At 38.3% G+C, this 72,089-nt stretch overlaps 1 long non-coding RNA gene across 1 annotated transcript; it reads right to left on the bottom strand.

The window, feature by feature from the left end:
* Nucleotides 1-7,090: 7,090 nt before the first annotated feature.
* On the bottom strand, nucleotides 7,091-54,784 carry LOC114102107 (uncharacterized). Its single transcript, XR_003584436.2, has 5 exons — nucleotides 54,627-54,784; nucleotides 49,339-49,402; nucleotides 47,986-48,105; nucleotides 12,599-12,780; nucleotides 7,091-11,778 (listed from the first exon to the last, which is right to left on the bottom strand). It is a non-coding gene; the product is annotated as an uncharacterized lncRNA (long non-coding RNA).
* Between the last annotated feature and the right edge of the window lie 17,305 nt (nucleotides 54,785-72,089).

Below are 72,089 nucleotides of genomic sequence, written 5' to 3' on the forward strand. Positions count from 1 at the left end.
TAATCATTCATTCATTGAAAGACTTCTGGATTTTTTTCCAATTTTAGGATATTACAGATGAAGCTTCTATAAACATTAATGTGCAGGTTTTTTTGATTTTCATATCTCTAGGATAAATTTTTGAATGCAGTTGATGATGGTTTATATGGTAGGTGGATATTTAAATTTTTAGAAACTGCCAAACTGTTTTCCATAGTTACTGTTACAATTGTGCATTCCTGCCAGGGAATGATTGAAAACTCTGATTGATCTCGTTTGTCTGCACCCATTTGATGTTGTCATCATTTTTTATTTAGCCATTCTGATGAAAATGTAGTGATGTTGCTATCTGTGTATCTTGTTTGGTAAAATATTTGTTTCTATCTTTTAATTGTTTTCTAATTGCACTTTTCTAAAAATACTGAGCTCTGAGAGCTCTTTATTCTAAGTGCCATTCCTTTGTCTAGTATATGAGTTGTAATTCTTATCACTCACTCTGAAGATTGTATTTTTACCCTCTTTTCAGTCTTTGAAGAACAAAAATTTAATTGTGGTGAAGTTCAATTTTATCAATTTTTACTTTGGCAGATCTTGCTTGTGATGGTAAGTCTAAGAATTTTGTACCTCATTCTTGATAACAACAACTTTCTTTTTTTTAAAATAAAAGTTTTATAGTTTTTTTTTTTAGAGAGAGTGAGAGGGAGAGAGAGAATTTTTAATATTTATTTTTTAGTTCTCGGCGGACACAGCATCTTTGTTTGTATGTGGTGCTAAGGATCGAACCCGGGCCCCACGCATGCCAGGCAAGCGCGCTACCACTTGAGCCATATCCCCAGCCAAAGTTTTATAGTTTTATGTCTTAAGTTTAATTCCCACTATGACACATTTTGAACAATTTGTTTTGTGTGTATGAGGTTTAGAATGAGACTATTTATATATTTATTTATTTTGCTTGTGTCCAATTACACTAACACAGTTTATTGAAAAAGTGATCCTTCCTCCTTTGAATTACATTTGCACCTTTTAAGAAATCAGTAGAGCATATTTGTGTGAGTCTACTTCTAGGTTAAGTATTCTGTTCCCATCTGATTCAAGTGTATGATATGTCAAGATCATTGTACTGTCATGTGTAACTAATTAAAACAAATTAAAAAAAAGAAAAAGAAAAAAAAAGTATTCTGTTCCATTGATCTCTTCTGTCCATTGTGTATCACTCCATTAAGACCAGAGTGTTGATTAATAGAGCTAAATAATCATCCTTAAGATGAGTAGAGTTACTTATACTTTTTCAAAATTGATGTAGCTATTCTAGTTCCTTTGCCTTTCCACATAAGTTGTACAATAATCTTGTCTATATATTCAAAAATCTTGTAGGACTTGTGAGAGAAGTGACATTGAATCTTTGGATTAATTTGGGGAGAATTCATGTTCTTAGTATGTTGACTCTTTCAATTAATAAACATGGTATGTCTCTATATTTATTTAAATCTTTGACTTCTTTCATTCTTGTGATGTAGTTTTCAAAGTACAAATCTATACTCATTCTTTTAGATTACACTTTAATATTAGAAAATTTCTGAATGATCATTAATGGTATTATTTTCTAAATTCTAGTGTCTATGGGTCATTGCTGATATATAGAAATAAAATAGATTTTTATGTATTTATCTCATATCCTTACAGGTTTTAGGATTTGGGGCATAGATTTTTGGGATTATCTATATCTTTCATATAGATAATATCTTGTATATGGATAATCATGCCATCTGCAAATAAGGACATTTTATTTCTTCCATTTAAATCTATATGATTTTATTTACTTTTCTTGCCTAATTCAGTAGCTGTAGTAGTATTATCCATAGTGGGCCAAAAGTAGAAATAATCCTAATGTCCATCAACTAATGAATGTATTTAAAAATGTGGCACATCCATACAGTGGAATTACAGTACCATGTTGAATAAGAGTGAATATCATTCCCTTGTGCTGAATCTTAGGGGGAGAGAATTCAGTTTTTCCTCACTGAGTAGCTTGAGTGGCTATAGATTTTTGTAGTTTATCAGTTTTAGGAGGTTCCCTCTGTTCTTAGCCATTTTTTTTTTGTACTGGGTATGGAATCCAGGGCCTCATGAATGCAAGGCAGGTGCTCTACCACTGAGCTATACCCCCAGCCATATTCCTAGGTATTTTTTGAATGTTTTTATTTATTTATTTTTATCATAAATATGTATTGAATTTGATCAAATGCCTTTTCTGCAGTTGATAGATAGTTGATAAATTTTTTATTCTTTTTCATGTACACATGGTGGATTACACAGATTGATTTTCAAATACTGAGCAAGCCTATATCTCTTAAAGAAACCCACTTGGTCATGATGTACAATTCTTTTCAGATATTGCTATATTCTATTTGATACTATTTTGTTAAAAATTTTGCGTTCATATTTTTGAGGAGTAGTGATTTGACAATTTTTTAATACTATCCATTGGGATTTTTTGTGTCAGCATGATACTAGTTCATAAAAGAAATTGGTTTCTGGAGGAGATTGTATAGATTTTTTTTTTTAGGAGATTGTGTTGTTTTTTGGTGTCAGTTCTTTAAATGTTTGATAAAATGTCTAGTGCAACAATTGGGGGCTGGAGCTTTAAAATTACATATTCAGTTTCCATGTTAATTGCAGAACTATTCAAATTACCTATTTCATATTAAATGATACAAAGATTTTTTATGCTATTCAAGGAAATGGTCCATTCCATTCAAGTTTTCAAATTTATATGTGATCATAATGTTCTCCTATATTTCTGTGTCTGCAAGGATGTAGTGATAGCCCCTGTTTCATTCCTGACTGACACTGGTCATTTGTGTCTTCTTTCTTTTTCATTTGTCTTGCTGGTGTCTTGTCATTTTATTGTTTTATATTTTAGAGCATCAGCTTTTTATTTGATTTTCTCCATAATTTTCTGTTTTCAATTTCATTGATTTCTGCACTTATTATTTATTAATTTTTCCTTTCATTGATTTGGGTTTATTTTCCTTTTTTTCTTGACTCCTTTGGTGAGAACTAAGATTATACTGTTGGGACACTTAACAATTTAGTCTTATAAATGTCCCTCTTAGCAATGTTTTTACTAAAATACATAAAATACATAAATGTGTCTCTTACTACTGCCATGTCCCACAAACTTTGATATAATGCATATTTATTTTGTCAGTTGAAAGCTTTGTTTGAATTCCCTTGAATGTCCTGTCTGATCTATGTCCATTCTATTCCTTTTTTAAAATTTATTTTTTATTTGTTCTTTTTAGATATATACGACAGTAGAACATATTTTGACATATCACACATACATGGAGTATAATTGGTTCTAATTAGGATACCATTCTTGTGGTTATACATGATGTGGAGTTTCATTGTTCATTTATTAATAAATAAATATAGGAAAATTATGTTCAATTTATTCTATTGTCTGTCGTATGCCCACCTCCCCTCCCTTCCCCTCATTCTCCTTTGTCTAATCCAGTGGATTTCTATCCCACTCCCCTTATTGGGTGTTAGCATCTGCATATCAGAGAGAACATTTGGCCTTTGTGGGTTTTTTTTCGATTGGCTTATTCCACTTAGTATGATAGTCTCTAGTTCCATTCATTTAACAGCAAATGCCATAATCTCATTTTCTTTACAGCTGTATGATATTCCAGTATATAGATTATGCCACATTTGCTTTATCCATTTATCTGTCAAAGGACACCTGAGTTTGTTCTACAGTTTAGCTGTTGTGAATTGACCTACTATAAACATTGATGTGGTTGCAGCACTGTAGTATGCTGATTGTAAGTCCTTTGGGTATAAACCAAGGAGTGGGATAATTGGGTCAAATGGTGGTTCCATTCTACGTCTTCTGAGGAATCGCCACACTGCTTTCCATAGTGGTTGCACCAGAAATGTATAAGTGAATCTTTTTCCCTATCCTCACCAACATTTATTGTGACTTGTATTCTTGATAATTGTCATTCTGACTGGAGTGAGATGAAAATCAATGTAGTTTTAATTTGCATTTCTCCAATTGATACAGATGTTGCATATATTTTCATGTATTTGTTGATTGACTGTATTTCTTCTTCTGTGAAGTGCCTATTTAGTTCTTTTGCCCATTTATTGATTGGATTATTTGAGGTTGCTTTGTTTTGTTTTTTGGTGTTGTTTTTTGAGTTCTTTACATATCCTGGAGATTAATGCTGTACCTGAAGTACAGGTGGGAAAGATTTTCTTCTATTCTGTAGGCTTTTTCTGCAGAATAGCCATTCTATTTTTTAAAAGTGATTGTTAGTTTATTCACATTGTTATATAACCATTACTACCATCTGGTTCTAGAACATTTCAATTATTCCTCAAAGAAACTATGCACCAATCACCAGTCCCTCTCCATCCCTTTGCCTCAGCCCCTGGAAACAGCTAACATACTTTCTGTTTCTATGATTTGCCTATACTGGACATTTATATAAATGGATTGTTTACCATATGACCTTTTTTTCTGACTCTCTTCACTAGTATAATGCTTCCAAGGTTCACCATGTTGTAGCATGTATCAGTACTTCATCACTATACATGGATGAATAATATTCTATTGTATAGATGTGCCACATTTCTTAATGCATTCTTCAGTTGATGGACATTAGGGTTGTTTCTACTTTTTGCTAATTATGACTAATACTGTTACAAACACTTATGCTAATGAAAGCCTTTGTCTGATATATATTTTTCTTTTGGATATCTCCTTAGGAGTGGAATTGCTGAGTCATATTGTAACTATGTTTAATTTTTTGAGAAATTAAACTGTTTTCCAAAATAGCTTCTCTGAATGTATTTTCAGTTTCATTTCTCTCTCTGTCTCTCTCTCTCTCTCTCTCTCTCTCTCTCTCTCTCTCTATATATATATATATATATATATATATATATATATATATTTGAATCTAATATTCACCTAAATTTTATTTTGAATTAAAGATGAAGTAGCAAAGCAAGTATCTTTTTTTCAACCTAAAGTGGCTACCTGTTTTCTAAACATAATTTTTCTATTACTGGTTTACAAAGTCATCTTTACATGTATTAAATTTCTAGAGAATTAGATCTAATGTTTACATATTTTATTTCATTAATCTGATTATGAAACACACCATTTAACTATTTAGTTTTCTTCTATATTATGATTTCTGTTAGAATTAGTTCCCCCTTTATATTGACCAAATTATATTGTTTTGTAGTATGCAGATCTGAATGTAACAAGAAATCCCACCATTATGCATAATTATAATGGACCAGTAAAAAACATGGAAAAAGCTAAAAAAATAATTATTCCCCCTTGATTACTTCTTTTTCATAAAGGTTTCTATCTTGCTTGGCTCTGTGGCACATGCCTGTAATACCACCAACTTGGAAGTTGGAGACCAGACGATCACAAGTTCGAAATCAGCCTCAGCAACTGTGAGGCACTAAGCAACTCAGTGAGACCCTGTCTCTAAATAAAATACAAAATAGGGCTGGGGGTGTGGCTCAGTGGTCGAATGCCCCTGAGTTCAATCCCTGGTTAAAAAAAAAAAAAATTCTGTCTCTTCTTGCATGTTTATCAGCTCATCTTGATTTTGTTTATTTGCCACTTGGACTCCTAGGGGGATTTACTTATGTCTTTCCAAAAAACAGGTGAGAAATTGTTTTTTTACAGGGTGAAATGAAGATGGTGTTTTTTGCTCTGTTGTAGGAGTTATGGAATATGAAGTGAATTTAAATATCAGTTCTTCCAGCCTGTGATCTTTCCTGTTTGCTGTCTAATTAGTTCACCATCTAGGTGAAGCTATTTGGGTAAAAGATGGTGCATCTAGATTTGAACAGTGTATCTTATATTCCCTCTGCCCCATTCTGAGCATTAGGCTAATGATTACAAATGTATTTTGCGTCTGCTTGATTCAGGTTTGTGGTTTGAAGCAATTCTTATAATTTAGGACTCAAATAATTCTCTGTGAATGATGAAACCCACCTAGAAAAAGAAGTACATAAAATTTATTAAACAACTATCTAAATTATAATAACAATAGTTGAATAACTTTTCTGAACACTGTTTAGCTATTGCATGATAATTTCTATGTAGATTGCACCTGGGTCTGTAAGTGTAGCCCCTCTCTTTTCTTCTGGGAATCAATATGGAACCATTTCTGGTTCTTGGGAAGCTAATAATCTAGCAGAAATAATTGCATTTTGCAAAGAAAATCTGACATTTTCTATATAGGGATAGAATCATACACCACAGAGGCAGAATGCAAGAAAATCTGGACATATTAAGGTCAATTAAAATATGTTATGGGAGCAAAGTGCTTTATGGCCTGGTGGTGGGTGGTGGGAAAAGTAGATTTCAAAAATAACATAGAAGGAAGATTTGAAGGTAAACTCAATAATGCTGTCTTCAGAACTTGTCTCTCTCAGGACACCTATTTTTATGAATTTTGCTTATCTCTATTTTTGCCTGTGCTTTCTTGCCCTGGATTCAGTTTATAATGGCATCTCACACTGTGGTGTGTTGTTACTTTTACAAAATGTTGCCTCATGCTTATGTGACATTTCTCCTAAACTTGTTTAAACATCCCTCAAAGGCAGGAATCATCTTGCATATATTTTTGTACTTTGTGTAAATTATCTAATGGTGGTATTCAGTGACAACAAGGTTTGAATAAATACTGTTGGCTGATTGAGTGTCCTGAAGGAAAAGAGAGTATAAAGCAGGGGGAACTGATACAATACAGGAAGATTCAGGAAAACAGAAAGGATTCCCAGTGTTTCTCTCTGATGACAAAAGTAGAAATAATCAAAGGAGGCCCCCTGCATGAAGTGGATTCTTCTAGAATAGACCACCCTGCCATTTAATCAAGTCTGGCCAATGTCCCAGGGAGCTTTTTCCGTCAGGCTGCATCCTTGTGCACACCATCAGGCCAAGGGCCTCCTGGAGTCTTCATTAACACATGGACAGCACACACACACATACACAAACACACACACACACACACACACACACACCAACTGGTGGAAAGAAGACTGACCGAATAGAGACAAAAGCCTCACCAAGTAAAGGAGTTTGTTTATATATGTCTGTTTCTCAGCATCTGCAGCTGTCATCTGTTTTCAGTTTGGTAATTTTTATTAAGGCAAAGTGGCACATGCTGTCATAGGAACTGCTCCAGCTCACGCTCCCCAGCAGGTCACCGGGTATCCCCTGGTGTGCTGAGACATGATATGTTTCCTGCCAGTGGATGAGGAGGAGGGAAAGCTCTGCCCAGCATCAATTTTTAGTTCAACACGGAAATAGACAAGACATGGGCAGACATGGAAATGCAGAGAACAATTACTCCATTTAAGGAATTTGTCTATTAATTTCACAAATAATTATTAAACCCTCATCGTTCCTTTCAATGAGTTAATTTGCCTGCGGAGGTTAAGATAGTTGGCCTGCCATCAGAAGGGTGGTTTTTGAGCTGTGATTTTTATTGTGGTCCATCCACATGTTTGGTCTGTTCTACCTCGACCCGGTCTCCATCTGGGACCAAGCTTCCTCAGTTTGAGAGTACAGCATAGAAGAGAATAAGGCTAACTCTGGTTCACATTGCAATTAAATCAGTGGTTCCAAGCTTCATTAGCACCAACTAAGTGAATTTACCACAATGATTTGGAGGTGGAGCCCTGGCAAACCATGAGACTAATTCACATTTTTATATGCTTTGAAGGAGAGTATCTGGTAGTATTGTGGTGATATATGCAGGTCTTTACCCAAGCACACTGCACTGTACAAAAGTGCATGAAAAATAATGTTGCAAAAACATTTTCTTAGAGTAAGAACTGAGATTAAGGTCACTAACTTTGAGAGTAATCATGATTAGTCCATCCAACACTGAGAAAAATTAGAAGAAAACAAGTGGGGTTGAGACTGGAAATTTCTAGATATTTGATACCTCTTTGGTGCCTTGCAGGACATGAGGTAGCATCAATACTGACAGAAGATGACCAGTGGAAAGTTCTAGACGGTAACCAGTATGGGCCCTTCTGGAAGGATGGATTAAGTGGCTTGGCCTGAGTTGCTTCCCTTAAAAACAACCAGAAACAATTTTTCAGGTGTCTGACAGATTATGCCATAATTCTACCAGAGCTTCAATGATAGGGAGCTTCATGAAATGTATGGATTCCACATACGAGAGCTCTTCTAGAGACTTCCCACATGTAGTTTGAAACCCGCCACTGAAGACCGTGGCTCCACCATTTCTTGAATACTCAGAGTGACCTGTTCAAATTGCCGCCTGATCCTGCTGTCTCTGTTACTCACTAATCAACTTGAGGCAAGAGTTTAATCTTTAGGAGGTTCAATTTCTTTTCTGTAACTCATGGAAAAGAGACCGTACTGACTGGGCACTGTGGCACACACCAGTAATCCCAGAGGTTTGGGAGGCTGAAGCCTGAGGACTGAGAGGTCAAAGCCAGCTTCAGAAACTTAGCAAGGCCCTAAGCAACTTAGCAAGATCCTGTTTCAAAATAAAATAAAATATTTTTTAAAAAGGGTTGGGGAAATGTCTTAGTGGTTAAGTGCCCCTGGATGCAATCCTCATACCAAATCAAACAAACAAAATAAAAAATAAAATGGACAGACCTTCTGGAGGCAGGGAGAGTAATCAAGATCAAAATTCTTGTTTGAACGCAGCTATGGTATAGATAACATGATATATGTGTAGTGTATACTGTGGTGCTCTAACCAAATCCCCTCCTTGGGCTAATGTATCCAATCTCCCCCTACTCCCTAACCCCTCACCCTCACCCCACCAAAATAACAGCTGCTAATGGCCTGAAGCTACTTCCTTCACTGGGAATTGCCCTAAGCAGCAGAGAACTGTCTCACTCAAAATTGCACGTCCTCCCAAGGGGTGACCTACAACCAGTGGTTGGCTTCCATAGGAAGCCGTAGGCTTGTCCATTTTGTTTAACTTTGGTATAATTCTGAATAACCACTCCAGTACTGTAGAATCATAGAATCTCTTGAAGATCAGTTGTAGCCTTATGTGGACCAGCTTCTTTTTTTTTACTTCTGGACAGATGTGTCATCCAAGAACATTCTTCAAAATACCTTCTGCATGCAGTTTTCTGTTTTTAGAGTTGCTTTCTGGAAAACCCACTGGAAGATGGTACCAGAAGTAATTGTAGGGAACAGATCATAAGAGAAGAATCATTTCCTGGGCTGAATGGTAGTGAAGACCCTACTACTACTTCTATGTAGAATGTGGACAGTTAAAACTATCACTTTGGTAAAGTAGGTTGAGATATTGGTGGAAGGAGACATACTGGCAGTTGTAGCATCTCTGGTGCTGGAGAAGTAAAGGAAATTGTAATGATAATGACTTGGGAATTGTAAAGTTGTTGCTGAGCATCACTGAGTTAGGCTCATGGTGATTAATAATCAACTAAAGGTAAAATGGGAAAACTAGCATGCAGTATTTACGGGAAGTAGGTGTCTTGTAACTGGTGGATAGACAGAGGAGGACCAGAATCAGGATTATAAGAGTGTTGGAGCTTCAGGAAGCCTAAACTGTATCCTGGTTGTTCTTCTGATCCAATGTCATGCTCCAGAGAGGAAAGGCTTAGAATTTTGAGGATTCGTCTGGGAATATCTGAGTAGATGCAAATATTGTAAACATTTCACTCTTTAAGTCTTCTGGGCTTTCAGAATTAATATGGTAGAATATAATGACTCCACTTAGCCTGAAGATCGTGTGGAACTCTCAGCAGTGAGCAAAAGCCTGCCCTCACCCCTTGAAGATCTACTCTCTTTTCCCTTCCAGGAAATCAGACAAATGACAATGGTCAAAATTCAGCACAGCCTGACTGAGGATGTTTTGGGCCAGCTAAGGGAGGAGAGAGACTAAACAACAAAGAAGCTCTGAAACCTGGCTTGTTTGTAACAACAGGAGTGGAATAAATATTCATGGACCTGGATCCTGAGGGGTCTGGATCAAGGAGAAATGAAACATAAAGTAGAATAAGGGGGAGAAACTGATATAAGAGCACTCTGGTGAGGCAGAACCAAGTTGTAGCCTCTTGCCGCAGCCTCTTACAGAATCCTCATGTAGTATCTGTGCTGCAGCAGATTAATGTGGTATGGAACCAGCCATACAGCATATACTCTTTTCTCATCATCAGAAAAGAATTTTTATATATCGTTCCCCTTCATGTGGAATAAGCAACATTATACACTTGCCATCTTTCCCAAGGCTATGTTAATTTCCTTGCTTTCTGAAAGAACCTGGTCTATCTACACACTCCTCAGTACTTCAGTCCTCTATATTGATGAAACCTTACTAACTAGAACAGATTAGCAAAAACTGGAAAGTATGTAAGAAACTTTGACATAACTGAACCACACCTGAGGGTGGGAAATAAACCCTGTGAAGATTCAGAGACATTTTTTTAGAAATTCAGTGTTTGGGGATATCTTGGGGCATCCCCTCCAAGTTAAGGATATATTGTTGCATCTCAAGCTCCCCACCATTAGGAAAAAGCACAATACTGTGACTCTCCTTTGGGTTCTGGAAGCAGCATCTTCCACACTTGGAATACTTCTGAGACCTATTTGATGAGTGGTGACATGGGAGGTTGCCAAATATGAACGGGACCTAGAGAAGGAAAGATCTCGGCAGCACAGGCAGGGCATGTGATTAAGCAGAATCTTTGGTGCCAGAGGTGTCTGTGGTGGGAGAGGATGCTGCATGATGTTCACTGAAAAACCCAACAGGAAAACTAGTGTTGACCAGGGTTTTAGGAACTGTACAACATTCAATAAGTATTTCTTGGCTTGCTATTTTGCATTGGTAGAGATGAAGTAGCTGACCACAGGACATCAAGTGGCCATGCCACCGGTGCTGCTCATCATGAGTGCATTCTGTCACCATCCCTGTTGCATAAGCACCTCTCCCACAGCTCTCACTTAGGGCTTCTAGGGGTGGGAGAAGCTTATGATCAGCTGGTAGCAGAGGACAAGCCTGAACATAGGCCTGGGTCAGCTTGTGCATGTTAATGCAAACTGAAGATGCTGCTGTGCTCCAACCCCACACAGGAGGGACCCTGAAGGATAGGGATAAGGGAACATCCTCCCAGTGGACAGTTCCATGTCATGAGCAATCCATGGGCTGTGTGTGTGAGCTATGTGCATTTGAGCATATGAGGGGCCTGGTGTTTTGCGCTTTTTGGGGCTGTGTGACACATGTGTACCTTTCCTCTTGCTCTGCCTGTGATCCTACACAGCACCTGAGATGGACGTGACTTGCCAAGATGTCAATCAATCTGCTGACCACAAGATATCACCAAGCAAGACTCCACTCTTTGAAACCCCACCCCTTGCCTTATTTGGGAGGAATTTTCTATAGAATGTTTTTTCCCCAATAAATAGAGGTGTTTGGGTTCTCACTCTTGCTTGCCTCTCTTGCTCTCCTTGTCCTCTTTCCAGTATGGAGCTGATCTTTGAGGTCGCAGAGCCGTCCCTGACCCCAGCAATTGAGAAAAAGGTATTTTTGTGTTTGTGTGGTTTCTTCACCTTTTTCATAGTTATTGATACAGTCAACTCCTTTGAACCCAGCTCATCTTGTCAGCCTGACCAGCTGGTGACAATTCTGGGTGGTACTTCCATGTCATATGAAAAGAGAAGTATCCAAAGATAAGAATGTAGATGTATCCAGGAACAGTGGCAAATGGCAAAGTTTGGAAGACTGTGGACAAAGAGACCTAAAAAAGAGGAACATGGAAGGATCTATTAGAATGAGCCAGAGGGTTAAGATTTTTGTAAAATTATTCCCTACCTAGGTGTCTCTACCATAGGAGAAACATTAAGCAACCAAATTAATAGAATGACTCAGTCAGTTGAACATCAGCCAGTATCTATCACAGTATCTATCCTACTGTGCAGACACAGTAGGAACATGAATAGAGTAACTATAGTGGCAAGGATGGGGACTATCATGGGCATAATTGTATGGACTCCCCTTCCTACTCACTTATGCTACCAAATGACCATCAACTACAAAGACCAATGCAGAGACCCTTAGAGTGTACTAATTGTGGAGGATAATAATCAACCACTAGGTGAAAAGTTGATAACTTTGGGCTTCTTGCTTCCTGGAAAGGCAATGATTCATCTTAACTGTTATCTGTACAGATTCTGGGTATGAGTTTGCCTTTCCTGCTGACAGAGCCTCTACCAGTATCACTGGGTTTGATTCATCAGTACCACTGGGTATGATTTATCAGTGCAGGATACTGCATAACATTGCCTTAGACCAAAGTACCCACTGTATAGCAAAAGATGGATAGGTCAGTCCTGTGCACATTGGCCCCATCACATGTAGCAGCTGCTGGTCTGACAGAGTGGTTATAACAGCCTTTTAAGTGAACAAATGAAGTGATAACTTAGAGAGGACACCTTCTGAGGGTGTGTCACCATCCTCCAAAATGTGATATATATTGTTAACTTCAGGCTCTATGAGTCAAGAGGTTCTGGCACCCAGAGGAGAATGGTTCCACAGGGCACAGTAGTAGTATAACTTACATGAAGTGTGAATGCCATTTGGTCACTGTAGTCAAGAAGAAAGGAATCTCCATACCGACGAGAATTGTTGACCTTGATTTTTAGAAGGAGGCAGGGCTGCTGCAATATAGTGAGCACAGGAAAGAATATGTCTCTCATACTCCTGGTTGCAATAGTAAATGAACAAGTATATCAGCCATGACCTAAGAAAAACAAGGTGACCAGAGATAAGGGTCAGAGTTTCCATACCAGGCAAGTTGCCTAGACCAGCAGAGGTTCTTGCTGAAAATGAGGTGAATCTAGAATAGGACGTCGAAGAGGTATAATGACTATCAGCTGTGTTTTTGAGATCATTTACAGCACCAGTGGCTTTGTTCATTCCCCATCCTCTTTGAAAGATCTCTGAGGAGCAAGATCAGATAGAATATAGAGAATCTGTTCCCAAATAGGAAAATTTATACAGTGCAAGTGGATCTGAATGGTACAAGGGCTGGCTTGTAGTGGAAACTGTGGTGCTCCTGCCAAATTCCCTGCTTCAGGGCTAATGCATGCAGTTTCCTCTCAGTTCTCCATTATTTTCCTGGTATATTTCCTCCTTGAAGATGTTGGCTGCTGAGGGCTCCCATCTGTGCCCTTTCAGAAGTATTCCTTGACAGTACAAAGTGGCCCCAACCAAGATTATGTTCCCTTCCACAGTAGTCTCTGGTCAATGGCTGGCTTAGGTGAACATGCAAAATCTAGCTCCTCATCTCAATTGAGAATAGCTCTGAAGCACATTTCAGCTCTGAAACATTGCATGTAATAAGCTGAGGCTTTAGTTTTTTCTTCCCTTTCAGGTCAGTGTCATTCCCTGCATGATCCTAGCCTGTTTAATTCCTTGCAGGCGTATCTTCCAAAAGCACTCTTAAGTAAACCTGCACACAATTCTCTATCTTAAATCTGTTTCCAAGGCACTCGAATGAAGACAATATATAAAGCTCCTAGTTCTAGCATAGTGCTTAGAAGACACCTACCAAGTGTCAGATCTCTCTTTCCCTCTATTATTTATTTCTCATGTGAAACCACAGCCCTTGTCTGTAATCATATAAACATTTATCAAGCAGTCCTAATATAATGGATCGTGATAAGAACAAAGGATGAGAATGTGGTAAGCTGTCAGGAGACACAAATCCCACAGCCTCACATGCTGAAGCAATGAATGACGGTCCTAAGCAAACTTTGTGGGGGGTATTTTAGTGCTAATGTGCCTATTGCCAATTTAACCCTCTGTGGTGGGGATGATTCTTCCCATTGAACAAAGAAACTGAAGCTCTAGAGGAGAGAATCAGCCCACTTTCTAGTATGCCTCAAGGCCCTCTTGCTTCACAAATACTTTTACTCTCCAGACAGCAAGTCCTCACCCAGGAGCCCACTGATTGCAATGAGCATCCAGATTTCCTATGTCATAGTGTTTGGTGACTGTTGAAAAGGAAGTATTTGGTATTGTACCCTAAAACTGAGTTCTTAATGTGTAAAAGTCAAGTAGAAGAGTGAACTGTTTCTCTGAAGCTCTTACTCTAATAAAGATAGTCATTGTACCAGAAAATCAAACTTTTGTTTTGCGTGGAGTGGTGGTGAAGTGAATATTCCTCAGGGTTCCAGGCTGACCAGGAATGGTATGATTACCTATTGCAACTTTTGTGAGCCAGGACATATGGAAGGATGAACTCTGAAGATCTCAGTTTTGATACGATCTTCTCTAGAGAATTCACAAGAGCTTCTTTTTGTCTTTTCACTGCCTCAAACTCTTGTGGACACTATTTCCCTGAGTAACACATGCTAGAGAACTATTGGAGGATGTAGAGAAATGTGTTTTGTGATTTACAGCATGCAAAAATTGCAGTCAGAGAAAAACAGGGAGAGACAGAGACAGAAAGGGAAGTGGGGGCGGGTGGGGTGGGGTGGAGTGGAGATCCTGTTTAGGGAAAAAAAATAAGTCCTCGTCTTCTCCCGCTCCATGCCAAGTGGATATTGCTGCTGCGAGGGGGCATTTGGCCAGATGGGCAGAGGCCGGAATGGCAGCCACAGAGCTATGGCTTGGGGCCATGGGGAAAGCAGTCCACATGGCAGACGGAGGCTGAGTTAGGGTAAGAGGCTAGGGGAAGTGGGAGGTTCCAGGAGCAAATTGTTGGAGCCAGTATAGAGATTTGGTAATTAAAGTTTAAGATCTGCGTGGTAAGGAATGAGTGACAAAAATCCTCTTGAAGCTGCTATTGGGTTTTGAGGTGAACGTGTTTCTTGTACATCTGCTGAAATGTCAAGATTTTAAGATTACACGCACCTGTGGCCCATGTGTCTGCTGCATGGACAGCCCCCCTTTAAGTAAAACAAAATGGTCTGAGCTCCACATATCTCTTCCAGGCCACCCTCCTCTGACACATTAGGATAGGACGGGCTCTGCTGTCTGCTCTGGGCCCCACCAGCCACCAGCTTGCTTCTGCTCTTGCGTTCATCTCCCCGTCTGAACTCAGGTCTTTGCCAATCCCGGAACTTGGGACGACTCCTCTCTTGCATTATTTCCTGCTGCTACAAGGCTTTGGTGGTCAGCAGTTTCCATTCCTTCCATTGATGATGGGGAGAGGTCATGGAATGGGTAATAGTAACACAAAACACCTCAGCTTGTCTGCAGCTGCCATAGGCTTGGCCTCTTCTTCTTGGATCTCTTGTCCTGCTCTTCCATGCCTGTTCCTGGTCTGAATTCCAGTCTCTTCCCTCTCTGTTTTTGAGGGCTGGAATCAAACATAAGGCCCAGCCTCCTTGTTATTGCTGTGGCTGGTCTTCATTGGATTCTGAGGCTCCAGTCACACTCTCCCCCACCAGGCTCTCTTCACATTGAGGTTTTGATAGCCACACACCCAAGCAGTTTCCCAGCCTTAGAGTGAAACATGAGCCTGATTTCTAATTCCTCACTTGACATTTTCTCTGCTCACTTTTCTTTCCCCATCTCTGGGGTGATGATACCTCTGGCTTATATTAAACTATTCTCTGAAAACCTTTGTGTGCAAAATGGAAACTCTTGGATCTAGAATCTACCTTTACATATCTAACCCTGGATGCCAAATACATATATATAATTTGCACAGTCTTACATGAACAGTCTTACACATATATATGAACAGTATTACATATATATGTACAATATACATAAATATATCTGTAAGACTATTCATTTTGGTTTAGATTGTGATAGAAAAATATTGATGAGAATTTTTTTTAAGTACTAGGAATTGAACCCAGGGGAACTTTATCACTGAAATAAGTCCCAGTCCTTTTTTAAAAAAAATTTATGTTGAGACAGGTGTTGAAGTTTTCATGAAGTTGCTAAGACTAGTCTCAAACTTTCGATCTTCCTAACTAAGCTGCTAGTGTCACTGGGATTACTGGTGTGTGCTACCACATTGGTTACAGAAAAGAATTTAAACTGTCTATCAGTAGAGAAAGAATTGACTAGATTATGGTCCATAGTACAATAAAGTACTTACAACATTAAAAAGAATAAAGAGTCTTTGTTTACCTGAATAATATGAATGATTCATTGTACATTGAAAAAGCATTCTCTGAATCAAAAAGTAGGACATGATCAAAAACAAGCCTTTCTCTTCATTCCTCTTTCTTTCTCCCTCCATCCTTTTCAATGTAGAGATATCTTAATAAATAGGAACAGGTGAAAAAAGGAAGGCCTCAAGTTGGTTTTGGGCAGTGGATTGAGAGAGATGTGCTTTTATAATTTTACTTCCTAACATTTACAATTAGTTATATAATTATTAATATCTGTTTAATTTTTTAAAAAAATTTTCAAGTAAGAACATTTACAAGATAATATAATATGAACCCAACTGACAAAAACAAAGGAATCAGGCTAAATGATTCCCAAATAAAATAAAGTTTTGTTATTAGGATATGTGATAAACAAATAAGATTTTTATAATAATGTAAATTGTAAAATGCCTTACGTAATTTTTTTTTCTTATTTCCTTTTTTAACCAGGGATCGAACCCAGGGGCACTTAACCACTGAGCCACATCCCCAGTCCTTCTTATTTTTTATTTTGAGACAAGCTCTCACTAGGGCTTTGCTAAAGTTGCAGAGACTGGCTTTGAATTTGCACTCCTGAACTTCTAGGATTACAGACATGCACTACTGCACCAAGCTGTTACATAATTTTTGAAATATATTAAGCACTTGCAATATGTAATCCTTTTTCAAAAAATAATTTTATCATTTAGTATATTCTTTTGCTTCCTGTAGTCCTTTTTATTATTGTGGTATTTAAATATGTTCATTGACTTAAAAGTATTAATGAAATTAAATTTTTTCTCTAGAAATTTCATAACTAAATGCATACTTATAATTTTTTCTTGATTTGTTTAATATTTAGCTAAGTGCTTGTATGCAGTGTTTATTCAGTCAGCAAATTAATCATGCAACATTCTTTTGATCAAGGTGGGATGAGGTAGGAAAAGACACAGCTCCGGGTCCCTTAGCATATAGCCCAGCTCTTTTGTGCTGTGTAAACCTTGGAGGTTCTGAGTTTAGGGGCACCTGCCTGATTTTTCATCTCTCTCTTGTCCCACCCACAACTACTGAGAGTAAATGGGCGTGGAGAGAGATGCAAGATTAATCTTCCAGGAATGTGTCCATGCAATGAAGCCATTGGTCCTCTGCTACAGATCTTCAGCACATCATCTTATGGTTACCAGTGTGTCCTGCCTTGATCCCACATGAACCTTGGTAATCATGGATATAGCCATGAAATGTGATTAGACCACTGTTAAACCCCTAGATTTCTAGTATCTTCAAAAATACTAGCATATCCCTTTAAGAAACTGAATTTGCTCTTTCAGATCAGGACAAGAGTCTACTTATTCCACAGAAGCAATAATTCAGTTATAGTGGTCCTGGTGGCCTAAAAAAGTCAATGCTGCTTCCAGAGGTGCCTGATTTACTTTCAGAATGTAATTTATGTACTGGGAAAATTGCATTTGGTGGGTTTTTGTTCTGTGAAGCTCAGAGGCAGGTCAAAAATTGAGAATTCAGCCTAGGACCTCGGAATATGTGGCAAAGATATAATACCACTAAAATGGAAATACAAAAGCCTCTACATTCTGGAAGAGTTTTTTTTTTTTTTTTTTTTTTTTTTTTGTGTGTGTGTGCATTCTTCTTGTTTAGTTTTGCAACCCTTGATCTAGAGAATTGAGTTTCTCAAACACAGGGTTGCTGCCAGCATAACAATCCATTCCCACAATATCTAATGTGACTCAATCACCATGCGACAGATGCTGGAGAAACAAATGATAGCGAAGACCCACAAGAAAAAGCACTTCTAGAGCACAGGCCCTGTCCCTTCACTCATTGTCCTGTCATGTTTGTTTTCCATCGGTCTAGGGAATATGCTAGAGATTTGGAGTTAAATGTGCAGCGTCACTCAAGTGGGAACGGTCTCATTTCTCAGCTCACCCAAAAGGATGAACCAACCACACAAACCAGGAGAAGCAGATGAAAAAAAAAATCATAATATGTCACCAGGGAATCTTCTCTGCATCTACCCTATCACTTCCCAAACGTTGCCCTTCCCTCTTTAATCTTTTTTTTTCAATATTTATTTTTTAGTTGTAGTTGCACACAATACCTTTATTTATTTTTATGTGGTGCTGAGGATCGAACCCAGGGCCTCGCATGTCCTAGGCGAGTGCTCTACTGCTGAGCCACTTTAATCTTGATTTTAATGTTGGGAGGTTGTTTTTAAGTTAGTGGATTGTGTTTTTTGAATTAGGTGCTACCTAGAAGCATGAAAAAGAAATTGAAGTTTGGGTCTCTGCTCTCAGAATGCCTGGAATCAAGACTCCATATCCTGGAGTTTTTTGTCTTTCTCTTTTGAAGATTTTAAGCACATTCAACTGTCCTCCTCCCTTCCTTGGTCTGCCTTAGGGGACAATGAGATGATCACATTTTTATTTCTCATGAGGAACATATGGACAGGCTCAGAAACTTTTAAAGTGTTAATTAGTAGCAGTCACACTTGAATCAGGTATAATCTCTTATTGCCTTGGGACTAAGTCCTTGAATAACAGAATTTTGACCAGCATGGAAACTTTTTTTTTTTTTTTTAAGCTGAAAACCTCCAGATCAAACTTCTTAGTCTTGCCATCAGGTTATTTGCTAACAAATTAGATTTTAGAGCCAAGTAGTTCTACATTTGGAGCAGCCAATAGTGTGTAGTGTCCTGGGTTTATATGCCATAACTCTAGCCCAGAAGTTGGGATGCTCCAGTCAGGGAGCAAGGCATGCCAGGATCCAGGACACACAGGAGTGTGTGTGGCACAGGTTTCTGGTCAAGGATGTGTTTTTCAACTCTTAAAGCTACTTCAGGAGTACTGAAACCACAGAATGCCCATTTCTTGCTCTGTTAGCTGGATAATGTTTGGTGTGAATACATTCTACACCTCCTTCTCTGTTTAGCTATGACTTATTCATACTTAGACACGGTCCTCCAGGAATTGGTGCTATATTTGAGCTTGCAGAAGAAATTTTTTTTTCTATATCCTAGTAAAGTCAAAAGAAGCCTCGTATAAATCTTGGATTTCTTTATGGTGCCTGGCTTGTAACTGTACTCAAAAATATATTTGTTGATTAAACCAGAAATTGTCCAAATAAAATCTAGAGGAAGAAAATAACTTCCATAGTTCCAAGAGAGTCATCCCTTCCTTTAAATAAGCAGAGAATCCGTCTCCCTTTGTTTGAATCCTTTGCATATATTTTCCTTTCTTCTTGACACTTGCTGGTTAGTCACTATGCTTTGAATTAGTAAGGCGACGGGTGCCGGCCTGGGTGAGCCCTGCCACATTTAGGTTTGTTGAACATTGCAAACTGCTTTGAGTTCAGAAAACCCAGAGCATGTTTGGCAAAGCCCTCTCCCCTCAATGTTTTAAGAGCATGTGGATTTAGATGGAAATTTAATCTGCATGTTCATTTACACGTAACTCATCAAAACATTTTAAAGAGCGCTTTGAAGTCTGCAGAGCCTTTTCAATCCTTTTTATGGAAACTTTTTAAACATTTTGGGGGTTTTCGTGGGAAGCTGTGTTTGGCTAAGATGAAGCATACTGAATACTGGACCCCTCTTACACTCCCCAGATATTTTATATTGATCTAAATATCATAACCTCTGTTCACATGAGTTCTGTTGGTGTTGCTACTCATTCTTGCATTTCTAAATCAATCTGTTCATTAAACTTTATGGAGAAAACAACACATAATTGAAATTTGAAAAAAATTAAAACAGTGTCAGGTTTTGATGGAAAAACTTTGGACGTGGTCAGGCTTTGACAGTATTCTCATAAAGGATGAATGTGCTTTGGGCAATTCAAACTGGCCAAAAGGAAAGAAAAAATACTTCCATGTGGTTGGAGAATGACTAGTATCTCCATTAGCTGACAAAACTCAGTGTGCTGGAAAAATTTTCTAAGTTTCAGTTTGATCTTCAGAATATTGACCGAATGTGGGCAGAGAGTGGCACACTTACATTTGATCTTGCTAAGGAGTTTGGTGCAACATGACAGGATGAATCTGGGGAAGGCTGGTCCAGATGGTGACTGCAGTGTTAGCTGATGAAGCAGACAGGTGGGCACAGATCTGAGAAAGACTTAGAAGTTACATTAGCAGGAATAGACAATTGCTGGCTACCTAGAAGGAGGATGGTAGTGATAGTAAGTAAAGGAATAAAAACTGTAGGAAGATTGGATGGTGAGCTCAGTGATAGACCTATTGACTCTTGACATGTTAATGGAGGTATAGGGAGATGTTGAACCTAAGGACCTGAAGCTATGGGGAGAAATCTTGCCTGAAAAAAAAAAATTAGGTAGTTACTAGCTAATAGCTTGAGTAGTCATAGGAGATAAGTGGGTGAGCCACTGGTGAAGGTTGATAGATCAAATTTATACTTTTGGAGATGGAGGAGATTCAGAAAAGGGGTGCAGCAGAAAGGGAAGGGCTATTCTAGGTGGTAGAAATATGAGCATGTTTTAGGTGGAGGAAAAGAGCCTGTTTGGGGAAAGAAAAGTCTAAAGACTTAAGGTTTAGATAAGATTTCTCAGGGGAAAATTTGATGAAGGACTGGGTCAAGACTAGAGGGAGTTTTGGCATGTAGAAGAAAGCTTGACTTCTGAGACCAGAGGAAAGGAGAGGAGACAGAAGAAGGAGGTAGTATTTAAAGATGGATGCCTATGTATATGTGAGTGTTTTAGTTAGTGATTTCACTGCTGTGACTAAAGGATCTGACCAGAACAATTTTAGGGGAGGAAAAGTTTATTTGGGGGCTCCCAATTTTAGAGGTCTCAGTCCATGGATGGTAAGCTCCATTCTTCAGGGTTTGAGTTGAGACTGAACACCATGGTAGAAGAATGTGGCAGAGAGAAGCAGCTCACATGGTGGTCAGGAAGCAGAGAGACTCCATTTGCCAGATATAAATGCATACCCCAAAGCCACACCCCCAATTCCCACCTATTACCTATCTTCAGTTACCCAGTTACCACTCAGTTAATCCCTATCAGGAGATTAATTCTGATTGGGTTAAGGCTCTCACAACCCAATCATTTGTCCTCTGAACCTTGTTGCATTGTCTCCCACGTGAGCTTTTGAGAGACACCTCACATCCAAATCATAACAGTGAGTATATAGGATTTTAAGTTTCTGAAGAAGTGCTAGATAATGTTGTTATCTATAAACCATTAGAAATATGACCATGCTTGACACATGAGAAAGGTTGAGAGGAATAGAGAGCAGTAAATTTATATTGGTGTGGAATAAAACATATACATAATGTTTGCTCAGGGAAATAAAAGGCAAACAGACCTTGCATTAGTCATTCCAGGAACTCTGTCGGGTGTATGTATTTTTATGCCTATTTGGAGGGGAGGACCTCTAAATTCTATCAAAATAAATCTATAAATATTCTACTTCCAGGATTCCAAATGATTCTAACTTTCATGAATGAACGCTCTTCTCTCTTAGTTCTTTGAGAGGTTTGATATTAATCAAAATTAGAAATCTATGAGCATCTCTTTGGCTAGCTAGAAAATATTGACATTTCTTGGAATTTTAGGATAACTGAATATTTACAGATTATTATGCTATGCTTTTGTTTTGGATATTATTGAATTATTTTGCATTCTTTCCTAATAAGTAGCTTGAAGACAGAGAGAAGTATTTTCTACTTGGTTGGGCAATGAGAAGAATCTATTTTCAATTTTTCAGCAAGCAATAAATACAGCAGGTAGTGACTGACAAACAGTTGTCTGTTGTCTTAGTCAAGTTGCCTAAAGGAAGATCCTGAGACAGGGTTCAGTCATATGTGATTTGTGGAGAGGCATTCTCAGGAAACCCTTGTAAAGGAGGGAATAATGCAAAGTAAGGAAGAGGGGAGTTGAACAAGGCAGTGGCCTTTGGCTTGATTATGGGGAGAATGAGCTTTGTAGTTTAAATTTCAATACAGAGTTTCCCACCTTGAGGTAAAGGGGCCAAACATTAGTATCTTTTTGTCAGTCAGTCACTGGTCACCTGTTGGGAGTAGAGAGTAAAGTATGGGTGTGAAAATGGTGACGAAGTCTTCCTAGTTAGCTGGCACCAGTCACACAGGATAAGACTCTGAAGAATGAAACAGGTATAAGCCTTTAGGCAACCACTGGAATAATGGGTTCAGTGGCTGGTGAAGATAATCTGTGGGGGTCACCAACAGCATCCACTACAATATTGAATTCATTTCTTTCTGACATTAACTATAAAATGTCCTAGAGCAACTTGAAAGTCAATTAATGATCAAATATCTATTGAGAATATGTGATGTGCAAGATATTTTAAATTTAACAACAATAACAAAAAAAATGACTTCTCTGCTTAGTACCAACATAACTATTGTTTGTTAAGTTGATGAAAGTTGATCTCATTTTAAGCCATTATTTGGTCTGCTTGAGCTGTACTCTGCTGACAAAATGTTGAAGTATTAGAAGAAACTGATCAAGCATACTAGATCTGGGAAATCTCTGTCTCTACGACAATGGTTCTTAAACTTTAACATATATCAGAATCATCTAGAAGGCTTATCAAAGCACAATTTCAGTCTCCTTCTACCTCTCACAGGAGAATCTCCCCTCTTCTGATCTGGAGGTATTCCTAGGCTACTTTGTTCTTGTTTAATATTGTTGCTGATTGTGATTCCACATCACTACCCTTGAGCTGAGTAACTCTTACTTTGAGCTACTCAGGTCAGTGGAGGCAGTATTTCCTCCTCCGAGTCCTAGTTGCAAACGCGCGTGTGCACACACACACACACACACGCGCACACACACACACACACAAAAACTAGTGACAATAAAAGGCACAATTCCCTTTTGTTGTACCTGTTGATGATTGTGTCCTTAAGATTGCAAACTCTATCCAGGTGGGCATTGGGTCATTATAGAGGCAACTAGAATAATGAAAACCTAGATCAGCTCTGTAAAACAGAAATATAATGCATACCATCGTGTAACTTGCTCAGTAAAACAAATGGGAGACTATTGTTTTGGAATGAACTCCTGTACTAGGCCCCAGCAGACTAGACCAAACTAGAATAGAGAGCCACTCATGCCAGATACCACGAATCAAATTGAATTTGAAAATCAGCCAGTTTTCTAAAGAATAAGGGATTCACATCAACTAATCCAAGGGGACCTGGTCAACCTGAGTCATCATGATAAAAAAGGCTTCTGTGCTTTAACCTTATAAGGAAGAAATCTGATGCTAGCCAATGTGCCTTTTGAACCATGCAGTCTTCTTGTTCTGCTCAAGGCTATCTGATGAAAACTGATTATTTCTCTGTGCCTAATGGAGGTCCTTTCATTTTGTAGACTGGATGCTGCCTGATTCATGAATTGTTATAAACCATTAGTTCTTTAAAATTTATGTTTTTTTTTTTTTTTTTTATGGTACTGGGGATTGAACCCAGGGCCTTATGCATGCAAGGCAAGCACTCTGCCAACTGACGCTGTATCCTCAGCCCCAAAATGTTGAAATTTTATTAGCTGATAAAATTTAAATTCTTCATTATTCACATTCAAAAAAGAAAAATAATGAAATTAAGTTTAATAATATATTTGAATTTAGTCTAATAATCTAAAATATTACCACTTTAACATATAATCAATATAAAATTATTGAAATATTTTGAAATGTTCTTAGAAATCTGGTGTACAGGGCAGATCAATTTGGACTAGCTACTTTCAAATGCTCATCATCCATATGTAGGTGATGGCTACCATACTGGATAGTACAGATGATGGTCTGCTTTTGTTACAATTGTTGAAATTTTTATTAAAAATGTGATCTCTCTCTAATGTCTCAATTTTTCAATTTTTGTTTAGTAGCTGGAAATCTGCTTCTCTAGGGCTTAACAATGTGCAGAGACAATAAGGAAGTTTCCAAAGGCTGCCAAGGGTACCCAAGAATCTGTGGGTATCTGTCTGCAGAATGCAAGCAAGACTTCAGAGTTTCTTTTAAAAATAGCCAATGATTTTGATAAATACAATGAATAGGAGCCCCTCATCATCAAGGACATGTTGTTTCCCAATAATTGCCAATGTTGAATCAATTTTTAGGGTTCCAAGTGGAAGATAAGAACTTTTACGTTTTATTTTAGCCCTTCCAGTAGCCTGGAGCATGGGCAGGCAAGTTCAAGGACTCCACAGCACATGGACACAGGCCAATGGGAAGCTGTACAAGGTTGGTTCCAATTAGTCTGAGGTTAGCAAGAAGTTTAGCTTCATTCCTGCCTAGAGGCAGGGTGCTAAAACTCATATAATGCAAATTTTAAAAGTAATGAAAAAAACTTGCATACATAGGCGTCTATATACAATGATATCATGTGTTATCTTCTGTTTGACTCGCTGTCCACAGTGGAAGGACTTATATTACTTCTCTTTCTGCAGGTTGTTGTGGTCAGGGCCTTGAATCTGGTCACACATTTACTAGTGCCTTGATCCTGAATTTGAACCAGAGTCTTTTGATTGTTAGCTAGAACCATTTCATCCAGATATTGCTTGGAGAAGTACCTGCAATGTGGGTGCTACAGGGTGCAAACAAGAGCGAAAGCAGAACCTGAAATAATTTTTTAGTTGAATAATGTTGTCTTTGTTATTTGTTTATTTTTTTCCTGATAAATTGCAAGTGAAAAGAACTTCTAATGCTTTGTCTTACATTTGGAAACTTATGAAATCCTGGACATTGCGTTGCTACAGAAATTATACATGCATATTTCTCCCTCTTGAGTTTTTGCCAAAGGTACATGCGTAAAAACAAAACAGCTGAGAAATTGTCACTTGGCAGAGACTACCCACTCCCATTTTCTTCCCAGGGGCCATTTACCTATACCCAAGTCAGGGAACTTGAATTGGGATCCTGAGCCTCATTTCATTTTCTTAGGTTATGAACAAGAACTGGAAGATATTAGTCTCCTTTTGAACCAAACACTTGGCACAAAAGTATGACTCAGTTCCAATTTTAAAAAGACAAAGAAGAAGCTATCAAATGGGTTTTGAATATCATCTGACTTATAATACTAGTGAAATAAATTAATTAACTGTGACCCAGAAGATTCAAAATTTACTACTCAAATTGGGTTGCATATTAGAAACAGCCAAGGGAGGAGCCATTTTAAAAATATGCCCATGTTCAGGCCCACCCTACAGAGATTCTGATTTCATTGATTAGGGTTGGGACCCTGGGCACTGACAATTCAAGTGATTCTAATGTGAGACCCAGGTCAAGAACCAATGTAAAGTAATAGTTTGTTTTTGTAAAATAGAATTTTCAATTTATAACAATTCTTCCTGTACATGAAAATTTTCAAAATTTTTAGAAAATTACGCTTCATTTCGAAAGTACAATTTAATGTTTGGAAGAAAACACAAGCTATTTTATGATTCAGAAAAGACCGCAAATCATTTTGAAGGACAGATTAAGTAGGTGATCATTTACCCTGCTGTCTTGGAATGGCCCTGGGGAACTGCAGGGTGGGATGAGAGTCATAAGGTAGATGCTGCTAATCAAGCCCCCCAACACCTTTCTATTCTTTGCTTTGTCCTACCTTTAACTTTCTGTTTCCATCAACTTGTGACATTCATTGTTCAGTAGAAGTTTTTATAATCAGATTATTTATTGTTTTTGTAGAATGAAGTTTTTTATACTTGGTCTCAGTTTTGGGTAAGTGAAAGATTAACTAAGACCTGATTTAAAGTTTCAACTTTTCCTCTTCCATGTTGCATGTCAGTGGACAAACACTTAAGCCTCTGGACTTAAATATCTTCATCTATAAAATGAGAACAACAATATTTATCTCCTTTGGTTGTTATGGAGATTGAGTCAAGTGTGTGAAGACACTAAAATCTGCATTGGGAGCATTTAATATTATTAATTAGGTTTTCCACCACAGTAAATCAACATACAGCAGAAGGATACTCAACAAATCTGTTTCTCTCAGTCTTCTCCCCACCTGAGTTCTCTTTAAGAAATCTGAAATAGGATCTCTTCATGTTCACCAACCCTATTCCCAATCTTATAAAAATTTTGCCATTTAAAAACTTGGTTCTCAGTTTCTTTTGAAGGCCAATATTGTTTAGTATAAAAATTGCCTATGATGGCAATTTCCCTCATTATCTTCCATTTCAACTCCATTATTGGTTTGTATTGTTGTGTAAGCTTTTTAATTCCTTATTGCCAACGTTGGAGGTATATGTTACAGGTGTTATTAAATAACACTTATTTTCCTTTTGATTTTTAATAACTTTTAAACAGCAGTTGGTGGGGAAAATTTATCCCCAAAGAATGTCCTTTATTTTTCAGTTTTCAGATATTTTATTCTTGCTACTTCTGACTCCCTACACTCCTGTCACATCCTATTTTGAGGTCAAAATCAACTTAGTAAGAACCACTCACAGAGCTACCCAGGTTAGACGTATCCAGGGACTAACTAAACATATGGACAAGGATGTGACAGTTCTCCATTGAAGTTTTCAGAGTATGACTGGTATAATTGTATGCGTTTAGAATCCCTCCCAGGTTAATTTTCATGGTTTTATCAAGAGCTTCTGTTTTTCAATGCAGTTGTACCATCTTACACGGCCACCTGTAGATGTGTGTGAGAGTTCCAGTTCTTCTACATTCCCATCAATACTTGGTATTTGGTCTTCCTAATTTTGGAGATATATATATACACACGCATACACACACAGAGAACATCTTAGTTTATTGTCAAAGGGTAGAATCATGGTGTCTGAAAAAAATATATATATATATATATCTTGTTGTGGTTTTAATTTGCATTGTGCTTATTTGCTATTTGTAAATATTTGGTGAAGTGTCTGCTCCAATCATTTTGCCCATTTTTAATACTGGGTTGTTTATTTTATTAGTATTGAGTTTCTCTTTATCTCTCTCTCTCTCTCTCTCTCTCTCTCACACACACACACACACACACACACACACACACCTGATGTGTATATTAAACATTTATATTCATATGCACACATATGTATATATGATACACAAAATATGTATAAAGTATACTTTTGAATTGTTATAAGGTCTCTTTGCCAACTTGTAAATACCTCAGAACAAGGGAGTCCTTGAAATCAGAAGACACATTTTAATAAGCAAATGGTGGCATCCAGTAGAGGGTCAAGTGCTTGATGACTATGTGAACATTTCATGGTGATGAGGACCAGGCCACATCTCTTCTCACACATTTGGAGACCATGCTACGAGAGTCAAATATTTTTTAATGTTAAGGCCCTGGATTAACCTAATCCCATTTAAAGAGTCCTGTATGGATAACATATGTTATACAATTTGCAACAGAAGTACTTTTAAACTTATTTGACAGAATAAAAAATTGGTAGTTTCCCCCAAGTAGTTAAACCAGGAAGCATTTGCTTCAAATTATTAATAATCTATTTAGAATACATGCTTAACATTTCCTGTGAACTCTCTTTGTAGATGATTTTAAGGAACAAATACACAATTTTATAAGAACTAGTGTCTGTTTACCAAATGCAGAACATCTTAGTATATTGTCAAAGGGTAGAATCATGGTGTCTGAAAATAAATTTTAAGAAATTCATTTGAATTGGCAATCCTACTGAGTTATCTCCTAAAGCTTAGTGTCCTTCAGAATAAACATCATTTGAAAAGTGAATAGAATAACATAATAAACTGGTCATAGTAGTTCTGCTAGGTGCTGACTTTCATGGTGGCTAGCTTTGCCGGTTGCCTTGATCACGTGGAAGTTGGTAGCAACAACCCCATAGCTGTAAAAAAAGGTTATTCTACTGGGTAAAAATGATACCATGTGCAGAATTGTGGGCTACAAGGCCATTCCATTTAATTTGAGCTTAATTTCATTTTTAGACATAATGAACAATTTCTAGCAGGTCATTGGGACCTTGATAGAGTCACCAGTTCTTCCTCGTTGTTCTGAAGGGTTGTCAGCTAACCAAACCCAGAACTTCCACTCACTAAGCCACCCAAGTAGATGCCTCAGTTTTGTTTTATCCACCCACTCTCATGTCTCACAACCAGAGAGCATTGTGTCTGCAATGTTAAGTGCTTCCTTTTGCCCTCTCCTCAGAGCCCAGCTGGTTCACCCTACCTGAACAATATGGCCTCAAGTTGGACCTTCTGGACTCTGGCAAGTACATGAATGAGCACTCCATCCACTTAATATAAAGGAACTATTTTGTAGAAGCTTTCTTATTTTCATGATATAATTAACATATGGGACTCTATTTTTTTTAAATGTTATTTGGACAATAAATTAAACCACAAAAATCTCATAACAGTCCCTTCTAACCACTGCCATCCCACTGCAATTCAGAGTCCTCACTAAGTCCCAGACACTTCACATGCTATCTTTACTTTTGACAATAATTTTGTAGAAGAGGTCTTAGTTCATTTGTGATATAGATGAAGAAATTAAACTTATTTGTCTAAGATTACACAGCCAGCAAGTATCATCACCATCATTATCATCATCATCATCATCATCATCATCATCATCATCTTGTGGTGTTGGGGCTCAAACCCACAACTTTATCTATGCTAGTCAAGTACTCCACCACTGAGCTATATTTCCATCCCTATTATTGGAATTAGTAAGAGCACATTTTTAACTCTTAATGTCTTATACTAGAATTTTGGAAGAAAAATGTGAAGATACCACCATAATTATCATTAATACATTTTGAAAAACAAGTTGATATACAAAAGAACATAGTATAACTGTATTCACTTCCACATTGAAAAGATTTGAAATAGAGTCTTGGGGCTTTAATGCTATGGGAAGCCTTTACAGTCTCTTGAAGAATCAGGTTTTTAAAAATCTGTATTGCCCATTTTTCTATTTGGAAAGAGAGGAAAGTTTGTTTACTTATATGTGCTCTTGAAGTTTGTTACTTGGGGTTTTTTATTTTCTAGATTGAATGAGTAACTTTTAATTGATATTTTGCAAGTTCTGAAATTTCACAGACCAATATTATTTCATGTATACATATTGGAAAAAATGGCTGTTTTAAAGATTTACAGCCATCCTAAGTAGACTCAAAGAAAGAAGGCAAATTTCTAAAGCCACCAAGGATAGCCTACCTATGAAGTAACAGTTTAGAACTTGGGGGAGACAAAACTATTATAATATAAACATTATTGTTTGTGGTAATCAGTAAGGGAAGATTGAATAGAAATTGTTATCATACAAAATTTATCAATTCCTCTTACATGTAAAAATGAAGAAAATATTGGGTTGTCAGATTTTGATAGTTTGTGATATACAGATTGTGTTTATAAATAATGAATACATAAGCGTTTCAAGAAGGGCATGATGCATAATGTTGGGAAATCTTTTCTCAACTAACTGATATTCATTAAACATTCAGGTGTGAGCCTGCTCATCTAGCAGTGTTAAATAATTTTTAACTAGATAAGCAGATTCTTATTTTCTGGGGACTATAATCCACAGGCAAACAAGACAGGACACCTTTCTGCCTTCCAGGATCACAAGAGGGAAGAGACTAGTGACTGATCTCTGTGCCCCAAAGATCTCCACATCCTTCCAATTCTTGCCAGAATGCTTGAAGAAGGAGTTGGAATAAAGTAGCTAAAATGTTCATGTTATGGTCAGAATAATGAAAATAGCTTTCAGTTCCTTAGAGAAAAAGAAAAAGATAGCTTTTCATCTGAGTTGGGGCCAGTGTCTCAACCCAAGGTGTTCAGTGGTCTTCTTAGGAGAAGAGCTATGAGTTTCCCCTATTATAGGTGGACTCTATGTGTTGACGTTTCTTCCCCTTTAGCTAAGATGGGGCCTGAGCAAGCTGTTGAGTATCCTCTTTCCACATCCTTTAAGAGATAGGAAAGAGAGTTCTAAGTTGATTATGGAAATCAGTGGATAAGTGTGCTTTCATGTATGGAATTTCTATAGCCATCTCAGATGAGACATTGAATACATTTTCTGGACATTGAGAGGCATTTGGTTGACAACAGGAAGCCAATGTGAATAATTATTCAACCCAATTAAAGAAAGAAACATGTAAAAGCTTTAGCTTTGAATGTAGAAAACTTTGCATTGGTTCTCCATGTGCATTTCTATTTTAGAAGACATGATTAATTCCTAAAATAATGAATGAAATATTAAACCACATGTGTTACAAATAAATATTTGGTTAAAATGCATCAGTATTATAATACCAATATAGTTCTGGCAACAATAAAGTCATGCATGAAAATAGGTCCTATTGATGGAAGTGAATATAGAATCAAAATTTCAGAGTAAGTTGGAACATAATGCCACTTTTCAGCCATTGCTATTGAAAAGCACTTTGAAAAGGTATGTCAGAAAGAGGGGAGATCTACAAGAACAGAAGAAGCAATAAATTCCCTCTTTTCCCATCACTCTGTGTCCAGGCTCTGAAGTTTGAATTTGGGAAGGGTGAGTAGGGACAAGGCTGTTTCCACTTGCTAAGGATCTGCAAAGGGAAGGAAGCTGACCCCAAAGGCTCATAGTTCTAAGGAAAGAACTCCAGGCTCTAGCAACTCCTTCATACTTTTGTTGTGCAGTTTCTCCCTGAATCCTTTTATCCAGGTTGTCATTTTTACTCTTCCTAGCCTCGACTGATGATTTCAATGATTTCTCCACTATAATCCTTGGGTCCTGGTTCTGATCAGTCACTAGATGTTTGTTTCATTGTTCAGATACTCACTTGATTGGTTCCTGGTTCCACCTCCATATTTTGCATTTTTTCCCCCAAAAGAACAGTGTTTGCCATATGCCGTATCAATCCTGTAATTGATCCAAGCCTTTTGTATTTGACTGTGTTGCTGAAAGCAATCCTAGTGTCATTTATACCTTGAATTTTTTCCTTTGGGTGGGAGTTTGTACTCCCATGCAGCTAAAATCCTTGAATTTGTAAAGCACACATATGGGAGGGCCATCTGATGAACAGAAATTCATTTATCTCCATGCATTATCCTTGTTCAAAAACCCAGTGGCACAAATTCAATGTTAACCAATTCTGATTTTCCAAAGTAGTGGGTTAACAGACTGAATCATAATAATTTCACTTAAAAAAAAAATACTTTTAGTTGTAGATGGGCACAATAGCTTTATTTAAATTATTTATGTATTTCCATGTGGTGCTAAGGATCTAACCTAGTGCCTCACATATGCTCGGCAAGGGCTCTACAATTGAGTTACAACCTCAATTGCACAATTTCATTTCTTTATAGGTGCTTGTTTTTGCCTCTGTTTAAAAGTTTGTCAGATTTGGAAGTAAATTTTTCAAAATAAGCCATCATCATTAAAGAATGTTTAAGTCTAGGTGTGCAGCTCAGTGGTGGGTACTACCCTAGCATGCATGATAGTCTCTCCAGCACTGCCAAAAAAAAAATAATATATGCAATCAGTTGGCACAAACATTGTCTTCTGTTACCTGGAGTAGAAAATATGCCCTATTGATGGTGGTGAATATAGAATCAGAATTTTAGAACAGGAAGGAATTTGGGGGCATCTGGGTTTTTTTTGAGAGAGAGAGAGAGAGAGAGAGAATTTTAATATTTATTTTTTTAGTTTTCGGCGGACACAACATCTTTGTTTGTATGGGGTGCTGAGGATCGAACCTGGGCCGCACGCATGCCAGGCGAGCGCACTAATGCTTGAGCCACATCCCCAGCCCAAGGGCATCTGGTTTTTCATTCTCATTTTTCAAAAGAGGAAACTGATATCAAACAAATTGTCTTATTTCTCAGCCTTTTGACCAATAATAGACTTGTCCAAGTTTATAGAGTAATTAGCATCAGGATTAAAACTGATGCTAACTATCAGTTCTTCAGATACTCATCCACCATAAAACTTAAATAGTTAAACAGGCAATAGATTCATTAGTTAAATTTGTTTTCTCTGAATAATTAGAGCTGTGCAGTTGGAAATATACATAGGTGAGTATATGAATAGTGAGGCAATGAGGTAGATCACTATTTTATTCACTCTTTTTTATTAACAATGTAGATTTTTAATTCACTTAAGGCTTCATCTTGACTGTGTTTAGAAAACTGAACCAAAGATCAGCTAATACTATCTAATTTCCTATAAAATCTACCTAGATTCAAGTTTATCATCAAGTGGAAAGCCTATTATTTTCCTCAAAAGTATACTTAAGTAAAAGAAACACTTTAATAATTCATTTTCTGGTGTTAAAAAAGAAAATGACAACAGATCTAGTTTTCCAGATCTTAATTGACTATATCTGAGTATATTTTGACTATATATCAAAATTGAAACCACAGATGGGATTAACTATGGATAAGATATACTCATACATTGCTGGTGGAACTGCAAACTGGTGCAACCACTTTGGAAAACAATGTGGAGATTCCTCAGAAAACTTGGAATGGAACCACCATTTGGTCAGTTGTGATTGGCTGAGATTTGGCTACTTGTTGCAGGAGCAAATTATAGTCTATCTATACATCAAGTTAGGTTTCAGTTCAGTGTGCATGGAGAAACTCTTAGGGCACACTTAAATAGGCATGGAGGCAGCTGTAAGCCAAAAACTTCAATTGAACTCTGGAGATAGTTTAAAAGAAAGCAGAAGGGAATGTACCTGGAAAAGCTGATTAATGAAACCACTTTTCTAATAAAGTATCCTTTTGCTTAGGAAAAAAAAATAGTACCATCAGGTTGGAAAATGACTGTACAAAAAGGACATGACCCTCTGGATGAGGCTCCCTAGTCTTCCAGCTGCAGGTTTGTATGCAGCTTTGATCACTCATCTAAGCCACACTTGAATTTCGCATACACTGGGATGGAAACTTCAAAATGCTAAATCATCTCCTCCAGTACTGTCCTCCTCCCACTGTCGCTTTCTTTTAGCTGTCTTTTCAGTTCCCACGAATTGGAAGCTCACCAATCTCACAGATCATGTTCAAGAATGGCAGCAGTTGCAAGGGACAAAAAAATGCCAGGCCTCCAACATTGTCCACGTTCAAGTGAACACAAGATTACCCAAACAAGAAGGGACTTGTGAGTGTGCAGATGTAGCAGCTGAGATTTCCTAGTGGTTTCTTTGGACTGATTTTTATGTCTGTAAGCACATGGGTTTTCTTAAGTAAATATAACATAATGGAATCAGGTTTCAGGGCATTAAGTAGATAAATAGGGGGAAATTTTTTAATCAAAAATAATTATACCTCAGAGTTCATGAGTTATTGCAATTTGATAAAGTAGCCCTAATTTTAATAATAGCCAAGTGGGAGCTATATATGCATTTTCCATGGTAGGAGTTGATTTTAAATCATAACTTGTAGCTTTAAGCAACACGCTTGCCAATCCTTTCTTTGATAGGGTGAAACAACCTACATGGGATCCTTTAGGAAACCATCTGGGATGTGTTTGTGTGCACATAAATGTGTGTGCATTTATATGGGAAGTGTGAGGCATTGTATTGTGTGCATATATATTTAGGGATGGGTTGACAGGGACAAAGCATGAACCTTGCTACAGGCAGTTTGTGTTATAGTGAGAACAATATGTTGATGATCCCCATGTTCAATTTGATGAGTCTCAAATAAATTCATGTTATAATATTAGGCTCTTAAAAATGTCTTAGTATAATTTTTTTTAAAGCCGAATTGATTTAAAGCTGTCATAACTAAGTACACTTTCCAGATAAAATACAGATGCCTAGCTAAGCTTGTATTTCAGATCAGCAAATGTTTAATATAAGTTTATCCTAAATATCACCAGGGACACACATACACTAAAATTTCTTCACTGTTTAGCTGAAATTCAGATTTAACTGGGTGTCCTGAATTTTCACTTGCAAAATCTGGTAAGTAAATAACTAAGTAAATGTATAGCAGTCATTCCTTCAAAATCATTTAGTATGGTAGAACTTGATTTTGCTACTTAAAAGCAAGGGAGCTGCTTCTCCAACCCTTGAGATAGCTACAATTGGCTGTTGTGTCAACACCGAAAACTCATGGGCTTGTGCCTGATTTGTGTCCCTTTCTTGTTTTATTAAACAATACCACTCCCGAATCCTGGCAGTTACATGCACTCACTTGGAGAGAGGATGACACATTTCAGCTCTTCCCTTATCCTTGAAGACAAAAGCTCTGAGAAATTAGGACCACGTTTGAGTCCTAGATACACACAAATATGCTCTCCAGCAAAATGCGATGCATTGTTTCAAGCTGATTCCCGCACCTCCCCCCCCCGCCCCGCCCTTTTCCTCAGGAGAAAAGTACAGCATCTTAAACTAAAGCACACTTTGGTCGTCTCCCTGTGCTTGCTTGGTGCCAGCAGCCACAACACAGGACTTTCATCTCAGCTTCAAAGTGTGGCAGAGGGGGATGGGAGTGGGGAGGAAAGGGAAGGCAAGTGCAAGGCAAAAAAAAAAAAAAAAAAAAAAGAGAGAGAGAGAGAGAGAGAGAGAGAAACAAATAAACAGAAAAGGAAAATGGGGTGGGGTGGACAGAAGGAGGAATGTCCCATCTTCCCAATATCGTGTCCCCCTGGCTGGACTACACCACGCCAAGCCTGTGCAGATCTCCCTGCTGTATATTTTTTTGTGACTGCCACTTCCCATGCTGGGAAGATTCTTGTCATCCCTCACATATTTTATCCACAGAAAAGGCTGCCCTGCCCTGTGCTTGGTGATTGAGGCTGTGCCCCTGGTGTGCCACTCTATCAGTGGTTCCCAAGGCTGTCTAGCCTGGGAAAAGCTGCATGGACACGTTCCAAAGTCAGCATTACATGCATTATTGTTCTTACTCTCCCTGATTAGAGTGCACACAATGAAAACAACAGCAACAGCCTCATTTTCTAACCCTCCTCCCAGCACAAGGCAGTTCTTAGTCTGTTTTTCTTTCTCTGGGTCTTCCTAAAAGTTAACCGCTTCAGTGCTGGGGAAGTCCCAGACCTCACAGCAACTGCACTGCAAGTCCTTTGTGGCTGGGGGCACTGGGGCAGCCGGCAGCGGGCAGCGGGCAGCGGGGCGGGCTTGCCCTCCTGGAAATCCAGGCATGATTATTAAATAATGGGGCGAAAAGTCAAACCGGTGTGTGGTGCTGCTTGGCCAGTTACAGGCACAAATGGAAGGATGGCTCTTCATAGCCCGGAGGCTGGTTCACTCTCCTATAAAATGAGGACAGATGTAAAGAGGGGGCATCTGGTTACTTTAACTCTTAGAGCCACAAAAGTCTAATCTGCGTTATCCCTCAGTGGGTTTAGTTGTTCAGTCTCAATTATCTAGACAATTCTTCTCAACTTTCTTTGGAAATTTTGAATAATATCTTTATATAAACTTTTACAAGTATGTGGGGAAATTGGGTGGGGAATGACATTTAAACACTACAATGAAGAAAATCTGTTAAAGGGAGAGGGAGAGGAAAGGGGAGGGAAGAGGAGAAAGCAAGGAAAGGAAGGGAAAGAAAAGAATTCCAACACGCAACTATAACATCTTTATTTAAAATAACAGGGGTTCCATGACATTCAGGTATAACTGGAGAATTTGAATGTTCCCCTGGCTTATATTGTAATATAATTGACCTAACCTTTAAGTGTGCAATGAAGATAGGAGAAGACCATATGAACGTGCATCAGTAGTTTCCAACTAATTCAAACTAGTTCCACTAAAAGATGCACACTTCTTTGAGGTAGGCCTGATGAGAAAATCCTTCCTTCAATGAATCTTTGAAAAACTGTTTATATAGTTCGATGGTTGTCTAAGCATATGGATATGTACAGAGATAATATTGTATACTTAGGACTGGCTACATAATTGATAGGGTTCAATGCAAAATGAAAACATGGGGTCCCTTGTTCAAGCATTGTTAAGGCTTCCAAGGCAAATTTCATTTGCAACAGTAAAGCATTAAACCCAGCGTGGTGTCCTTTGGATCATGGGGCCCTGCAAAACTGTGCAGGTCACAAACCTATGAAGTTGGACCTGGGCATAACTGTTACTGCACTTGATTGGGACCACGAGATTCACAACTGGAGTCACAATATTCAAGAAGGTTCCATTTGATTGGGTGCCTGCTATGTGCAAGACACAGTTTGAAAAGTGGCATATCAGACATGGATTCATAGGGCTTGGGTCCCTTAAGGAGTTTACCATTCAGAAAGAGGGATGAAATCAGTATATAGAGCAAAACTACAAAGCCACCATGAGTTGCATAGAACAGGGAATGACAGAGGCTATGGGGGAAGCAGAATTGAAAGGAGAAATTGATTGGTAGAATTCAATATTGCACGAAGGTCAAACAGGACTGAAAAATGATGAAGTATAAATAAATTTATTTTTTGTTTGTGTTGGTTTCTCTATGGTTTCTTTACTTTTGCTTTGCTGGTTTGGAATTTACTGATTTTATTTTCATTTCCTCTGTGTCTACCTTAATTTTTTTAACATTCATACTTGATTATATATTTTTAGATTTTATATTTTTGGAGCTGTTTTAGGTTCACAGCAAAACAGAGGCAGGTACAGATAGTTTTCATATACAAATGGCCCACTCACATGCATAATCTCCCCCAGTAGTAACATCCCTTACAAGAGTAGTACATTCGTTAGAATTGAGGGACCCATCAGAATTATCTGAATCCATTGTTCATATTAGGGTTCACTCTTAAGTGTCATACATATTATAGGTTTGGACAAATATATAATGATCTGGATCCACGATAATTGCATTGTACAGAATAGTTCACTGCCCTAAAAATCTTCTGTAATCCACTTATTAATTCCTCCCTGCTCTGTAATTCCTGGCAACCACTGTTCTTTTATCATTTCCTTGGTTTTGCTTTTTCCAGAGTGTCTTGTAGTTGGAGTCATAAAGTCTGTAGGCTTTTAGAACTGGCTTCTTTCACTACATAATATAAAGTTCCTTCATGTCTCTTCCTGGCTTGATAGTTCATTTCTTTTTAGTGCTAAGTAATATTCCAATATCTGGATGAAGCTCAGTTTATTTATCAATGCACCCACGAAGGAAAACTTAGTTGCTTTCAAGTATTGGGAATTATGACTATAACTGCTAAAAATTTTTGTGTGAACATTTTTGTGTGAACATAGTTTCAACTTCCTTGGTAAAATACCAAGGTGCATGATTGTTGGATCTTATGATAAGAGTGTATTTAGTTTTGTAAGAAATTGCCAAACTATTTTCCAACAATGAGTAATAATTCCTCTTACTCCACATCTTGGTTGTATTAATGTTGTCAGTGTTCTGGATTTCTCAAAGGTATGCAATGGTATCTTACTGTTGTTTTAATTTGCATTTCCACAATAACATCTAATGTACAGTATTCTTTATATACTTATTCATCATTCTTTAGAGAGATATTTGTTAGGAGCTTTGGTCCATCTTTTAGTTGAGTTGTTTTCTTATTATTGAGTTTTAAGAGTTCTTTGTATATTTGGGGTAATAGTCCTTCATCAGATGTCTTTTGCAAATATTTTCTTCCAGTCTGCGACTTGTCTTCTCATTCTTTTGATAGTGTCTTCTGCAGAGTAGAAAATTTTAATTTTACTGAAATCCAGCTCATCCATTTTTTTTCATGGATCATGTATTTGGTATTGTTTCTAGAGTGACTTTTTGATTCCAACTACATGACATTCTGCAAAAGGCAAAATTAAGGAGATAATGATAAAGAACTGGGAGCAAGCAGTTACAAGGAAGTGACAAATAAAAAGTGGAACATGTAGGAATGAGCTAGAAAGTATTCTTTACAGATTACAGTAATCTTCTGTAAGAGATTGTGGAGAATATGTATAATTTCTTCCTTAAATATGTGGTAGAATTTACCAGTGAACCCATCTGAACATAATACATTCTCTCTTGGAGGATTATTAATTATTGATTCAATTTTACTAATATATATGAGCCTTTTAAGATTGTCTATTTCTTGTGTGAGTTTTGGCAGATTGTGAATTTAAAGGAATAGGTCCACTTCACCTAGGTTATCAAATTTATGGGCATAAAGCTCTTTATAGTTGCTGTCTTATCCTTTAACTATGAGAGCTATGGTGATGGTCCCTTTTCATTTCTGATATTGAGGCAGGATAGAAGAAGTGAGAATATGTGGAAAGAACTCTAATGGGGAAGGAAAAAGAAACCTTAACTTTAAACCTAAGAAGTTCCATGAACACCCTCAACTTTACTCTCTAAGCTGTTTTCCTCCAGCATAAAAATCTTAAAAAGCCCTTGAAAAAATCTTAAGAGTATTGTGAGTCTAGATGATTAATGCCTACGCACATTGCTAGCGTACACAGTGTGCTTTCTTAAGACTAAATAAAGCAAAGGGAAAATAGTGTTAGAAACTTATGATATGGGTATATGCCAAATATTGTCTATAGACTGGATGATGTTAACCTGAAGATCCTGAAAGGACCAGACCACCTTGACCAGCCCTGTGCTCCATAATTAAGAGAACTGAGCTCACCAGGCTGAACACACACTTCTGTGTTCACTGCTTACAAAGTTTCCTCTAAAAGAAGAGCCCAAGACCCCAAAAGTGTATCTCCTTCTAGAGTGCCCACCCTCCTTCTCCATTTGAATGTGTATCCTGCTCTATTGCGTGCTTTCCTAAATAAATCTCCTTGTTTTCCTAAATAAATCTCTGTGCCTCTTTTGATATGTCTTGAAATTCTTTTCTGTGGTAACTCAAGAACTCTGAACTCCTTTGCCTGGGTAGAGTTGGGATCTCCTTCTCCCTTCTGGGGGACCTCTTGAGATTTTTTTTTTAAACTTAGTGTTATTTAGAAACATGTTGTTTAATCTTCACATATTTGGATCTAACTATGCATTATTTTTTTCCTTAAAAGAAAAAAAACCTCAATATTTGGTTTCTCATATCCCCTTCTGAACCTTATAAGGACCTTTTGTGCTGAATTTTAACAGGATAGTTTTAATTGACAAAATTTTTGGTTGAATTTGAGAAGTTGCTGGTTGGAAGAAGACAACTTTAAGATTAGATTTGGGGTTGGTTTTCTATCTTTAAATATTGGTTCCCAATTTTTAGTAAACATAAATATAAATTAATATTCTAATTTTTAAAAGTTCCATATTATCTTAGATGTAATATATGAACTTTGGAATTTTGTCAAGAATGAGCACATAATGTGGAGGATGGAGGCAGGGGGTAACTTATGAAGTGAAGGCACAAAGAAAAAAACCAAAACCAAAACAAATTCCATGGCTTGTTTGAAGTTCTATACAAACCAGCTTAAGATTCTAGATATTTTTGTTATTCAGTATGTATCATACTATGAAAAGTGAAGGTCAGTATTGTGATCCTGAGGTACTGCAAGACTGTGTTTATTTTTCTCCAAGATATTCAGGTGTGAATTATGGCTTATTTAAAATATAGAGAAGAGAGATGTAGGCAAATTAATATGACATGAATTTTTAATTATATTACTCTGAGAGATTGATAGAAAATATGACAATAAGTTAGGGGGCATCAGACCTATTCCTGTTAAATACTTTTATTTGGGGTTTCTTATAACTCAAGCACTTTATATACTACATAAATATCATTAGTCTGCAGAACCATTTCACACACCTAGAATCACAATTCTAAGATGAGAAGGACTTTAATACGGGTGTAGAGACAGCCATTGTTTGCCATTAATGGTGACCGTCCCAAGACCAAACATTATATACATCTTATTGCATGGTGGAGGATTGGTCATGAATTTGTCTTTGGCCCAGGCAGAGAGATGAAAGGGTGATGTTTACCTATGAGGCACTAGCCTTGACTTTAAGTACTTTTAGGGCACAATACAAATAGGGAATGACCCCAAGCTTTGACAGCTCTTAGAAATACAGTGCTTTACTGCTGCCATGTGAAGTTCTCCTTCTGGTTGAGACCAGATGTCTCTCTCCTGCTGCTTCAATAAAGATCCATAACATTGTGTGGGAGAAGTCCACCATCATTCATTGGTTTACACTGGTAGAGAGTCTCCTGTTCTCTTCCTCTTTTTGCCTCTCTCTTTCTTCTTCCTCATGAGGCCAAATGCATGGGACATCTTTGATTAACAAAACATTGTTAGCCAATGGCCTTTTGGGATGCATTCATCATTTTTCAGTAGTGGGTCTCTCCTCCTCTATTAAGTTATTGAACTATGATTTGTCTTTCATATTCTCTAGTGCTCCAAAAGACAGAAAAAGAAGGAAAGAAAGAAAGAACAAAAGAATAAAGAAAGAAAAAAAAGCAAACCCACAAAACGAAAAACAACAGCAGCTAGGTGTGGTGGTACATGCCTATAATCCTAGCTAATTGGGAGGTTGATGCAAGAAAGACACAAGTTTGAGGCCATCCTGTCTCAAAATTAAGAGAGAGAGAGAAAGAGAGAGAGAGAGAGAGAGGAGAGAGAGAGAATGAACAAGCATACCCGTGAGCTGGGATGGAACTCTGTGGTAGGACACTTGCTTATTATATGTGAGGCCCTGTGTTCTATCCCCAGAACTATAAAGCAAAACAAAACTGAATTGTATCACTTGCCCAAGACCCGATTTTTCTTATCAACCATGCAAATTTCCCAATGAGAATTGAGATGACAAATTAAAGGATTATGTGTGAGATAAGTCAACCCTGCTTATCCCAAAGCAACTAAGTTGGTTCTGTTTTCTGACGTTGTTAAGTGTTCCTTTTATAAGAAATGCTTATTTCTTCAAACTTAGAAGATAATCAGGGAGGTGATGTAATAACATTTAATTTCAGAGTCTCTTTTTTTCTACTGCAAAACTCTCTGAACATAAATGTTCATTGGAATGAATTAGATTTACAGTATTGCATGGTATCTCTAGCATTTCTTCCCTGAAAGTAGAACAGATTACTGGTGCCCAAACAAATATCTCAAGTTGACTCTTTTTGAGTTGTCCCTAAGCAATCCCAATGCAGAGATCTTTCTCATTCATAAACTCAGCATAACCTGAATCATTCTAACCATTGATTAACTGTTGAAGTCACTAATTGGGAAAAAATTCAGGGAGGTGTACAGCATTTGGGGCCACAAGTCCTGTAATTTGTCTTTGGTTCCATCACTTGATAACTTTGGGAAGATCAGCCCTTTTCTTACTTTTCCTTTCTCTCGGAATTGATGTTAATGAGGTAATGGATAAACATCCTTTATAAAGTGTACTCAAATTTTAGTTGCTGAAATTCTTTTGTTGCATGAAAACTGTGAAAATAAGATTCACTATTAATCCGTATTGGTTTAGAGCATGTAGTGCTGATGTTTTTGTTTGTTTGTTTAGATTTGTTTTAATGGAGGTCTGCATTAGGCATTATATTTGAAGCTATTTAAGAAAGAGCTTCTCCACATACACACATAAAAAGCACTGAAACTTCATTTAAACATTAAATATTTAAACACTACAATATCCATAATAGTTTCGTAGGCCTGCCATTTAAAAGTACCACAAACTAGGTAGCTTCAAACAACAGAAATTTATGTTCTCAAAATTATTGAAGACTCAAAATCAGAAATCAAGGTGTTGGCAAGGCCATGCTACCTCTGAGATTATGGAATCTTCCTTGTCCTTCCTTAACTTTTGGTGACTTTCCCTGGATACTACATCACTCCAGTCTTCATAGGGCATTCTCCCTATGCTTCTATGTCTTCACATAGCTGTCTCCCTCTTCTTATAAGGATACCAGTCCTATTGGATTAGGGCCCACCTTAATGATCTCATGTTGATTATGTATGAAAAAACCTTATTTCCAAATAAGTACACATGCATAGATACCAGGGGTTAGGGTGTTAACATACTGTTTTTAGGGGGACACAATTCAACCCATGATAATACCCACCCTCCTAACAATCCAATGTCTTATTGGTTGGGGACCTGGCTGCCAGGCTGAAATTGCTATTAAATAACCAACTAACTTTAGGTAGAAGGAGGGAGTTGGCATAGTTCACTTTAGGATATTTTCCACATCTAATGTATAATTTTATCATTTTACTATTCTCCAATAGTGCTTAGTATTTCTTCCTAAGATCATGATAATTCTTCTTACTCACCAAGAAATCTATGTACACTAGAACCTGACGTCTAATTGCAGAAGCAGTTGGTGAGCTGTTGTAGTTTCTCTGAGCCCACCCAGAAGAATTTCCCTTCTTCACATCACCACTGTGAATACCTCACTCCAGGCCCTCATTTATTCTGTCTGGACTATTGCAGCAGTCTCTCAGCCACCTGGAATCTCCTCCTTTAACACACCTTCTAGCAGGTGCTGCCAGAGTGAGCGTTCAAAAAACAAACCTAATTTTGTCACATTCTGTGTAACACTCCTTAACCATTATGTCTCCTTGCCCCATTTACGGAACCTAAAAAAACTTAAACCTAGTAACAAATATACCATTTATGATAACTTTGAAATCAATATTTGTATTTTTAGAATTCTATTCTTTTGAGAAAAGCAATAGGTAAACGACTAGTGATAACATTCATTAATACTATTAATAACATCCTTAATAGTATTTATAATAAATTATATCATAAAGCTCTAGATTATGATTTTTAATCTATTTTAATGCACCATTTTCAATTTTATTGAAAAAGTCATAGAATTGAAAACTTGGGACTCAATGGGCCAATGGCTTCCCCTGTGTGGTGTACGGCTACAATTCCAAGTGGCATCCAGGGCTCTATAAGCAGGAACTGCTTACTTAGATTCATCTGCACACTTCACCTTCAGAACATTCCACCTACTCATTTTGCTCCCACAACAGCATTCAATTTCACTATTTCATGCCTTGACATACTGTATTCCCTCAGTCTATTGGGCTGTTTCTGTCTCTTTTGTGCTTTGAGAGTTTCTATGTACCGTACACAGTCCAATTCAAATACTGTCACCTTTGGTAAGTCATTCCTGACTCCTCTAGTCAAAAGTAACCATTCTCTTTTTAGTATCATCATTTAGCTCATATTTTTTTTTTCATTTTTGCACCTTTCATTGAATTATCACATTTGTATATATATATATATATATATATATATATATATATATGTGTGTGTGTGTGTGTGTGTGTGTGTGTGTGTGTGTGTGTGTCTAGAGAGTTGTTTGAGTTGTTTAGGGGTATGGGTGGCATCTCTGTCTCTGGGTTAGCGCCTGCACCTTCCTTATTTTAAAGTGTCAAATTAGTACTCAAAACATTTCATTAAATTGAATTAAATAACTAGATCTTGACAAGGAACTGAAGCCAACGGTCAGGTCCAAATGGTGTTCTTCTGTGGGTAGCTTTTGAATTAATGGTAAGACTTGCTTTGGCACAGCTGTCTGGCATACCTGGGTTAAGTTCTAATGCAAACAGCTGTGTTGCTATTACTTGCTATAAAACACCCGCTTTGCATAGGGCTGTGCGCTGTGGGGCCCATGGAAGGCAGCCAGGCCCAGGGCTGGCAGTTACCTGAAAACACTTGGGTTAAATTTCTATCACCATGGCAGTTAGGCAGCCACTTGCAATGAATTCCTTCAACTGGAGGCCTTGCTGTGCCGGACATATTCTGACAGGGCAGCTCTTGCCTGCCTTCTTAAATATTTTATTGTTAAGAGTTGCTCCCAGGTCACCTGGGAGCTGCCTTAAAAATTGCTTAAGGCCATGTCATATGACTGCAAATTATTTTTTGTAAGAGAGAGAGAGAATTTTTAATATTTATTTTTTAGTTTTTGGTGGGCACAACATCTTTGTTTGTATGTGGTGCTGAGGATCGAACCCGGGCTGCATGCATGCCAGGCGAGCGCGCGCTACCGCTTGAGCCACCGCTTGAGCCACATCCCCAGCCCAACATATGACTGCAAATTATAAGTTAACCAGTCACATTAATGAACATGGAGCCATTTGGGGAAGAGAACCCCAACTGGAGTCATCATCATGGGTGTGCTCACTGCTGCTATTATACTTTAAAATTGGTGTCTTGCTTATTATGCTACAGAACTCTCGGAAGTGAATGATTAAATTCCATAAAGAACTAGGCCAGGGCAGGGTAGCAAAATAAAAAGGTAAGCCTTGGACACTGAGGATGATCGAGAAGAAGACTCACTAGTCTCAGGAAGAATGGTCAGAGCTGGAAGATGTGGGGGAACAGGAGTCGAGTCTTATTTTGGCTTTAAAAGGGTAGCATGTTGAATGAAGATAGTGTATTTGTTTATATCTCACATTCTCTAAAGGGATATAAAACAGATAGTTATCAGTCTCTTTGCTCCTCCTACCATCTCCTTCTTCCTCCTCCCCCTCTTCTTCTCCTTTTTGTTCTATGTGAACATCTGAACCGCTCTCCTATAATTGTGCTAATACCACTCACTGGTGACTGGTAAGTGGTACCAGCTGTTAATGTGCTTCTCTTGATTCCACAATTAGAATAAAGCTCTCTGAGAACAGGGTCCACATCTCATCCATCTTTGTTGTACCTAACACAGTTATACCTGACCCCAGAAAATACTTCTAATACAGGAGACGTTTAAGCATGAATGTTCTAGGTATGAGCCCTCCTAGTCCAGGGAAATGGATCTCTTAAACAGGGCCAAGTAACAATACAGATTTGTGAGAAGAATCTTAATTTGGTGGGTAAAAAATCTCCTCTGACTTTATTTTATCTCTGTCCTTGACAATAAAGTTGTAATAATTATGCAATCACGAGAAGCATTGTTATAAATGAAAAGATTTGGGAATAAAATAAGTCACAGTAGATAGAAGGATCATTACAGGGATATGTTACCAGAGAGCTCAAAGTTTATTTTACATCTACCAATTTGGTAGCAGCATGAATTTGTTGAAAAGTCTTATTTTAACTTTTAATTTTAAGTCTTATTTTAAGTGTAAGGCACTATGCTAACTGTTATTATAAAGGGTTAAGAGAAATAGCATATTTTGAGAGCCTGTTTCCAAACATTTTCTATAAGGAAATGTAATACTACAGAAAGGAACACTACCTAAACAGAGAGCTCAAATAAGTTGGCAAGGAGTGTACCTCAGGTGGGCCACATGGCTGTCTATGTACTAATGGGTCCCCAAGGACATTTCCCAACTGACAAAACTGACAAGATACAACAGGCTCAGGGCACCTACCAATCATTTCCTTCCTGTTGCAAAGTGCCAGTATCATCTGACTGCCTCTCACACAATGAACTATTCCAGCACCCCATCATATTAGGAAGCCTGCCTATCAGAAAGGCCTATGAGTCCAACTCATGATATGTCAAAGATATTGTAAATATTAGTGATGGGCCAGCCTCAGAAGTGTTAGAGATTTAGTCTGGGAAAAGATCCAAAATTTTTGTAAGCTTACATAAACACTTTTGATCTTGAAAAATTGGTCTGCAAATCTTGCAAGGACAGGTTCTCTCCCAAGTTTTGTGGTATTATTTTAGTTTGACTTACCTGAAATGTTTCTTTCTTTCTTTCTTTTTTTTTTTTTTGTTTTGTTGAGAGGGAGGGAATTCACTACTTATGACTTTTATTTTTAGCATTCTGAGCAAACCAAAATGTACCAAGATATATATGTTTTAGAAGAAAGCAAATTGATTTTCCCTTTGCAGTAAAGCTATTTATCTTTGAAAATTGAGCAAAAAGGTATTCACCAAATAATTCTACGAAATTTAATCCAACATTTCAAATGAATTATAATGCATGCATTATATTTAGGGGGAATACAAATATACATTGAAAATTTCATGACAAATATTGAGCAGGTGTGAACTGATTTTAAAACTAAATAATATATTGTTAATATTTGGTATATTTGCATTTTATTCATTTTGATATATGAATTTAATATTTTCTATAACATTCAAAAACAGTATGGGTTTATAAAGAGTGTATCAGGTCTAACACTTATTACTGAGATCACATTTCTCAAGCCACAATTATATGCAAAGTGTGGAAATAGAATTTCTAAAAGAAGATTCTACTAGATCCCAGTTTCAAATCTAGTTAACATCTAGGGGAGGAGAGGTATAGTATAGAATTTCTCAAACTGTGTTCTTTGGGATATGAATGTACATGGCATGGATTGTAGTCCATGGTAATAATTTACGGAAGTGACCAGGCAATTTTCTTTACTGTAAGACTTCTTAGAACCTTTAATATGCAAGTATGCAATTAGATTTTTTTCAAGTGAAAGATCATCGTAGAGATTAGGTGTTCATGAATCAATCTGGTATACTGATGTAGCAACGAGGGCATTATGTTTGGAGTAAGAAGGTTCAGATGCATGTTCTGATTCTGCCATTTACTTGAAGGGTGACTTTGAGAAAACTGCTAAATTCTAAAACAAGTAGGTCAGATGGGATGATCTTCAGTAGTTCTTTTTCCCACTTTTGTTTTTTCTCTCCTTTAGAAGTTATATTAGGCTTCTATCCTAGGGCTAGGACTTATTTTATTTATTCCTCAGAGGACTAGCACAATGCCGTACCCTTAGTAGGATTTTGATAAATATTAAGTTGATTATAGCCTTTTGATGGGGGGGAATCATTAATTCAACCAAAAAAAATCCCTCTTTGGGGGGGTACCAGTGATTGAACCCAGGGGGCACTTACCCACTGAGCCATACCCCCAACCTTTTTTTGTATTTTGTTTATGTCTGTTTAGAGAGAGGGTCTCACTGAGTTGCCTAGGGCCTCTATAAATTGCTGAGGCTGTCTTTGAACTCGAAATCCTCCTGCCTCTGCCTCTGGAGTCACTGGGATTACAAGTGTGTGCCAAGGCACCCAGTGAATTCAACCAAATTTTTACTCACTGTCTCACCTTGAATAAAGTGTTTATTCTTTCTGAAACTCAGTTACCTTGCTTACAAATTTTGGCATATGATTTTAAGTCCTTTTTTTTATTAGTGATATTATAAGCATTATTGATAATGCATGGGTCTTTCTTCAAATGAAGCCTTGCATGAAGTGCAAATAGTAAAATGGTTTAAGGTGAAGCCACTCAACTCAGAGTTGAATGCCTCAGGGCAGCACAAACCATCTCCCTCCTCCTCCATCCAACCTGCTGGGACTCTTCCCCTGCCCAGGTCCTTAGGTGTCCCTAAAGAATTCTTCAGGTTCCTTAGAGCATACTGACATAGATAATCTCAGAGGCTTCTTTACAATCAAGCATCTTAGATTTTTCTGGAGAAATATAGAACTCTTTTTCCTGTGATTGAACTTTGAGAATAATGAAAATTAGTTATACCCCTTGCTACCTGCAAAAAATTGTACTCTTTTCATCCAACAACCACAGTCTGAAACAAATGCATCAGAAACCAAGCATTTGCCAAATCTAAAACTGACAAGATCCTATTTTGGCTTCGGTAACATAATTGGAAAATCAAACACACATATTTTATTTCATTATGTGTGAATGGTTAAAAACCCATAAGAGATGTTTTCCTTAAAGTAATTTTTCCAGTCAGACTGTATTATTATTATACTATATCATGGTTTAATAGTTCATCAATATAATTCATTAGTCAGTTTGTTGATTGTTAATTATCAATGCATGCAATAGTGGCTAAATATTTAGCTTCAATAACAATCTGGTAAAATGACAGTGAAAAATTAAATCTGGCCATTAAATACTTGCTGAGAAATCACCAAGAAGCATTTTGGTGACATTTTTATAAGAGACATTATGGCATTCTTCCTGATGTGTACTTTTAAAAATAGATAAACAAGGCTAGACTCATCTGAGTCAGCCTGTTGGAAGAAGACAAGCTCTTGGAGATTCAAGGGTAAGTGTTGCTGATGCTACAGCAGAAAGCAGCCCTGCAGGAAGCCACAGTTCACTCTCTCTCTTCCCCTGTACACTTACCCTATGGGAATGGAGTTGTGTGTTTCTGAAATTTTGAGTCTTCCTCCCTCCAGAGAGGAATTGAAGCAGGGCTGGTTGCATCATTGAAGAAACCAACTTCATCAAGCCCAGTTTTCTCATCTACAAATGACATCAAATTTATGTTAGGAGCTTCTTAATTTTAATAACAAGTGGTGCTTTGCTTTACAAATGATATTATTTCCACTTGGAAATCTGTTCAGCTGCATTTGAAGATTGGACTAAGAATTTAGAGTTAGTACAGTACAAAGGTATACTAGGCTATGAATTCAGAGGGGAATCCTGAGTTGCTGTGGCATCCTGTGGAAATGTTTTATTCTATAGGTATGATGCTGAGATTATGTTTAAAGTGGAAGTTTTATTTATTTATTTTATTTTTATTTTATTTTATTTTTTGGTACCAGGGATTAAACCCAGGGACACTTAACCACTGAGCCACATCCCCAGCCTTTTTTTTTTTTTTTTTGGTACTTTTAGAGACAGGGTCTCACTAAGTTGCTGAGGCTGACTTTGAAGTCATGATTCTCTTGCCTCAGCCTCCTAAACTGATGGATTACAGGCATGCACTACCATACCTGGCTAAGGTGAAAGTTGTAAATAGGGTAGCAGAGCAAACACCAAGTATGCAGATGCCTCTAAATTGAGTGGCACATCAAAACAAAACCTCCCTAGGCTTGAAATTAAGTGGAAAAGTCAGGTAGTTTACTCAAGATGAAAACTAAATCACACATTTGTAAATTTTAATTTGGAAGTGCAAACAAAACAATAACTAAAAGTACCAATAACCAAAAACTGGAGATTGTTTTTGTGGTAAATAAGCAGAAGCAATGTGTTATAATGTGGTGTTTGATTGAAAACATAATATGAGAAATTTTAGAATACAAGAAGAGAGTGTAAAGACCTTCACACAGCTTCCCTGTTTTACTGAGTGTTGGTAAATTGTGACTGTTTTTGGTCTTCATAACTTGAGAGAAACAGAACTTGGAGGGTCTTCAAAGGTGATTAAGAAGATGGAAAATAAGTCTTTGGAAGTAAGGATTAAGAAAATGGGCATGAATTTAAAGGGAAGTGAAAGAATAGCTCTTTGAGCATGCACATATTTAAATGACTTTAAAAGACTTTTGTTTCTTGCTCCAGAACATAATGGAGAATTTTCTTTTTCTAGATGACCACTAATATTTCTTAACATTTTCACAACCAAACTGAGTAACCAAACACAGCAAATCAATTAAAATAAGCTCCAGAGGTACAAACCATAGCTGTGTATTAATCATTTCTAACTTTCTTGCTGATGAGAATTAAAATATGTTTGTCTTGGAGAGTATGTTTGCTCACCTATAATGACTCTGCATTCTTCTCAGATACTGCATTGGGTTAGCTTCTCTCTGTCAGTATCAATCTACAATAGGTAGAAGAATAATTCAGAAATTTACTTTACAAAATTTATATGAATTACACGTTTGAAATAAACAGTTCTAAGAATTAATTAGATGAGGCAAGCACCTACTAGAATTAAAACTAGTTTTCTTTGGATTTATACAAACAGTTAAAAGGGATAGAGGATGCTTGTATCAGTAAGCATCTGGATGTGAATCTTGGTTCCTGATCTTTGACCTTAAACAAGACACTTAAATTCTCTTCACCTTAGCCTTGTCATCTGTATAGTAAGGATCAAGATAAATCTCTATGTAGAATGATTGTAATAATTAAATTAGAAAATTGACAAAAAGCATTTAAGCAATTTCTGGCATGTTGTAAACTCAATAAATGTTAAGTACATTGATGATGTAAGAAAGACTACAACACAGTACCCAGCTAATAGTGTAATTAAAAATGTTAGTTAAATCTGAATCTAATAAAATAGACTGAAAAGAAATGATACAATTTTCCATCATAGACTTGAAAATATTAGCTGGGCGGGATGGTACATGCATATACTTCCAGCAAAGTTTGGGAGGCTATGGCAGGAGGACTGCAAGTTCAAAGCCAGCCTCAGCGAGGCCCTAAGCAACTTAACAAGATCCTGTCTTAAAATGTAAATTTTTAAAAAAGGGGCTGGGAATATGGCTCAGTGGTTAATCACACCAGTGTTCAAAGGAAAAAAAAGGAAATGGAAGTATTAAAGAAAAATATATGTGATATATATCAGAAACTTCTCTCTCTCTCTCTCTCTCTCTCTCACACACACACACACACACACACATATAAAAGATCTCAGAAACTTTTAGAATAGCATATTCATAAAATTATTGAATATAGTTGTACATCTTAAAATGAAAAGTGATTATGATAAGAAGAAAAGTAGAAAAACTTGCACAATAATATATATTAAGATTGGAAACTTGTTACTCCAAAATATGTTAGAGGATATATTTATAAATAGGAAAAGGAAGGACTCAATAGGTTGTGGAATCATGACAAGCTAACAGAAGAAGCCAGGGATTTTTGCGGCATATCTCTCACCTGCTGGGAGCTGCCATCTGACCAGAACACAGATGGAGTGGATAGAGGAATCTGACCTCAGTTACCTTAGCTCATGGAGGATGACCATTCCTGGTCACCTTAGGCCATTGCTCACCAAGGATGGCAGACTCAACCTTCCAGGGTGGATTACACAAACACTACTTGTGTGTTGTCTACTTAATGGACACTTTCCAAAAACAAAAGGGCAACTAATATTTGGGCAGCCTACCACTCTGTCCAGCTTGATAAAAAATGACTATCTGAATCTAAATGTATTAAATATATAGGAAAAGACATAGTGGAAATAAAAATAAATGCCTTTCCCAAAACAGAGAAATTTGAGCTTAAGGACACTTGAAATGTGACAACAAGCCAACATAAGAGATGACTCCAGTCTCCCCAGTCTTTTGTCATAATTTGAGAAGGTATTTAAATCGTAGATCCACATCATGTAGCAGATCAAATGTTTATCATATTTTCTAAGAAACAAAAGAAAAAAAGGAGAAGACTGAATTCATGACCTTCCTGATGAAACACCAATCACTGGATAACATTTGAGCGAGGGAAGCAGAGCAGATCAAGTAGTCAGCCATGCAAATGAGAGAAACTGCTCCCCTCACTCCCATTCCCAGAATCAGAGACGGTTCCCATTTGAGAACTGTTTCCAATGCACCATTGTCACTCCTTCAGCAAGACAGAAGGGAGAGCGAAAGCTACAGTATGTGCGTGTGACTCTAACAAAGAGTTTCTTTTTGCCACACCTTAGGATTAACCTTCTACCCTGTGGAGAGTGATGGCTGTCATGTATTTTTAGGTCTCTTACCCACACAATCATAATAAAAGAACTACACCAAAATGTCAGGGCAAACAGTAGAGAGCTGAAAGCACTCCCATCAATCATTTGCATTCTGATTGGCTCCTGGGTCTCGTCTAGGTCATATTATGATTCCTTTATTAGTGTTTAAGGTCAACAGGAGACAAGCAAGTGCATCCTATATCAGGAAGTGTAGTGAGTCTCAGGAGTGAGATATTTGGCTTTAGCAGGCACTGTGGCTGTGACTCGGAAATCCAGGGAAATGAGTTAAGCTCAGTCAGACTCCAGGCGCCGCACTGCCTCACAGCAGATAGAATGAAGCAGAATAATAGAAGGCTTCCTGCCATTCTCCACATTAGGCTGAATTCCGGTCAGACCTTCCAGTTGAATTTCAGGAGACTGTTTTCTATTCAGCCCCCATGCCACAGACTGTAATTCACGGGAAGGGGCTCCAGGGAAAGGCTGGCCCCCAATTCAGACTGGGCAGTGCCAGGGGAGCCCTCCTGCAGGAAGACAGATTAAGAGGTTTGTGTACCATTTGGAGGGGGAGTGCAAAATTTAGTGCCTATCTTGTGCTCCCATAGAAATTACTGCCTGACTTAGGCCTGACAACCACACACCAACACAAATACTTATATTTCCACACACTCCCTCGAACTGTGCCTAACTGCATCTGCTTAAATTCAGTGGAGAAGGAAAGGCAGGCAGTGCCCTCTGTTGCACCCATTAGGGAGCCTATGTCCTGGCAGGGTAAGCCCCCAGACTTCCTGATTTGGGCTCGGCTCATTCTTTTCCCAATATGACTCCTATTTGAGGTCCTAAAAATTCAGGTGATGTCAATAGAAGATGATTCCACAGCCTGAAAACTTTCCCTTTATGATCTAAAACATGCTTGTTAAGGGAGATGGAAACACTAGCAAAAGTCAGTTCAAAAGGAGAGACTTTCAATTTCTTTAAATTCATTGAAGTATTACTAGTTATTACATGGGAAAAGTTGGCGCAGTAACCTCCTCACTTCTAAGAATTTCTTCTTTACATTCAGAACTAGGAGCGCTAGTAAAATCTTCAACCTGTTGAGGGTTATGATGTAACATTGCACAGTGAAATTTGGAGTACAAGAGTTCATATAAATGGTCATGCATTTGATCTTTAATATTGGAAGTAAAGAATGACTTAGAATTTAGACTTTTTCTTGTGATGGATGAGCAGGCAATTCTTTACCTCTGTCTGCATTGGTCCCATGTATGTGTCAAGATATTGGTTCAGAAAGGCCCAGCATCAGCAGGACCAAGGTCTCTGGGCTGTCAGCGCTCACTGGGCGGAGACTGCATGAGAAGCTCTTGCCAGGCTGCATGAGAAGCTCTTGCCAGGCTGTTTCCCCACCAAAACCCTCAGGGCCTTACAGTGTTTGACACAATGTAGGTGGTCAGTAAACGTTTATTAAGTGACTAATGAGTAGAGAAGCCAACTAAGGCCATGACCACATGTTGCCAAACATTTAAAACAAAGAACAAACTCAGAAATAAAAATGAACAGTTTAATATTGCAGATGCCTGGATAATGAACATTTTAAAGATCACATGATCTTAAAGACCACTCTTGGTACTAAAATTCTGCAACTTTTTTTTTTAAAATGGTAGAGTGAGTTTTCCTTTCATTTTTTAAAATTGGTGCATCATAATTATACACAGTAGTACAATTCATTATGCCATATTTGTACATATACGTTACATAATTTGATCTGTCTCATTTCCCAATACCTTCCCTTTCCCTCTCCTCTTTCTTTCCTCCCTCCCCCCATCTGCTTGCTTTAGTCTACTGATCTCTCTTCTATTGTTGTTGTTGTTGTTATTATTATTATTATTATTATTTGAGTTTTCTTTTTGTCACAAGAGATAGTTAAGCGTTTTGTGGTCATTCTTTGAAAAAGTGCCATGGCCTAAGACAGTGGCAGGATGTTCTTCTTGCAGAATTTGGAACAGGCTGAGCAGCTGAGACGGTCGTCTGCCTGATCCAGCAGGGCTTGACTGAGTTAAGAACTTGTTTTGAAGTCACAGAGGACACACATGATGAGAAAGCTTTGTCTGGGGGCCCATTTATTCTGCGTGTGCCATGGGTGGGGGAGAGGTTGTGGCGCCATGTGCGCGCAGTGCTAGATGAAGGAGGTTTCAGATCACAGCTTCTGGTGCCTGGGACAGCAGTGTGGGTGCAGACCCCATGCCAGGGGATAGTCTGGAGTGTGTGGCCTCCACTCATGGGCAGCCAGACACTGCTGAGCACACGCAGCCTCCAGCAATCTGCTACCAAGGGCTTTGCTTTCAAAATCATGACTGCATCAGGCTGGAGCTTTGACATTTGCTCAAGTACACGTTACTGGTTATTTGAAACTATGTCAGGTAAATAAAATATAACTTCTTGATTGTGTTTGGTGCTGTAGAGAGGATAAACGGTCTGGCTAGGGAGCGGGGGAGGAATCTTCATAAAGTCTTAAAAACCCCAACAGGCATTTTGGACATCAAACATCAATTACACTGTAGCACTTTGATGAGTTAAGAGTAAGTGAATCAGAACCAGATGGATTAAATTCCCCTTGAAATACACATAGGATTAAAAATTAAGAGTAGTAATGCTAGACACAATGCCTTGTATCCAATGCTAGCCCAAGCATTTGAAACAAAAACTTCACAAGGGATACTTGACAATTAAGTGATCATTTGCCCACCTCTACTTTCTAAATTCTAATTTGACTGCATGAACAGATGAAGTTTCATGTGTAAAAAAGTAGGAAAAAAATGTTTCCTGGAAAATTAGGAGTGGACAAAATTAAAAAAAAAATTCTTTCACCATGTGTTTTATTTACTTGCTTCAATAAATAAGTTCGCATGAAATTCCATAGTGAAGGTTTATCAAGTTACAAGTGGGTAGAAATGAATAGTTGCATATGTGTGCATACAGACTGGCCCAGACACTTAATTAAAGACACTTGATCAAGTTTGACAGATCTTAATAGGTACTTAAAATGCACACACACGCGTGAGTGAAGACATCTCGTGTCTGTGTGGTGCATCCTGACCCCAGTATGCTGATCCGCCTTCAGGGAGCTGCTTTTCTTGGTGGTTATTCACAGGCCCCCCGCCCCCACCCCACACACAGGCTTCCTGTTCCGCGTGTGACAGCAGGTAGGACTGAGATGCAGGCACTTTTGAGAGCACCATCCTGGCATCTCAGTGCCCTCTGGCTTCCACGCACAGGCTGCAGAGTAAACAAACCAGGGGCTCCAATTTTATGCCTAGTAGCCATGGTGGTGTTCCTGCCGCAGCAGCGTTGGCTCTGTTTATTTACTCACTGTTTTGCAGGTCTCCTTGGGAATGTTTGAAGTCAAGGGTCTGGATTCCCAGATGGTCTATGAAGAGGTAGTGATGGCTTCAGGAAATGTGATCACCCTCACTTGTATCTCCATGCTCTCAAAGGGCTCCTCAGTCTTTCTGCTCAAAGGTCTGATGTGCCAGGGCAAGAACGGGAGGCACAAGCTGGGGACCATACATATTTGAATTTAGCTCACTTCTACACCATTTGCATATTACTATGGCTTGGATCAATGTTCCCCAAAGGCCTCTGGAGCTAGGTGGGGCCTAGTGGGAGGAAGTTAGGTCACCAGAGGCAGGTTCTGGAAATAGATATTGGCAACCAGCCTCTTCCTGTCCACCATCAGGTGAGCAGTTTCCTCTACCATCCCTCCCACCATGTTGTGCTGCCTCAGCATAGGCCCCCAAACAATAGGAAAAACAAAAAAAGCTATGGGCCAATGGACCATGAACTGAAACTTCAAAACACGTGAGCCAAACTGAATCTTTTCTATTTTTAAGTTAATTTATCTAAAGAGTTTTTTTTTTATAGTAATAGAAACTGACCAGTGAACATATGAACATAAGAAAACAACTAATTTTTTGAACCAGTTTCCTCATCCAGGAAATGAGCACAGCAATATATCCTTACAAGTGAGAGAATACATGAAAAGTGCCTAACGTGTGATCCTGCTTCAGAAATGGAAAGTGAAATATTTTTTCCTTTGGTCATCAGACATAGTTGGTCAAAATGAGTGAGGAAACTTCACTGTCATAATCTACTTTTCAGTTACAAACATGGTAAATCCAAAGATTATACTGAGCTCAGCCCCTTCAGTTACAAACTGAACATTTCACTGGTTACAGGAGAACATTTTGCAGTAGTCTTCTAGCACTGTTAAGTTTAAGAGTTTGAGATCAGATGAAATTTGCTGGATCATTAAAACATAAAGTAAGAAAGTGAGGTTACAAACTTCTAATTTTAAGTTTTTAATGATTCTCGTTCCAACCCCATGCATAAAATATAAATTTATATATGAATCTGAAAATATAAGCATAGCATTGAGAGAAAAAAAATAAATTAGATGACCTCAAATTTAAGGTCTGCTGGGCATACTTGAGAGGCTGAGACAGAAGAATAACAAGTTTGAGGCCAGCCTGGGCAACTTAGAGAGAGACCCTGTCTCAAAATAAAAAAATTAAAATGGCTGGAAATGTAGACTACCTCTGAGTTCAATCCCTACTACCACAAAAAATAAAAAATAGGAGTTGGTAAGGATGTGGAAATTGGAACCTTCATGTACTTCATGTAGGAACACATAAAATGTGCAATGGCTAAGGAAAACAGTATGGTAATTTCTCAAAAAATTAAAAATAGAATTACCATGTAATCCAGCAATTCTACTTCTGGGTAGGTCCTTAATTTAATTCATTTTCTGTTGCTCTAACAGAATAACAGAGACTGCTTAATATATAAAGGAAAGAGGCTTACTTTGGTCTATGGTTCTGGATGACCAAGGGCATGGTGCTATCATTCTCTCAGTTCTAATGAGGGAAAACTTTATAACATAAAGGTAGGTAGGCATGTGCAAAAGAGAAGGGACATAGGAGCTGACCTGGTTAGTGAAACATGCCTGTAATCACAGTGGCTTGAGAGGCTGAGACAGGAGGATCATGAGTTCAAAGCCAGCCTCAACAATGAAGAGGTGCTAAGCAACTCAGTGAGACCCTGTTTCTAAATAAAACACAAAATAGGGCTAGGGATGTGGCTCAATGGTTGAGTACCCCTGAATTCAATACCCAGTACCCCACCACCACCAAAAGAAAAAGTCAATTTCTTCAAGAAAGATATGAAGCCATTCATTTCGGGTCTTCCCCCATGACCAGGACCCCAAAGGGCTCTTAAAGTACCCACCTCTTTTCAACACCATTCCTGCATTAGTCAGGGTTCTCTACAGGAACAAAACCAACAGGAGGTATGACTATAAAAAGGGGATTTATTAGATTATTTTACTCAACCAGAAGCTGCATAGTCCACAATGGCTATTTGCAGGCTGGAGAGGTAGAAGAACAAGTAGCTGTGTAGTCCAGGATGCTGAAGCCTCAAACCAAGAGAGATTAATGATGCTAAAACAGTCTGAGACTGAAGGCTTCTGGAAACTCCTGGAGAATCACTGGCAGAGTCTGCTTTGGAAGAGTAAGACAGTAAGGGGTGATGTCCTCAGGTGATCGCAGTAGCAATTATTCAAGAAGAATGGAGCTTGAATCTGCTGCTACTTCCTTGTTCTTTCTACTTTTATTCCATCCAAGCCTCCAACCTGTTGGATGGTGCTGTCCACGCTTGGGGAGGGTCTCCACTTCAGTAAGATATCCCACATGCCAGTCATTCCTAGATGCGCCTTCATTGACACACCCAGAAACCTCAATCATGGGGATCTCTTAATCCAATCAAGTTGACATTTCCAAGTAACCATTACAATTACATTGAGTACCAAGCTTCAACATGAGTTGTGCAGGGATAAATTACCTCTAAACCAAGCAATACTCAAAAGAAATGAAAGCAGGGTCTCTAAGAGATATTTGTATCCTATGTTCATAGCATCATTATTTACAATAGTAATTTTCCATGGACAGATAAATGGATAAACAAAACATGATACAGACATACAATGGAGTACTATTCATTTTTAAGAAGGAAGGAGATCCTATCACATGCTGCAACATGGATGAACCTTTAGCATATCATACTAAGTGAAATACTAGTCAAAAAAGGACAGTGTATGCTTACATTTACATGAGGTACCTAGAGTAGTCAACTTAACAGAGATAGAACAGAATAATGCCTGCTGGGTCTGGGGGTGAGAGGAAAGGGAAGTTGTTGTTTAATGGCTATAGGGTTTCAGTTTTGCAAGATGAAAAGTTTTCTGGAGACTAGTTGCACAACTAGGGTGAATATATTTAAAACTTCAAAAAGGTAAAGATGGTAAATTTTATGCTATGTATATTTGACCACATTTTTTAAAAATCAAATAATGTAAGAGAGATTTTTAACAGAGCTTCATGGCACCCCTCATGAAGAAACTCTAGTACCATTATTGAATATCATTGCTAAAAAAGAGATGATCCTCAAAAATAATTAATATTTCAGCATCAAGAAATAATGTTGAAAGTAAAATTAAATGGCTGCTTCCAATGTTTCCAACATGCTTATGCAATAAGGAGCAAACTTGTTCAGAAATAAGGAATTAATAGAGTTCAAATGTTAAACAGTAGAGGGAAAGGGAATTGGCCGTATGCATTATTACATTTATTACCTTAAAAGTTCATAATCTTGTTGGTCAGAACTCCCCATCCATAAGTTGCACACAAATAAATTCAACCAATTGAGGATGGAAAAATACTTTAAAAATTGCAAATATACTGAACATGCACAGGCTTTTTTTTTCTTGTTATTATTCACTAAATGATATAGTGTAGTAAATACTCACATAGCATTTACATTGTATTAGGTATCATCTGATTGATTGATTGTCTTTCAATCTAGAACTGATTGAAAGTAGAAAGGAGAATGTACATATATTACATGCAAGTACTATGCCATTTTATATGAGATATTTGAACATTCACAGATTTTGATATTTTTTGAGGGGATGTCCTGAAATATGCTTTTGCATGTAGGCATATTTGAAATTTTCCCCATACTGTTTTTTTTTTCTTTTTGTTTGTTTGTTTGGTTAAAACATAGAAATGTGCATTCATTGTAAGGATAATAATTTATATGTTAAGTGTATCTTTTATTGATGTATATGATTTGAATTATGGGAAACTTCAAAGAACAAAGTATTTTTATGTAGCATACTTGATGTGTAATATGGAGCTAACAATTGGCATAGAATATTTAATATTTACCAAGGATTCGCTGTATAATAGGATCTATTTCAGTACTGTACATACATTGATTCATTTAATTCTCAAGTCATGTATGAGAAAGGTACTATTATTATCCTTATTCTACAGATGAGGAGTATGCATAGTGCAGTTAATAAATTTCCCTGGTTTGTAGAGATATTGTTAGAGACAAAATCTGAACCCAGGCAGTCTGGCTTCAGAATCTATATCAAAAGCCCAAAGTAATTAAGCAGTTTGGGGGTAGAGGTGGTGGTGGTGTGCAGTGTGTGTGTGATTGAGTACATTTCTAGATAATTGTCTACCCACAGAAGGACAAGAATTTTGGGACCAGGAGATTTTTTAGTGTTGCCTATTGCTCTCCCAATTCAACATTAATATTACTTATAATGTAAAAAATATCAATCATCTTATATACTACTGTGTCCCAAGTGCTATGCCATGAATTTCATATGCCATGATTATCATATATTATGACCTATCATACTTAGGATAACACTGTAAGAGAGACTTCATGACTCTCATTTGCAGTGAAACTGAAGCCTGTGAAATTTGAGTGACACAGCTAGTGGTTCCTTTAGTCATTGAGTCATTAGGCCAATCACTGACTCCAAAATGAACACTTAACTTACATGCTCTACCAGGTCCCATTAAATTCCATAGTCATTGCCTGGATTTCAAATGGGTTCAGAAAGCAGGTAATCACTGGTCTAAGTTTCCATAATGAAAAATTTGATTTATCTTTAGTTAAAAAAAAAAATTCATTGGTGCAACCACTATGGAAAGCAATGTGGAGATGCCTTAAAACATATGGAATGGAATCACCATTTGACCCAGTTATCACATTCCTAGGCATATATCCAAAGGACTGAAAATCAGCATACTACACTGACACAGCCACATCAATGTTTATAACAACTCAATTCATAATAGCCAAACTATGGAACCAACCTAGGTGCCCTTCAACAGACGAAAGGATACAAAAAATGTGGTGTATATACAAAATGGAATACTATCTCGGCCATAAAGAAGAGTGAAATTATGGCATTTGTTGGTAAATGGATGGAACTGGAGACTATCATGCTAAGTGAAATAAGCCAATCCCCCCCAAAACAAAGGCTGAATGTTCTTTCTGATATGTGGATGCTAACATACAATAAAGAGCTGAGGATTGAAGAATAGAAGTTCATTGGATTAAACAAAGGGGAATGAAGGGAAAGGAAGGGGATGGGAATAAGAAAGACAGTAAAATGAATCAGACCTAACTTTCCCATGTTCATATGGGAAGTTCATACATGACCAGTGAAACTCCACATCATGTACAACCACAAGAATGGGATCCTAATTAGAACAGTTATACTCCATGTATATATGATGTCAAAATATATTCTACTGTCATATATAGCTAAAAAAAAAAAAAAACAATGTTTTTTCAACTCAGAGAAAATAAAATACTATCATATAGATTGATGTTAGAGCTATGGTTTGGATTTGTAATGTCCCCCAAGTCTCATGTTTACGTAGGTGGGGATTTAGGGAGGCAACCGGAACATGAGGCCTCTGACCTCAACAGGGGTTAATCCACTGATGGCTGGATGGAATCTTGGGAGGCTATACTAGGGGGATGTGCCCTAGAAAGGGTTTATCTCTCTCTCTCTCTCTCTCTCTCTCTCTCTCTCTCTCTCTCTGCCATGAGTTGAGCAGCTTACTTCACCACACCCTTCTACTATAATGTTCTCTCTCAGCTCCAGAGCAATGGAGCTAGCTCGATCAACCATGAGCTGAAACATTTGAAACTGTGAGCCAAAATAAACTTTTCCTCCTTTAAATTGTTGGTGTCGGGTATTTTGGTCACAGCAATGCAAAGCTGGCTATACTCCCAGCTCGTTCTCAGAATAAAAATAAGTGATTCTATAATGCACCATACATGGGCCAGTGTCTAGTATGTTTCAGTAGTATATAGAGCAGGTTTTCAAGAAAGATGTTAGAAGTTGTATTTTCTGGTGTTTGTTTAGTGTGGGGGTGGGTGGGGGGGAAGGGTGTTTTAGTTTTTCTAGATATATCTAACTTATTTCACTTACCCAAGCAATACACCTGGACACTAGTAAAAAGTGCAAACAAAATTAGGATCCTAGGATCTAAAGTGGGGTATTTGAATTAGATGTCCTAAGGTCGAATTCTTAAATTCCCTAATAACCTGAAATCCCCCTTCAGAGAATTTCAGCGAATGTCTGCTTTTTATACAATCTTACCTATATTGCAGTTGGGATTGGAGTAGTGTCTAAAGCCTATTTACAAAACAGTGATTTCTTCAGATAAAGTGTCTTCCCCTCCTTTCAGTTTAGTGTTTATTCCTCAGTCCCCTGTATAATAAAGGACACCACTGGGAGCATAATAGGAAATTGTCCTTAAAAATGTATACTCTTCTCCTTCCATAGTCATATAGCTCTGCAGTCGTGACTGCATTTACCCAGCTCCCCTTGCAGCAGGGGTGGTCATGTGACTTGGCTCTTGCAATGGAATGTGAGCGGAAGTGAAGTGTACAAGTTCTGCCTCATTTGTTTAAGAGGAGCTCTTTGTCTTTGAATTTTTTCTTTGTCCCCTTTCTTCTGGGGACTGTGAAGACTAGAGTAACTTTGGAGGTCCCACATGGAAGATGACAGAGCTGTCATTAATTACTAACCTCATGAATCAGAGCAGCCACTGGCCTGAAATACTGGCCTTGGAGTTGTTAATAAGAGACAAATGAATTCTGTCGTTTTTTGAGCCAAAAGTTATTAGGTCTTTTCTTAAAGCCACATATCCACTTGTTCTCTCTAAAGCAGCTCTGAGAATCTATTTAATTTCTAAAGTCAAAACATTCATTTGTTTCCTTTTATTCAACAAGAAATTAGTTATTTTATTGGAGCCACTATTCCAAAGAGAAGAATAGAGAAAAAAATTAACCCTAGCTGTCCATTGTCCTGGGAATAACACACTGGAATTTTCAGTGAGTTCACCCCTTGGGCCATGGCAGCTGAGGCCTAATTCCCAAATTCAGTTAAGATTAGAGCAGTGCCCTGAAGAGGCAGAACATCCAGAGAATGTCTTTGCTCCTTCCTGCTCTAAGTCCCACAAAAACCACCCACTCCAGTTTCTTGTTTCTTCCAGACACTTCCTTATCTAAAAACATACACAATAAACTGTGTTTCATCCGTCCATAGAGGCTTTTTGCTCTGCTACTTCAAGCATTATGTGTGTGCTCTTTTGGTATGGAAACTATCAGTGTTGGGGGAAAGCCCCTGCTTCACTGATCTGAGCTCAGGATCTGGCAGTTGCAATAAGAGCCATAACTGTGAGCCACGGCATGTTTCCATTATCTCTAATATGCTCTGTGCACAGGAAATCCCGTGTGACACTGGCATTGGGGAGAGGGGTGTACGAAGTCACATCCACCAGAACATGCTGGTCAATTTCTTCAAGTGAGGAAGTTTACTAGCATCCCAGGGCTTCCTCCAGAAGAGTTAGTGTACTTTCTTAAAGTACTGATAAGACTAATGCATAGAATCACTGTCTGCAGACCCCAGGCAGCTTTGCATAGGCACTTTAATCTTTCTGGCATTTTAGTTTTCCTGGTTATACACAAAGTACAAATCACAACGTTTACTATCTATAAAATAGTGAAATAGCAATAATATTATTGCAGTATGTTGCCACCATTATGAAATGATAGAAATTTATTAAGTTTAATGCACGATAAACTAATCTTGTCATCTCACTCTCCAACTTCTCTACTTACTGTCTTCCCCATCTGAGGTGATGGCAATTCCATCTGTACCATTTCTTAGGCCAAAACCTAGGTGTCATACTTGACTCTTCTTTCTTTTTCATCTCACAACTGACCCATTGGGAAATTCTGCCAGCTCTGCTTTCAGAATTTATCCAGAATCTAATTCCTTTGCAGGACCTCTACTACTACCACTCAGGTGAAGATGACAAGATCTTTTGTATAGATTAAGTGCCCTCTTAACCCTTCTCCCTGATTCCTCTCCATTCCCAACACACACACACACACACACACACACACACGCATGCACACATACCTGTGTGCACACACTCACGTATGCACACAGATTTTCAACAGGGTAGCCAGAATGATCCTTTTAAGCTCTAAGTCAGGCCATTTAACTCAGCTGTTCAAAATTTTCAGGGAGCTCTCCATTTTGCTCTGAATAAAAGCCCGGGTCATATCACAACCTGTAAAGCTCCCATCACCTTCTGACCTCATTGCCTTCTACTATCTCCTCTTACTCAGATCCTGCCCAGTGGCTACTGTGTTGCCCCAGAATCACCAAAAATGCTCTTCTCATAAAGTTCCTTGCTCTAGCTCTTCCTCAGTACTGTTTTCTTGATGTCTGCTTAGAGAGCCCCCTCTCTTTAAGTTTTCCTGGATAAAGACTACTCTGACCACCCCATGCATAATAACACTTGCTTCCCTGCCCAATGACCCTATTCTGTGTTTTAAATAGCTCACTGCCTTCTAATATACCCGTAATTTACTTCCTATGTTTATTGTTCAACAATGTTAGCTATTTGAAGACAGGGATCATAGATATATCTTCAGTACCTAGAATACTATATTACACACAGCAGGCACCAATGTATGTTTGCTGGAATAATGAATGAATGAAATCTACATGTAATGAAGGTGATTATGGGATGACCAACTCCTCCAGGGCCCGTGGCTACTGAAGACACTTTCTTAAAAAGAAGGATATGTCAAAGGAATGCATGGGGACTTGAGGAGAAACTTTTTTTTCAGAAAGTGGACCAGGAGAAAGAGAAAGAAAGGAATCTTGGGAAGACAGCCTGGTAAATTCTTCCTATGTTTCATTTTGGGATGGTTCACTGTAGTGTTGAGAATGCTGTTTTTGGAGTGAGTACTTATCCTTCCATTCAATTAGAATCCACGTTACTGAGTTCCTTGCCTCCTGCACAGATATTTCCTGGTCTGGTTTCGGGCATCCCTTTCCTTAGTTGGTTTTGTCATTGAGGGACTGAAGTGCACTGTGACTATTGGGGCTATCACGGTGGTGCTGATGCTATGGGGTATCTTGGATCGCTGCTCAGTTTCTCCCTCACTTACCTCCAGGCTGGAATGGTGACCAGGAACCTGAGGAGCATTCTTCATATGCAGTCTGTCACCCTCTGATCCCAGGACTGCCATGTCTCTGATAGAATTCAAGTGAGGTGAGAACGGCAGGCAATCTAGCAAAGAGCGAAGAGTGTATATCCGTGAGGGAGAAAGGAGAGGATGGCTGGCCATGTCTGGAAGACAGAGAAGAAATGAGAATAGATACGTTGAAACAGAGAAGGGAAGACAGGCCGAGAGGTGGGGGCAAACCCAGGACTGCTAATTTGCTGTGTGTGCTCCTGACTTCCTGGGGTTTTTGAGCATTGCATTCCCTGGTGACACGAGGAACATGCTATTTTTTTTTCCCCATAAAACATGGGAAAAACGACTTCATTGCTCAAAGTTGAAGCCATTGTCAGTAAGGGAAGAAAATGGTTTTCTAAAATCTGCTAGCACAAGTTCCTTTTAAAAAAAGTGAAGATTCAAAGACTCTCAAACGACACTCAAATCACAAACACAGAATACACACTTTCCAAGACACTCATGTTGGACTTCTAGCATAAAGGAGATGTACTCATTTATGCCTCCAATGGAGGAAGTTCACACCACTTCCCTCAAGCAGGGCTCAGTGATTGGGAAATTTATGAACAGCAAATTACCTTTATTCGGTCGTCTCATGAATGTGTGCCCTGCAGAAAATGCAGAAACTGTGAGAGAGCAATGTATTGGCAGAAGTTAAAGAACTTTTTTTTTTTCCAAATTAGGAAAAATGAACCTATATGAAAGAGACTTTTCAGATCCTGGGAGTGTCCAGTATAATTCCAGCAGCCTATTGAAAGGCCCTGTGTTGTCTACACAGCCTCCTGTAGGGTAATTGCCATAGCAGCGCATATAAAAGGAACATTGGAAAGGTGCAAAAGTCATTAACAGAGGAGAAATAGGAAGCAATCAGCAACACTTTAAGCAAATTATTACCATGAAATTACACTCCCAGCTTGAGATAAGTGTCCTGGATCTGTTAAAGCCATATACACCTCACCAGCTGAGCTGTGACTGAGGAAAGTTTTCCTCTTTGGTTTATTTATGAAGTGTGAGGCCATGATGGACATGATGCTAGAGGAAAGGGGGGCTGCCCACTTCTTCCCAAGCCTCCTTCAAAGACTTGCTTCCTGCATGGAGAACTTGTGAAGAGAGGCTGTGCACATACTTGGTTGCACAAGGGGCCACCTTTGGGGATGAAATGGAAACCTATTGGGCCAACTGTCGTTTACTCCAAAGTCATCTTGAGAAGAAAAGACTCTTCCCTGGATTACTGTGAGAGTCAAAATGTGGGAAATGGCTGCCAGGGACAGCACTTCATGGCTCAGCATTTCTTGGCTCCCTCTTATAGCTTGCTTAGCTATCAGTCTGGTGGTAAAAGTTGCTTTCCCCTTTTCAAGAGTTGTGGGCCTCCCCAGATCCACTCCACCATGTTAAATATCCTGCAACCTGGCCTTATGTTAGCTCCCATATCCCCAGTGGCCTCTCCTTTGGAATCAACTTTTCAAAATTCTCTACTCCCATGACTCAGGCAATTGGTGGTTAGTGTCCTTGTCTACTCCTCTGTGAAGTTCTTGTTCCTGAACTGCAGGTTGATCTGCGCAGGTCGATCTGCGCAGGTCCCCTGCCTCCAGTACCCTAGTGGTATAGACCATTGCACTTGAAGGGCAGTTACAGCAGATTTCCCCTTTGGGAAGCCTCCTCTTTGCAGCATGGTTGGCTGTTTTTAAGCCTTATGTCTGGCTGTGTTTGAACCCAATGGGCTATACTGGTGTGCTGCTCCTTAAGGAAGCAGGCTGGTACCCTGGGGCCCTAGATATGTTGATAGACAGTGGGTTTTTCTGGCAGACACCCAAGTCTCTGCCCCCAGTGTTCCTGGCATCTGCCCAACACTCTTCCATCATATTTATTTCCTGAATGCAGCTCTGAGCAGCCCAGCCTAGAGGTTATGCTAATTTTCTATTATACTTTCCCTTTTTCCTTTTTGTAATAATCACAAGGAAATCTGTAGGAAGTAAGATTTCATTGTGTGTGTGTGTGTGTGTGTGTGTGTGTGTGTGTTTGTGTGTTTAAGACTGACTTTGAGTAGAATGCCCACCTTTGCCAAAAGGCAAGGAAGGAGTTGTAATATATACAGTGCACAATGAGTTCAAACTTATGGAACAATAAAGATTTAGTAAAGGCACAAGGAATAAAGTTTACGTATCTTGACATCTTTGCAATAGAGGCTCTTACTTATACTCTCTAAAATCTTAGAATTATGGAAATACTATCATTGTAAGGGAATGTAGAAATTATATATCTAATATGACAATGAAGATAATAATACTACTACCCACAAGTCCTAAAGATTGTCATCCAGTCTCTCAAACCTTCTAGAATCTTAAAAAAAAACTGTCCTTTTCAGTTTAAACAGATGAAACATTGTTAGATATTTAGATATTCTATTCTAACATTAAACAGTTCCAACTGCTATCATTTTACTTCTGTTTTGCTTCTACAGATATGTGAAAAATTAATAATATAATCTAGTAGCTGAAAGAAACAGACAAAATGTTGTTACATAAAACCATTCTTTGGATCTTCCTTCCAAATGAAGCCTCTTTACTTCTTTCAATTCTTCATTATGTGACATAGTTTCAGATTATTTTCCATTTTAGACTCCATTCTGGATTCAATTTTAAAATTTGGTTCCAAGTTGTGATCATGGTTATTGCCAAGAAGTTCAATGGCTGAAGAAGATTCACAGAAACCAAATGGAAAATGCTTATGAATCTTTATTGTAGGCAAAAAGATGCAGCATAGCAATAACATTAAAGAGATACATCACTTGCCTCACAGAAAGGGGTCTGGAGAGTCCAGGACAACTTCTAATTATTCTCCCTCTGAAAAGGTCATTCTAGATATGCTTTCTGTCCTATACACATGTACAAATAACAACTCTGAACCAGAAAGCTGAAAATGCACTAGTGACCAAGGATCCTTATGCCTTCCTGGTCATGTAGGCATATTTTTTTTTTCTCTGTAACCAGATTCAAGGGCAGAGCCTTCTAGGGATCTCACCAAGACCAGCTATGGATAATCAATCTCAGTGTTATCAATAAACAATGCCAACAAGCCAATACAACTGCTCTTGAAATTTCTCTTGAATTCATGGTTTCAAAGCATCACTATTCTTTAGTTCATGCCTGGACGAGGGGTCAGTGCTATGTAGATACCTCTCTTCCTTCAGCAACATAGCTCAGGCCAATTCCAAACTTGTTGGATGGAAACTCAGATGCAGCCTAACTAGCTCAGGATGTGATGGGATAATCTCTCCCATTTTCTGGATGCTATCATTTTAAAATATTTTCCACAATTCCCTTTCTCAGGAGAAATCACTGACACTCTTCTTGTAGGTCAGACTAAGGATGAACCAATTTTGTTAAAGCAGGAAGTACAACCAAAGCTTTATTTCACTAGCTAGTGAGATACTAACATGCTCTTGTCTTGTAGTCCAGAGACATTTCCAGGAATCATATCTACTTGCTTTTGCCTTGACTCTGGCCCCATCTGGACCCTGCTTTGTATTTCACTATGGTTACCTGATTCCTTGCTTATACTGGAGTCCTTTCTTATATCCCAGTTGTCATAACTGCATCCTAGTGACCCATAACACTCTTGCTAGCCCCATCTCCTAGTCTGAGAATCTGCTGAAAATAAGCTTTTTCTCAAAAGTTAAAATATTAACAGGGAACCTTCTTCTTCCCAGTCTCCAAGAGCAGATTTCCTTAGGTGGCCACATGCTCTGAATAAGTCCCTCTGGTCTCTATAATTTCTATCTGTCTTCATGGAACTGTCTTTCTGTCCTTAACTAATTTAGTCATTTTCTGTTACTATAACAGAATACCTGAGACTGAGTAATTATAAAGAATAGAGGTTTATTATCTAAATGTTCTCCAGGCTGGGAAGGTCAGTAGCATGGTACTGATATGAGCTCAGCTTCAGATGAGGGATCTGGCTGCTTGATGACAAGAAGGAAGGGCAAGTGAGCACATGCAGAAGAGATGGAATATGAGGGGCAGCCTAGCTCCATCACCATGTATTTCCCAACAACTAATCCAGTCCTGTGAGAGGGAGAATTCACTCACTCCTGAGAAAATGAACCCAGTCCCCTGAGAGCAACATTAATCCCCTTTATGACAGCACAGTGACCCAACCCTCTCTAAAAGGTCACCTCCTCTCAACACCACTATTTTGGGAATTTATTGGCGATACAGCCCATATTCAAACCCAGGTGCCTGTTACCACTGAATCTTGTTAATAAGATCCCAGGCTGCCTGTCTGAGCAGGCCTGGATTAAAATATTTCAGGTAAGAATAATTCTGCAGAAGAAAAGTTAAATTAAGCTTGCAAACCAGGTGCAGAGCAATCGTATAGTTTTAGATTAGGAAGGAAACTGAGAGATCATCTAGTATGGTTGTTTTTAAAGTTTTTCTCTTATTCTACTAATTCCACTATTAGCAACTGAGTCTTTTTTTTCAATGGAATATTGCATAATTTATATGAAATTAGTAAAAATGAATCTGCTAAGGAAGGACGAGGGGGAAAACTTTGATTCAGAACATACAGAAGACTTGAGATCCTGTTAGGCTTTTTTTCCTTTGAGGAACCCCTAGGGAACTCTGTAACTGTTGGTCTGTTCCAGTAGCTTTATTGTTTTTTCTCTTTCCACATTTTGTATTGGCACATTATAGTTATACGCGATAGTGGGATTGGTTGTTGCATATTCGTACATGCACACAATGTAACAACATAATTTGTCCCATATAACTCCCCTCACTTCCCTTTCCCTTGTCTCCTACCCCCAGTCCCTTTCCTCTACTGATCTCCTTCCAGTAGCTTTATTTTAAAGAGAGTACTTGTACAAGCAATAGATATTAGAGATTTCCATAACATCAATCTGAATAGTGAGCTTTTGTTATTATGTTTGTACCTGTTAGGGTTCAGGAACCAGGTTGTAAAATGATCAACCCAGGTTCCATTCTATTGAATTTATTTATTTATTTATTTTTAATTACACGACAACAGTGGGATGCATTACAATCCTTATTACACATATAGAGCACAATGTTTCATATCTCTGTATATAAAATATGTTCAGGTCAATTTATGCCATTATACATGTACTCTTTTTTTGCATTACAATTCTTAATACACATATATACCACAATTTTTCATATCTCTCTTTGTATATAAGGTATGTTGGCACCAAATTCAAGTCTTCATACATGTACTTTGTTTAATGATGACCATCACATTCCACCATCCTTGCTAATCCCCTTCCCTCTCCTTTTCCCTCCCATCTCTCTTCCCTATCTAGAATTAGTCTAATCCTCCTATGCTCTCCCTCTCTACCCCACTATGAGTCACCCCCCTTATATCAGAGAAAACATTTGGCGTTTGTTTTTTTTGGGATTGGCTAACTTCACTTAGCATTATCTTCTCCAATGCCATCCATTTACTGCATGCAAGATATTGTACTAGTGCTACAGGCAGAAGGGATCAGGCTTAGATGCTCACTTCAGGGAACTCAAATACCAACGGGAGCATTCATAGCTATAAGGCCAGGGGTTAAGAACAGTGTAATTAAAAACATGAAACAAGCTAAAAAAAATAGGATTTCATGTTGTGAGCCATCCATGGGCTCTGTGTGTGAGCTATGAGCATTTGAACATATGAGGGGACTGGTCTGGCGTTGTGTGCTGATTGGGTTGGGCCTTTCCTGTTGCTCTGCTTCTGATCCCACAGGGCACCTGAGATGGGTGTGACTTACCAAGATGTCAATCAGTCTGCTGCCCACAGGACATCACCAAGCAGGACTCCACCCTTCGAGACCCCACCCCTTGCCTTGTTTGGGTGGAGTGTTCTGTCGAGTGTCTTCTCCTCAGTGAATAGGGGGGTTTCAGGTGTGCTTACTCTCTTGCTCTTTCCAGTGCTGCCCAGTGTGGAGCTGACCCTTGGGGTCACCAAGCTGTCCTGCCCTCATTCTTAGAAACCCACATTTGTGTGCTGTGTGGTTTCTTCGCCGGTTCCTTAGTTATTGATATAGCCAGTTCCTTTGTACCCAGCTCATCAGAAAAAATTTGGGGTGTGTGTGTGTGTGTATGTGTGTCTGTGTGTGTGTATGTGTGTGTGTGTGTGTTAGAGAGAGAGAGAGGAAAAAGAGAAAAAGAAATTTATTTTAAGAAAATGGTTCATGTAACTGTGGGGATTGGGAAGTCTGACTTCTGCAGGGCATCCAGGAAGCTGGAGATCCAGGGAAGAGTTCAAAGGAAGCCTGGAGGAAATTTCCTCTTCCTCAGCAGAGATTAGTCTTTTCTCTTGAGGCCTTCAACTGATTGGAAAAGACCCACCCATATCATAGAGGGTTGTTGTTTTACTCAGTCTAATGATTTAAATGTCAATCTCAATTAAAAGGTCACTTTGCAGGGATACCTATAGTGACATTTGACCAAATGTCTGGGTGCTATGAGCAATGGCCAAGTTCCATCATAGTGGAAAAAACTATGTTGGGGGTGGTGACAACAAGGAAATCCTCAGACACAATAAGATATGTGAGGGTTGGGGGAGTTAGGATGGGAAGGCATTATGGTTTGGGGAGAAGCATGTGAGGAAACAAGAGGCCCACACAGCAAACTACTGCATTCAGGCTATAGGTAAAGGCTGATTGAGTTTAGGGACTTCTACCAGCCTCCTTCCCCATGCATCTAACTGGTTCAGATGTAAACCTTGACTTCTAGTTTTATCCCTGGAAATTAGACTAAGACTGACTGGTCAGTCACAGGTTCTTCCTTCCTATGGGGACCAACTGCCACGTCTGTGAAGAAGAGGGATCACAAGGCCTTTCAATGGTGAAACTCTTAGGTTTTCTTCCTAGTTTACTGTGTAGCTATGCCTTCTTAAAAAAAAAAAAAAAGTTGTACTATTTCTTAACTTTTTCCAGATCTCCCATTGCAAACTCCTAATTTTATCACAAATTGTTTTAAAAAGTGGTGCTTGCTTTTATTTTCAGTGTAATCAAAGAGTTGTTTTTACTACTCTTGTGAATATATCTAAAGCATTTCTGATGACTAGAGAATTGTAAAATTTTAGTAACAGCAGTAACACTTGTGTACAGCAACAATATGTTGCAGTACTTTCCTGGGTAGTAACTGAAGAAGGAAGGGCAGTGGATTGAATGAATATTTGTGTCTGCCCCAAGTTTGGATATCGAAATCCTAACCCCACTCCCACAATATTAAGAAAAGGGGCTTTGGAAGATAAGTAGGCTAAGATGTAGTAATGTAGATGGAGCCTCCACAATGGGATTAGTGCCCTTCTAAGAAGAGAAAGAGATAACAGAGCTTCCTTTCTCCACCATGTGAGAACAGAGAAAGAAGGCAGTTAGTTGTCTGCATGCCAGGAAGAGAGCCCTCACCAGGAATAGAATCTGCCAGCACCCTGATCTTGATCTCAGTCTACAGAAATAAATGTCTGGGGTTTGTTTGTTTGTTTTTGTTTTTTGATGGTGGCCCTAGAGATTAAACCCAGGGCCTTGTGCATGTGAGGCAAGCACTCTACCCACTGAGTTATATCCCCAGCCCCTACACATTTGTTCTTTAAGCAACCAAGTATATGGTATTTTGTTTTAACAGCCTTTTTCAAGTAAGATCTTAAGCTAGATGCTTTTAAAAATCACACGTCACTTGAATTATTGAGATTTTTCATGTTCTGGCCTTCATGGAGGTCTTGGGAAATAGATGGGAATGAGAACTAGACTGAGGTTTAAGGAGTCTGGCATCAGAAAGTCACTATAAGAGAAATAGGATTCCATATCTTGTGGACACAGGAGGGGATGACATGCTCCACTGGCCTCAGGTTGGCTAGCCATAGTAGCCACGGACAACTTTATAGAGAGGGTGGTACTAGGCTGGGTCTTGGAGAATGAGTGTGATATCAGCAGGAGACAGAGGGATGGCTTTCTAGGCAGAGGAGCCAGCAGGAGGACTGCAGTTTGGATCTGGAATACTGGTCAAATGCCCTGTGTTAGATGCTTGGTTGCCAGTCTGTGGTGCTATTGGGAGTTGGTGGAACCTTAGGAGTTGGGCTCTAGTGGGAGAAAATTAGGTAATGGGGGGAATGCCCTTGAAAGAGAGATTGGGACCCCAGCCCTCTCTCCCTTTCTTTCTCTTTTGCTTCTTGGCTACTGTGAAGTGAGCAGCTCCTCTGCCAAGTGCTTCTGCCATAATGTACTCTGCTGCCACAGGCCCAAAGCAATATGGCTGAGTGACCATAGAATAAAATCTCTGAAACCATAGCCCAAACACTGATTCCTAATAAGTTGTTTATGAGCAGTGTCAGGCAGGCACCGGTACCTGGTGTGCTC

The sequence above is a fragment of the Marmota flaviventris genome, chromosome 6 (genome assembly GCF_047511675.1).
Source record: "Marmota flaviventris isolate mMarFla1 chromosome 6, mMarFla1.hap1, whole genome shotgun sequence".
Lineage (NCBI taxonomy): Eukaryota > Metazoa > Chordata > Mammalia > Rodentia > Sciuridae > Marmota > Marmota flaviventris.